At 42.1% G+C, this 72089-nt stretch overlaps 5 protein-coding genes across 14 annotated transcripts; 3 read left to right on the forward strand and 2 right to left on the reverse strand.

The window, feature by feature from the left end:
- Positions 1-445: 445 nt before the first annotated feature.
- Positions 446-36117, reverse strand: LOC123161366 (uncharacterized). The gene is made up of 2 exons (XM_044579208.1): positions 35283-36117; positions 446-701 (listed from the first exon to the last, which is right to left on the reverse strand). The coding sequence occupies exon 1, from the start codon at positions 36115-36117 to the stop codon at positions 35335-35337; it is 783 nt and encodes a 260-aa protein (XP_044435143.1). The 3' UTR covers positions 446-701; positions 35283-35334.
- A 5641-nt stretch (positions 36118-41758) lies between these two features.
- LOC123159264 (uncharacterized) lies at positions 41759-42788 on the reverse strand. Of its 3 annotated transcripts, none has more exons than XM_044577097.1 (2): positions 42483-42788; positions 41759-42389 (listed from the first exon to the last, which is right to left on the reverse strand). In XM_044577097.1, the coding sequence occupies exons 1-2, from the start codon at positions 42534-42536 to the stop codon at positions 42156-42158; spliced, it is 288 nt and encodes a 95-aa protein (XP_044433032.1). In that variant the 5' UTR covers positions 42537-42788; the 3' UTR covers positions 41759-42155. The 3 variants fall into 3 exon arrangements, with proteins under 3 accessions (XP_044433032.1, XP_044433030.1, XP_044433031.1); XM_044577095.1 differs by having other exon boundaries at positions 42500-42785; XM_044577096.1 differs by having other exon boundaries at positions 42477-42785.
- A 5935-nt stretch (positions 42789-48723) lies between these two features.
- LOC123162468 (uncharacterized) lies at positions 48724-53154 on the forward strand. Of its 8 annotated transcripts, XM_044580250.1 has the most exons (8): positions 48724-49601; positions 50088-50198; positions 50413-50495; positions 50766-50881; positions 51554-51718; positions 51789-51950; positions 52334-52603; positions 52761-53037. In XM_044580250.1, the coding sequence occupies exons 3-8, from the start codon at positions 50476-50478 to the stop codon at positions 52931-52933; spliced, it is 906 nt and encodes a 301-aa protein (XP_044436185.1). In that variant the 5' UTR covers positions 48724-49601; positions 50088-50198; positions 50413-50475; the 3' UTR covers positions 52934-53037. The 8 variants fall into 8 exon arrangements, with proteins under 8 accessions (XP_044436185.1, XP_044436186.1, XP_044436183.1 ...); XM_044580251.1 differs by having other exon boundaries at positions 48724-50495; positions 52761-52826; positions 52934-53154; XM_044580248.1 differs by having other exon boundaries at positions 48724-50198.
- LOC123162467 (uncharacterized) lies at positions 53059-56608 on the forward strand. The gene is made up of 5 exons (XM_044580245.1): positions 53059-54055; positions 54125-54196; positions 54401-54472; positions 54557-54813; positions 54911-56608. Exons 1-5 carry the CDS (start codon positions 53059-53061, stop codon positions 55973-55975), a joined length of 2463 nt encoding a protein of 820 aa, XP_044436180.1. The 3' UTR covers positions 55976-56608.
- Positions 55976-58485, forward strand: LOC123162469 (uncharacterized). Its single transcript, XM_044580255.1, has 2 exons — positions 55976-58018; positions 58109-58485. Exon 1 carries the CDS (start codon positions 55982-55984, stop codon positions 57065-57067), a length of 1086 nt encoding a protein of 361 aa, XP_044436190.1. The 5' UTR covers positions 55976-55981; the 3' UTR covers positions 57068-58018; positions 58109-58485.
- The last annotated feature ends 13604 nt before the right edge of the window (positions 58486-72089 follow it).

A 72089-nucleotide genomic window follows, 5' to 3' on the forward strand; every position in this document is an offset into this window, starting at 1 on the left:
ATCTTGTGATTGTTTTGTGTTCAGTTTTTCGCAATTGTATTGCATTTTATCTTTGTACTGCTACTGCTAGCCATGCTAGACTTCGTATTCTCTCTCGCAGTACTTAAGATCATATGCATATGTATGCTCATGTAGTTTGCCTTTATTTCTACCTAGTTATTCTTCCATCGTCTATTCACAAGGTGACCTTTGCCAAACAGACTAAGTTCGTGTGTCACCATAATTCATCTATCATACAAAATAGCAGTATAAAGATCATCAACATGACAAGCAAGAAGTAGGGTGTTACCTCGATCTAAGGGCCTAAACCTGGGTAAATTTTCCTCGTATGCACCATCTGGATCTCTGACGCGTTTGCTATCCTCAGATGGATATTGTCGGTAAATTACCAAGACACACGTTCCATCTCCAATTTCGTGAGTTGGTGAAGGAACAAATTATTTTTGAAACGGAGGCAAAAGATTTGCCTCATCGATTAATTAAGAAGAAGAGAGTTGTCCGGTTAATTAATGGAAAACCGGGCGAAAACCAATACAAACAAATCACATGCGGACTACTCCCAAAGTCTAAACCCCCAAGATCGCACTGTCGACCCTACAGACATTTCCAACAAGCAACAGACCCAAGCCCACACGCATCTACATCGCAAAGGAATCCCCAAAAAGAACACCTCGGATGTAGAGAAATGACCCCCCAAAAACCACGATGATAAGCCAAACCATGAGGACGGCCCATAAGACCAAGGAGCAGCCATTAAGCAGCCATTAAGCAGCCGCATATGTAGTGTAGTTCCTTGCTTGCGAGTACTTTGGATGAGTACTCACGGTTGCTTTCTCCCCCCTTTTTCCCCCTTTCCTTCTTTCTGGTTGTCGCAACCAGATGCTGGAGTCCAGGAGCCAGACGCTACCGTCGACGACGACCCCTACTACACCGGAGGTGCCTACTACTACGTGCTGCCCGCTGACGACGACCAGGAGTAGTTAGGAGGATCCCAGGCAGGAGGCTTGCGCCTCTTTCGATCTGTATCCCAGTTTGTGCTAGCCTTCTTAAGGCAACTTGTTTAACTTATGTCTGTACTCAGATATTGTTGCTTCCGCTAACTCGTCTATGATCGAGCACTTGTATTCGAGCCCTCGAGGCCCCTGGCTTGTATTATGATGCTAGTATGACTTATTTATGTTTTAGAGTTGTGTTGTGATATCTTCCCGTGAGTCCCTGATCTTGATCGTACACGTTTGCGTGCATGATTAGTGTACGATTAAATCGGGGGCGTCACAAGGAGAGAGGCCAAAAGGAAGGAGGCCTGCGCCCCCCCTCTGGTCCGAATTGGACAAGGGGGGCAGCCCCCTTTTTCCTTCTCCCTCTCCTCCTCTTTTCTTCTCCAACAAGGAAAGGAGGAGTCCTACTCCCGGTGGGAGTAGGACTCCCCCCTTGGTGCGCCTCCCCCCTTGCTCCTATATATATGGGGGTGGGGGGGGCACCCCAAAGACACAACAACAATTGATCCTTGAGATCTATTAGCCGTGTGCGGTGCCCCCCTCCACCATAGTCCTCCTCGATAATATTGTAGCGGTGCTTAGGCGAAGCCCTGCGACGGTAGAACATCAAGATCGTCACCACGCCGTCGTGCTGATGGAACTCTCCCTCGACACTCGGCTGGATCAGAGTTCGAGGGACGTCATCGAGCTAAACGTGTGCTAGAACTCGGAGGTGTCGTAGTTTCGGTGCTTCATCGGTTGGGCCGTGAAGACGTACGACTACATCAACCACGTTGTTCTAACGCTTCCGCTTTCGATCTACAAGGGTATGTAGATTACACTCTCCCCTCTCGTTGCTATGCATCACCATGATCTTGCGTGTGCGTAGATTTTTTTTAAAATTACTACGTTCCACAACAGGTGCATAAAAGAAAAATGAAAACTAAATGCAAAAGACGCTCCAAGACTTGCACATAATGCATAAATGAAACGAATACGAAAACATACCGATACTTGTTGAAGAAAGAGGGGATGCCTTTCGGGGCATCCCCAAGCTTAGACGCTTGAGTCTCCTTGAATATTTACTTGGGGTGCCTCGGGCATCCCCAAACTTGAGCTCTTGCCTCTCTTCCTTTTCCTCATATCGAGACCTCCTCGTTTAGACACTTCATCCACACAAAACTTCAACTGAAAACTCGGTAAGATCCGTTAGTATAATAAAGCAAATCACCACTCTAAGTACTGTTGCAAACCAATTCAAATTTTGTTTTTGTATTTTGTCTACTGTAATATAAATTTTCCATGGCTTAATCTACTAATATAAATTGATAGATTCATCAAAACAAGCAAACTATGCATCAAAAACAGAATCTGTCAAAAACAGAATAGTCTGTAGCAATCTGAACATCAACCATACTTCTGGTACCTCAAAAATTCTACCAAAATTAGGAAACATAAAAAAGTTGTACATCAAAACAGTGCAAAAGGAATCAGAACTATTTGATGTTCCAGTTAAAAATGTAAAATCGCACACTACAGCCAAAGTTTCTGTCCCGCACCGTACAATTCAACAAGCATTGTAAACATCCTAAAGGCAAACCTTAGCACATTATTTTTATAATATAATGGAATTATACAAGGGTATAATTATCTTTGATGAAAGTTTCTGTAATTAAGATTCACAAAGTTTCTGTGAGCATGAACAAAGTTCAAGGAGCTCTTCCACTTTAACAATGCTTGTCTTTCTCACTTTCACTTTCCTTTTTGAAAAGTTTTGGGTTCCCCCCTTTATTTTTTTGTTTCTAAACTATATGAAAGCACTCAACAGAAATAAATGACCCTCTAAAACTTCCGGGTTGTCTCCCTGGCAGCGCTTTTTTTAATGCCATTAAGCTAGGCATTTAGTGCTCAAGTAATGAATCCACCCGAATCCCAAGGTATATCAAAGCCAATTTTAATTAACAATGATTTGTAATTTAGAAGTGAGCACAAAGTAACATATATCATGTAACAACAAAGTCTAACTCTCTTCCTATGCATCGGCATGTCATAAGAGAACAATTCATGCACACCAAGTAAAGGCCAATGCATAGTATAAGCAGTTTCTTGCAATTTTATCATATTGGAAACATAGAGAGGTGGAGATATAGTTCCTCTCTCATAATAATTGCAAGTAGGAGCAGAAAGCACATGCATATTATATCTATCGAAATCATCATGTGTAGTAGTAAAAGGCAACCCATCAATATAATCCTTAATGAGCACAAACTTCTCCGATAAAGTGTAGTAGGGAGAATTCGAAAAGATAATAGGACTATCATGCATGGGTGCAATAGCAACAATTTCATGTTTAACATAAGGAACTATAGCAAGTTCATCTCCATAAGCATAATTCATATTGGCATCTTGGCCACAAGCATAGCAAGCATCATCAAAAAGGGATATTTCAAGAGAATCAACGGGATCATAGCAATCATCATAGCAATCATCCTTCGGTAAGCACGAAATGGAATTAAACAATGTATGAGTTGAAGAGTTACTCTCATTAGAAGGTGGGCACGGGTGATCAATCCGCTCTTCCTCCTTTTGTTCTTCGCTTTCCTCATCATCTTTTTCATCTAATGAGCTCATAGTTTCATCAATTTCTTCTTCCATAGCTTCCTGCAAAATATTAGTCTCTTCTTGGACAGCGGAGACTTTCTCCATAAATGCATTAATATAGTAATTGTATTCATAATTTTCATAGAAATATCTAAGTATAGCAAGATTTTCAGGCCTATAAACACCACCATCATCAAAAGCTTCATACTTTTCAAACAAAGATTTAATTTCATAAGCAGCCTTAAAAGCAACAAATTCTTATATTTGTTCAACATCATAGTAATCATATATACCATTAGCATAAGAAGCTAAGGTTTCATTATCATAAAATTTGCATGAAAAGGGAAGGTGTGGAGCCTTCATCCTAGAGCAACAAGTAATATCATATCTCAAGCATAGATCCCGGGCATACCAACGCAACATAATAAATTGATCCCATAATAGTTTCCCTTTTTGTGTCGAGCGATAATCCCTAAAGTATTCACGTTGATCCAATGTGTCTCCCATTATAAAGTTGAATGGGGTTTTCTTAGTATTATCAAAGTAGTACATAATATCTCTCACATAATGAGATTCGAGGGTTTTAGTAGTTACCCCATCTTTATGAGTAGCAAGTACACCTAATTTTTTTGGTATTTCGTGTTCCATATCCATAACTAATGATAAAGAACAACTAAGAACAATAAATAAAATTTACTTAGTGATAAAGCAAACAAGCACACACGAGAATATTCACCCCACGCTATGACTCCCCGGCAACGGCGCCAGAAAAAGGTCTTGATAACCCACAAGTATACAGGATAGTTGTAGCCTCTTTCGATAAGTAAGAGTATCGAACCCAACGAGGAGCTAAAGGTAGAACAAATACTCTCTCAAGTCCTATTGGCCACTGATACGACTCTACGCACGCTTGACGTTCGCTTTACCTAGAACAAGTATGAAACTAGAAGTACTTTGTAAGTGTTGTTGGATAGGTTTGCAAGATAATAAAGAGCACGTAAATAAAAGCTAGGGGCTGTATAGATAAAGAATCAATAAAGTAAATATAGCGAGTGTGGATAAGTGGTGGTAGGAGTTGTGAAATTGTCCCTAAGCAATTGACTACATTAGTAGACCGGTAATCACTATTGCAATTCTATTTGAGGGAGAGGCATAAGCTAACATACTTTCTCTACTTGGATCATATGCACTTATGATTGGAACTCTAGCAAGCATCCGCAAATACTAAAGATTCATTAAGGTAAAACCCAACCATAGCATTAAAGTATTAAGTCCCCTTTATCCCATACGCAAACAACCTACTTACTCGGGTCTGTGCTTCTGTCACTCACGCCACCCACCATAAGCAAATCATAAACATATTGCAAACCCTGCAGCGGGAATCCCTCACGCTTGCGCGACACGGAGAGCACAATAGGACATCACTAATAATAAAACATGCAAATCAAACCAATCATAGCAATTCATCAATCACCGATAGGATAACGAAAAATCTACTCAGACATCATAGCATGGCAACACATCATTGGAAAATAATATGAAGCATAAAGCACCATGTTCAAGTAGAGGGTACAACAGGTTGTGGGAGAGTGGACCGCTGGATATAGATGGGAGAAGGTGATGGAGATGTTGGTGAAGATGGTGGAGGTGTTGGTGAAGACCGCGGTGATGATGATGGCCCCCAGCAGCGTTCGGGCGCCACCGGAAGCAAGGGGGAGAGAGACCGCCTTGTTCTTATTCTTCCTTGACCTCCTCCCTAGATGGGAGAAGGGTTTCCCCTCTGGTCCTTGGCTCCCATGGTGTGGGAGGGGCGAGAGCCCCTCCGAGATTGGATCTATCTCTCTGTTTCTGCATTCTTTGATTCTACCCCTTCACCGTTTCTTTTATATCCGGAGATCCGTAACTCCGATTGGGGTGAATCTTTCGTCCAGATTTTTCTCGTAAAATTATCTTTCTTGCGGCAAAAGAAGAGCGCCAACCGCCTTACAGGTGGCCCACGAGAGTCCAGGGCACGCCCAGGGGGGGAGGGTGCGTCCCCCTGTCTCGTGGCCACCTCGGACACCGTTTCGCGTTGATTCTTCCTCCGGAAAATCCAAAATATTCCAAAATAATTCTTCGTCCATTTTTACCCCATTTGGATTCTGTTTGATATTGGTTTTCTGCAAAACATAAAACATGCAACAAACAGGAACTGGCACTGGGCACTGGATCAATATGTTAGTCCCAAAAATAGTATAAAAAGTTGCCAAGAGTATATGAAAGTTGAAGAATATTGGCATGGAACAATCAAAAATTATAGATATGACGGAGACGTATCACACATATTACCAAGTTTATGATATAGCTACCATGTTTACTCATGATGATAAATCTCGCTACTTTTACATCCTTAAGATATTTCCGTTCTCATTAAAGGGTGATGCTAAGACTTGGTATAATTCTCTTGCTCCTGGTTGTGTGCGTAGTCCCCAAGATATGATTTATTACTTCTCTGCTAAATATTTCCCGCTCATAAGAAACAAGCTTCCTTGCGGGAAATATATAATTTTGTGCAAATCAAAGAAGAGAGTCTCCCACAAGCTTGGGGGAGGCTTCTCCGATTACTAAATGCTTTGCCTGATCATCCTCTTAAGAAAAATGAAATACTTGATATCTTTTATAATGGACTAACCGATGCTTCCAAGGACCACTTGGATAGTTGTGTTGGTTGTGTTTTCAGGGAAAGAACAGTCGATGAAGCTGAATTACTATTGAATAATATGTTGACTAATGAAAATAATTGGACCCTTCCTGAGCCAATTCCTGAGTCAATTCTTGAACCAATTGAGCCAACTCCTGAGCCTATTCCTAAACCCACTCCGAAGAAGAGAGATGTTTTATTTCTCAGTCCTGAAGATATGCAAGAGGCAAAGAAATCAATGAAAAAAAGGTATAAAAACCGAAGATGTTAAGAATTTATCACCTATTGAAGAAATACATGGTCTTAATCTACCGCCTGTTGAAGAACCACATTGTCTTGATAACCCGACACAGGTAGTAAAGGTAAATTCTCTTTATAGATATGATAAGGTTGAAATCCCCTCTACTAAATTTCATAGCCCATGCTTAGATGAATTTGATGACTTTATGGCTAGACAAGAAAGTTTTAATGCTTATGTTGGTAGAGAGTTAAAGAATAATGCTTTCGAGATAGGACGCGTGAGCGATAATATGGCTAGAGTTAAAGGTGAACTTAAACTCATTAGCAAATATGCGTCTATGGTTGCTACTCAAGCTGAGCAAGTACTTAAAGCTCAAAATGATTTGCTTGATGGATTAAATAATAAAAATGACTTCGCTGTTAGAGTGGCTACTAGAACTGGTATAATGACTCAGGAACCTTTGTATCCTGAAGGCCACCCTAAGAGAATCGAGCAAGATTCTCAGAGAAATAATTTAGAAGCACCTAGTTCTTCCAAAAAGAAGAAAAAGAAAAATGATAAGACTTTGCATGCTTCTAGTGAACCTGTTGTAGACACACCTAAGAATCCCAATGATATTTCTATTTCTGATGCTGAAACACAATCAGGTGATGAACATGAACCTAGTGATAATGTTAATGATAATGTTCATGTTGATGCTCAATCTAGCAAAAATAACGAAGTAGAAATTGAACCTGTAGTTGATCTTGATAACCCACAATCAAAGAATCAATGTTATGATAAGAGAGATTTTGTTGCTAGGAAGCACGGTAAAGAAAGAGAACCATGGATTCAAAAACCCATGCCCTATCCTCCTAAACCATCCAAGACAAAGGATGATGAGGATTTTGAGCGCTTTGCTGAAATGATTAGACCTATCTTCTTACGTATGCGCTTAACTGATATGATTAAAGTAAACCCTTATGCTAAATATATGAAGGATATCATTACAAACAAAAGAAAGATAACGGAAGCTAAAATTTCCACCATGCTTGCTAATTACACTTTTAAGGGTGGAATACCAAAGAAACTTGGAGATCCGGGTGTACCAACTATACCATGCTCCATTAAAAGAAACTACGTTAGAACTGCTTTATGTGATCTTGGAGCCGGTGTTAGTGTTATGCCTCTCTCTTTATATCGTAGACTTGAATTGAATAAGTTGACACCTATTGATATATCTTTGCAGATGGCTGATAAATCAACTGCCATACTTGTCGGTATTTGTGAGGATGTGCCTGTTGTAGTTGCAAATGTCACTATCTTAACGGACTTTGTTATTCTTGATATTCCCGAGGACGATAGTATGTCGATTATCCTTGGTAGACCCTTTTTGAATACTGCAGGGGCTGTTATTGATTGCAACAAAGGCAATGTCACTTTTCATGTTAATGGTAATGAGCATATGGTACACTTTCCGAGGAAACAATCTCAAGTTCATAGAATCAATTCTATTGGAAAAGTTCCAACTATCATTATTGGAGGTTTTGAATTTCCTCTCCCTACTGTCAAGAAAATTATGATATTCTTATTGTTGGGGATTTTCATATCCCCATTGAGGTAACTTAGTGTTATTCGAAATTTCTCCGGTTCCGTGTTATTCGGGATGAGTTTGTTAACAAGACTTGATCAACCTTGTTAGTGGATTCATTTTGATGGTCATGAGATGGATGAAACTAGAAGGAACAACCTTCTCTACCCTCTTTTTACTTTCTGTTATTTAGAATAAATAAAGCAAAAATAGTATTATCCGTCTGTTTTTTGAATTATCCGTGCAACAAAATTATCCTGAAAATAAAATTGCTCCAAATGCCCTGCAAATTTAGTATGATTTTTATGGAATATTTGAGGATTTTAGGCACTGAAATCACTGCAGGAGGGGCAAGCACCAGGCCACGAGAGTGGAGGGCGCGCCCACCCCACCTAGGCGTGCCCCCCTATCTCATGGGCCCCTGGTGGGCCCCCTCCACTCATGCCAGCACCCACACACTTCATCTTCTATCCAAAAAAATCCCCATCCAGCTCAAGCACAAGTTCTAACTCATTTTGCTGCGATTTCGATCTCCTTGCTCAAAGCTCCATTCACAAAACTGCTTTGGGAGATTGTTGCTTGGTATGCAACTCCTCCATTGGTCCAAATAGTTTTTGTTCTAGTGCTTTATTCATTGCAATTTTTTGCTGCATAGGTGACCATGTTCTTGAGCTTGCATGTTAAATTTATGAGGTCCCAAGCATTTCTAATGCATGATATAGGCTCTAGGCACTTGTAGGAGTAGTTGCTACCATTCTTCTTAAGTTTTATTCACTTTTATTTCAAAGTTACTAAATTTTCAAAAAAAATTCAAAAAATAATTATGTCTAGGAGAATGTACCAAGGTGGTTCCTCGGTAAAGAAAGGGCCCAGGATTGCTATGCGTGAGCAAGATGTTGAATTACCGAGGGACGCGGATGTACGAGCTTGTGAGTGGCCATCAGATGATTTTATGGTCGAAGCAGGCTTTAAGGAGGAATTTGACGTATGTGTGTAATGCTGAGCTGGAGGACTTCTTACTAGATAAGTGTCCTCAGTACTATCAATTGACTGATTCCTTTGTTCGGAGGTTTAAATATAATTGTACGCGTAATTCTCCTAGTGTCCTATTTGATATTTATGATACATCTTATACCATGGACTTAGAGGATTTTACAACTGCTTGCAAACTTCCGCAGTGGGGTAATATTAATGATCCTCACAAATCTGAATTTAGAGATTTCCTTGCTAGTATTACTGTGGGAGAATCCAGGGACATAACACAAGCTATCATAGGAAGCATTCATTTTCCTGCTATACATTATTTTGGTCTCTTCATTGGTAGATGCATTAACGGTAAAGATGAAGCATATCATATGTGTGTCCATGATCTCTGTGTACTCAAGAGTGCTGCGTTAGGTTATAAAGGTTATAACTTGGGGGCAATAGTTGCACGTAGGTTGCAGAATAATGGTAGAGCTGGAGATTTATTTTGAGGAATTTATACAACCCGTGTGGCTAATTATCTTGGTATAGCTCCACGAGAGGGGGATGTGATGATACGTCCTGCTTATTTAGATTATGATGCTATGGTCAACCATCATTTTCTTAGGAGGAATGAACAATTCCTCCATTATCGAGTAATCTATAACAGACGCAATGTCGTCCATCGTACTCTTCCTGCTCCTCTCCTTTTTGATTATCAGGCAAAAGGAAGATATGTTGTTACCATGGAGGAAGTAGCTGAACACGAGGGGAGAGCGGAGGCAGCTCGCCAACATGCTGCAGCTCAGGAGGCGGTTGCTGCTGCATCTCAGTACGACCCCAGTTACAACTACGGGTATCAACCAGGCTATCCTTGGCATTAGACCAACTTAGGCCAAAAGCCTAAGCTTGGGGGAGTATGTATTTCTCACCGACCTTACATTTATGTTTCACACACTAGTCGTCGGTGCTCATACTCTTTCATTGTATTATCCATGTTAGTTTACATTTCTTTATCTAGTTTTCTTCTTGTGTGTTTGATAAACCTTAAGAAAAACCAAAAAAATAGTTAATTTAACTTCTATGCTTGTAGTAGAATTAAAATGAAAACCCAAAAAGATTTCTTGTTCTTCTTTTTACTTGTTGGAGCTTTCCCGTGTAAATAGTTTTATTTTCTTTTCTTTTCTTTGGGGGTCGAGAGTAGAAGACCATATTGAAAATGTTTAGTGGCTCTCATATGCATGATTCTTTATTTAACTTAGAGCCCATATTACCTTGTCTTCTCTCTTTTGAGTTGAATGCTTGCAGATTCCAGCTTAGTCCAATGCACGTGCACTATTATTATTATACACATCGTTCGGTCGTGCAAGTGAAAGGCAATAATGACGATATATGATGGACTGATTGAGTGAGAAAAGCTGGTATGAACTCGACCTCTCTTGTTTTTGTAAATATGATGAGTTCATCGTTCCTGATTCAGCTTATTATGAAGTAAACATATTTGCAATGAAATTTAGAGATTATAGTTGCTTGTGCCATGCTTGATTAGCTATGATTTATAATGGTTTACCTTGCATGCCAACATGCTATTAGAATGATTATGATATGGTATGATGGGATGGTATCCTCCTTTGAATGAATTGAGTGACTCGACTTGGCACATGTTCACACATGTAGTTGAAACAAATCAACATAGCCTTCATGATATTTATGTTCATGGTAGATTATATCCTACTCATGCTTGTATTCGGTGTGAAGTAATTTTAATGCATGTTTATGACTGTTGTCGTTCTCTCAGTTGGTCGCTTCCCAGTCTTTTGCTAGCCTTGACTTGTACTAAGCGGGAATACTGCTTGTGCATCCAAACTCCTTAAACCCCAAAGTTGTTCCATATGAGTCCACCATACCTTCCTATATGCGGTATCTACCTACCATTCTAAGTAAATTTGTATGTGCCAAACTCCAAACCTTCAAATGAAATTCTGTTTTGTATGCTCTACCAGCTCATGTTTCAACTAGGGTTGCCTATATCTTCCATGCTAGGTGGGTTATTCTCAAGAGGAGTGGACTCTGCTCCTCATTCACGAGAAAGGGCCGGTAACCGGGATGCCCAGTCCCATGATCCAAAAAGATCAAAGCAAATCAAAATAATTAAACAAAACTACCCCAGGGTTGTTGTTAGTTGGAGGCACTCATTGTTTCGAGCAAGCCATGGATTGATGCTTGTTGGTGGTTGGGGGAGTATAAACCTTTACCATTCTGTTTGGGAACTGCCTATAATGCATGTAGTATGGAAGATACAGCCATCTCATAGTTGTTGCGTTGACAGCAAAAGTATGCCGCTCAAAATGTTATTCAATCTCTATTTTAAAATCTAGCTCTGACACCTCTACAAATCCCTGCTTCCCTCTGCGAAGGGCCTATCTATTTACTTTTATGCCGAGTCCTCACCCTTCTTATTAAAAAGCACCCGCTGGAGAGCACACTGTCATTTGCATTCATTACTATTGGTTTATATTGGGTATGACTTGACTGGATCTCTTTTACCATGAATTACAATGTTTAGTCAGTCCTTGATCTTTAAAGTGCTCTGCATTTATGTTTGCGGTCTCAGGAAGGGCTAGCGAGATACCATTTTGTTATATCATACTATGATTGTTTTGAGAAAGTGTTGACATCCGAGTTTTATTATTATGGCTTGCTAGCGGATTATGCCATTGATATGAGTAATTGTGAGACCGAGGTGTTATTGTGAGTATGGTTAGTTCATAATATTTGCTGAAACCTGAATGCTGGCTTTGCATGTTTACAACAACAAGAGCAAACAGAGTTTGTAAAAGTTTTTCTTTATCACTTTCAGTTTATCAGCTGAATAGCTTGAGGACAAGCAAAAGGTTTAAGCTTGGGGGAGTTGATACGTCTCCAATGTATCTACTTTTCCAAACACTTTTGCCCTTGTTTTGGACTCTAACTTGCATGATTTGAATGAAACTAACCCGGACTGACGCTGTTTTCAGCAGAACTGCTATGATGTTGTTTCATGTGTAGAAGACAAAAGTTCTCGAAATGTCCTGAAAATCCTCGAAGGCACTTTTTGGAAAATATAAAAAATACTGAAGAAAGAATCAAGACTAGGGGGCCCACACCCTGTCCACGAGGGTGGGGGCGCGCCCTCCCCCTGGGCGTGCCCCCTTGTCTCGTGGGCCCCCTGAGGCTCCGCCGACCTCAACTCCAACTCTATTTATTCCGTCTCGCGGAGAAAAAAATCGGAGAGAAAGTTTCATCATGTTTTACGATACGGAGCCGCCGCCAAGCCCTAATCTCTCTCGGGAGGGCTGATCTGGAGTCCGTTCGGGCTACGGAGAGGGGGATTCGTCGTCGTCATCACCAACCATCCTCCATCACCAATTTCATGATGCTCACCGACGTGCGTGAGTAATTCCATCGTAGGCTTGCTGGACGGTGATGGGTTGGATGAGATTTACCATGTAATCAAGTTAGTTTTGTTAGGGTTTGATCCCTAGTATCCACTATATTCTGAGATTGACGTTGCTATGACTTTGCTATGCTTAATGCTTGTCACTAGGGCCCGAGTGCCATGATTTCAGATCTGAACCTATTATGTTTTCATGAATATATGTGTGTTCTTGATCCTATCTTGCAAGTCTATAGTCACATATTATGTGTTATGATCCGATAACCCCGAAGTGACAATAATCGATACTTCTCGGTGATGACCTTAGTTTGAGGAGTTCATGTATTCACTATGTGTTAATGCTTTGGTCCGGTTTTCTATTAAAAGGAGGCCTTAATATCCCTTAGTTTCCGCTAGGACCCCGCTGCCACGGGAGGGTAGGACAAAAGATGTCATGCAAGTTCTTTTCCATAAGCACGTATGACTATTTACGGAATACATGCCTACATTACATTGATGAATTGGAGCTAGTTCTGTGTCACCCTATGTTATAGCTATTACATGAGGAATCGCATCCGACATAATTATCCATCATTGATCCAATGCCTACGAGCTTTTCATATCTTGTGCTTCGCTTATTTACTTTTCTGTTGCTATTGTTACAATCACTACAAAACCCAAAAACATTACTTTTGCTGCCGTTACCTTTATTATCATATTACTTTGCTACTAAATACTTTGCTGCAGATACTAAGTTATCCAGGTGTGGTTGAATTGACAACTCAACTGCTAATACTCAAGAATATTCTTTGGCTCCCCTTGTGTCGAATCAATAAATTTGGGTTGAATACTTTACCCTCGAAAGTTGTTGCGACCCCTACACTTGTGGGTTATCATGACTGCATATACTATATTGATGCTACAGTATCATATGTTCGCGCTTTTTTTACGGGGGTGAGTGGGTGGGCGGGATTGATGTGTTTTTATAGGCTGGTTTGTTGCCGATTGATTTCAAAATTTGTTGACGTAGTCAAAATGTGAATGAAGTCCAAAATTATATACCTTAATTGAATGGGAGGGATTCAAAATTAGGAAGCATAGTGAATTAAAAGAATGACATAGCTCCTTGACAAATTTTGTTGAGCCGATCAAAACCGGGTGACCAAATTTTAAATTGAAGACCTTAGTTAGTTGTGAGGCCTTAAAATTTTGGGAGCATGGTGTAACTAATAGACTACTCCCTTTTCCATCTATATAGGGCCTAATGTGTTTTTCTAGACTAACTTTGACCACATGTTAGATCAATAATATATGAAATGCAAGTTGCACAGATCATACCATCAAATTTGTACGTGAGAGGAGCTTCCAATGATATATTTTTCACATTATGCATCTTATATACTATTACTTTTGTCATTAGTCAAATGCGATCTCGTAAAATACATTAGGCCCTATATATACAGAAGGAGGGAGTAGAAGGGTTGGGAGCGCTTTGCTGCATCATTGGTGTTGCTGGGTTTCTTTAAAAATAATTACTCACTCTATCTTAAAATATAAGGTGTGTTACTTTTTGGAAAATACAAACCTTTAAAGTTTGATCAAATTTGTAAAGAAATATATAAAAATCCATAATATCAAATTGTTATGATTACATTCATCATGAAATGAATTTCCATAGTTTTCTTAATGTTGTGGATGTTGCTATTTTTTGCTCTGAATTTGGTCAAAGTTAAAGAAATTTGACTTTTTAAAAACTAACACTACTTATATTTTGGAACTGATGGAATATTTAGTTTGGCGGGTGGAGGAGATGATGGAGTGTGTTTTATTTATATTTTGTAGCGCAGTGATTTGATGGGCCTTTTGTTGGGTAACGTAGTAATTTCAAAAAAAATCCTACGCACACGCAAAATCATGGTGATGCATAACAACGAGAGGGGAGAGTGTTGTCCACGTACCATCATAGACCGAAAGCGGAAGTGTTAGAACAACGCGGTTGATGTAGTCGTACGTCTTCACGGCCCGATCGATCAAGCACCGAAACTATGGCACCTCCGAGTTCTAGCACACGTTCAGCTCGATGACGTCCCTCGAACTCCGATCCAGCCGAGTGTCGAGGGAGAGTTCTGTCAGCATGACAGCGTGGTGACGATCTTGATGTTCTACCGTCGCAGGGCTTTGCCTAAGCACCGCTACAATATTATCAGGGAGGACTATGGTGGAGGGGGGCACCGCACATGGCTAAGAGATCAAGAGATCAATTGTTGTGTCTCCAAGGGGTGCCCCCCTCCCTGTATATAAAGGAGTGGAGGAGGGGGAGGGCCGACCCTCTCTATGGTGCACCCTTAGGAGGAGTCCTACTCCCACCGGGAGTAGGATTCCCCCCCCCCCCTTCCAAGTAGTAGGAGTAGGAGTCAAGGAAAGGGGAGGGAGAAGAGAAGGAAGGAGGGGGCGCAGCCCCTCCCCCTAGTCCAATTCGGACTAGGCCTTGGGGGGGGCGTCCAACCTCTCCTCTCTCTTTCCCCTAAAGCTCAATAAGGCCCATATACTCCTCGGCGAATTCCCATAACTCTCCGGTACTCCGAAAAATACCCGAATCACTCGGAACCTTTCCAAAGTCCGAATATAGTTGTCCAATATATCGATCTTTATGTCTCGACCATTTTGAGACTCCTCGTCATGTCCCTGATCTCATCTGGGACTCCGAACTCCTTCGGTACAACGAAACCTTAAGCGTGCGGACCCTACGGGTTCGAGAATTATGTAGACATGACCGAGAAACGTTTCCGGTCAATAACCAATAGCGGAACCTGGATGCTCATATTGGCTCCTACATATTCTACGAAGATCTTTATCGGTCAAACCGCAAACAACATACGTTGTTCCCTTTGTCATCGGTATGTTACTTGCCCGAGATTCGGTCGTCGGTATCTCAATACCTAGTTCAATCTCGTTACCGGCAAGTCTCTTTACTCATTACATAATGCATCATTCCGTAACTAACTCATTAGCTACATTGCTTGCAAGGCTTATAGTGATGTGCATTACCGAGAGGGCCCAGAGATACCTTTCCGACAATCGGAGTGACAAATCCTAATCTCGAAATACGCCAACCCAACATGTACCTTCGGAGACACCTGTAGAGCTCCTTTATAATCACCCAGTTACGTTGTGACGTTTGGTAGCACACGAAGTGATCCTCCGGTAAACGGGAGTTACATAATCTCATAGTTATAGGAACATGTATAAGTCATGAAGAAAGCAATAGCAACATACTAAATGATCAAGTGTTAAGCTAACGGAATGGGTCAAATCAATCACATTATTCTCCTAATGATGTGATCCCGTTAATCAAATGACAACTCATGTCTATGATTAGGAAACTTAACCATCTTTGATTAACGAGCTAGTCAAGTAGAGGCATACTAGTGACACTATGTTTGTCTATGTATTCACACATGTATTATGTTTCCGGTAATACAATTCTAGCATGAATAATAAACATTTATCATGAAATAAGGAAATAAATAATAACTTTATTATTGCCTCTAGGGCATATTTCCTTCACCTTTTGTGTTGTGGTTCTGTGTTATTCACTAACCAACATATATTTATGGGTGGGGGAATTTTTGGGTCGGTGGATGCATGTACTATATTGGTGCTACAGTGTCACATGGTGGCGCTTCTTTTTCTAGGTGGTGGGAGGGTGCACGGGATTGATGTATTTTTAGGGGCAGCTTGTGATTGATTGATTTGAAAAATTGTCGGCCCGGTCAAAATCGTAAACCAAATCCAAAATTGAATACCTAAATCAATTGAATGAAAGAGCTTCAAAATTAGAGTATATAGGGAATTAAAAGAATTGAATGGAAGATTTCCTTGAGAAAATGTTGATCGGTCAAAATCGGGTGACTCAATTCTAAATTGAAGGCATCAGTTAATTGTAAGGCCTTAAAAATTAGGAAGCATAGCTTATAGTATAAAATAATTAAATTCGTGTGCTTTGAGAAATTGTTGACCCTATCAAAATTAGGTGACCCAATTCCAATTGAACCTTAATTGAATGTGAGCTCTTTAAAACTAGGGATCATAGTGCTATATATATTTATAATTTTGTTTGATCAACAAAATAGTCATACACCATCGTGGTTCAGGGGTCTTCCACCTGCAAATTGTCTCTTACACTTCGTTATCTGATTTTTATCTACATGGCTCATAGTTAATGAAGAAGATGTTGCAATTGCCTCTTCGCTTAGATAGTCTTTCCACACAATCTAATATAAAAATCATTAAATCTTGTACTCATACTTTAGTTTAGACTCGGGTATTCTTTTACATTTAAATAGCTAGCCACCACTCACTAGACCGACGAGGTCGACCAAGGGACTTCTCCCGATCTGGATCTCGCACCACCAGACTCCACCGGCAGCAGATCCGGCGACTTGGAGTTCCCGGCTGTTGGATCCACCAGGGAAGCGGGTTGTAGGGGAAGGAAGGACCATGACTTCAGATCTGGTACAAGGGACACACCAGGGGGCCTCAGGCAGAGCTCCTCCACTGTCGTCGCCTCGTCACCCTAGCTACCGAGGACACTAGCTAACATCCGTGGTTGCTGCCCCTGGCCAAAATGGCCAAGCCGCCGCACCACCCGAGGCCGCCGCCCCGGCGCACCAGAAGTCCTCCGACCCACCGAGCAAAGCAGCCAACGCTTCGCCACCACCGTCATCGATAGCCGTCCCTACAACTGTCTCTAGTGATGGCGAGAGAAGAGAGGGAAGGTGGGTGGTTGCGCGGCGGAAACCCTAGTCGCCCGCGGGGGGGGGGGGGGGGCGACACAAATGACGATGTGATAATGAGAAATGAGAGTGGATAACCATGGTAGGCATTGAACGACAATGACTTTAATCATGGCTTGTGTGCTTGATCGGAAGACTTGTCTTGAATATATGCATATACAACCTTATTTTATCCGAATTTCGCTCTTTAGTGTTTTAATTTTGCTCTTTTCTTTGCGTGCTCTACCGGCAAGTTGACCCTTGGTAATGTTGCTGAGGGCAGCTGCTCGAATGATGCAGGAGAAGGCAATGCCTCTAAGAAGCAAAAGGGGAGGCCGCGAAGGTTGACCACTTGTACGAGGAAGTTTTCTAACCCACTTCCATGGATTTGTTTCTCATCCTTGATACCTTCCATCCTTAATTACATGAACACTATTCCAAGGGGTCATTGTTTCGAAGATGAACGTCGGATGGCTCAAGGATGTCAATGAAAGGGTTGTCATGGATCAAGTGTGGCTAGGCTTTGCCATTGCTCACTCGCTGTTGATCGGCTACTTCTTAACCTTTAAAGTCCCGAACCAGGATGTTTACATGGTCATCGTCTTCAACCGCTACTGCGTAGAGATGGTCATCAAGTGCGGCGAGCAGGAGCACGAGCCAAACCTTGCCATGATCGTTGCGCGAGGGTTTATTAATCTCCATTTGTTAGTACTCCATCTGTTCCTAAATATTTGTCTTTTTTAGAGATTTTAAATAGACTATCATATATGGATGTATATAGACATGTTTTAGAGTGTAGATTCACTCATTTTGCTCCGTATATAGTCACTTGTTGAGATCTTTAGAAAGACAAATACTTTCTCCCAAGCCCATATGTGGGCAGGTGCAACCGGAGCAGCTGCATAGGGCGCCCCTAATTTTTTAAATACAGTACATGATTATTAATACTAAGTTAATCTGGTATTACTAGAGATTAAACTGTTAAGAAATAAAATATGTAATCAATTGTATGGAAGGGATGCCTTCCAGGAGGTGTCTGTTGGGAAAGAGGTGTCTCCCCAACACACCCCTTCAGGCTGTATATAAGTGGGTCTCCTACATTGCAATGGAAAGAGAGGATCATTTGTGTCTCTTTTTTGTCTCCTTTACTTTGATACTTCAACACCTTATCAGCACTTCGCTCTCCGTTGAGACCAAAAGGCCATCAGAGACGGACGAACTTGCATCGGCGACGATGGCTCGACATGGCTGCTTGGTGCAGCCCGCTACCGGCGTGAAGGGGCGCCAAGCCTGTGCGGCGGATCTCGACCTCAGCGCTGCTCCTTCCGGTGTGATCGCGTGAACCTTCGAAATCGATCGCTGATGCACTCCATTAGGACGTCCACGGCAAAGACGTCCATGTATCGGCATGCATACATGCATCGCTACAGGGAAATCGATCAGGGAGACGTTAATTTATTTGTCTTCTTGTGATTAAGATCAGCAATCTAACGAATTGTGTTCTCACTACGTGAATCTCTTCACTGAATCGGCAGACACGGGAAGGAGGATCAACCTCCAGTGCATGGCGCGGTGATGCCCCCGGCAGCGGCGCTCCGCCCAGGCCGGCATCCACCCAAGAAACCGATTTAGGAGAAAGCTAACTGCTTTTCTATTTCTGATTAGCATGATCCTATGAATAATTGTGTTTCCTTCAATCAGGGATCATGTATCTAGAAACTGATCGGTCTTGATGGCGGTTTCCCCACGGGCGTTCACGGAGGCAGCGTGACGCCTGAGGCCCGGCGTTGATGTCCCTGGTGAGCGCGGCCATCGGATTCGGCGAGTTGCTTGACAAGGAGCACGGAGCACGAAGTGAGCGGGGCTTCGTCCATGCACAGGCCCTTTGCGGCCAGCGGCGGTTACAAATGGCTAACACTCATGCACGCACGGGATTAGGAATTGCACATTCTCTCCATGGCCATCATGGCAAGCGCCAAAAGAATTGATCTAATTGCTACAGGATAAGGCCCTTCCTAGGATCGATCTCTGGCGTGGTGGCATTCGGCCACGGCTACTTGCGGAACGGCGGCGGCACACCGCGGAGGCGCAAGGCGAGACGACGGCTCCCCATTGACCAGGCGAATCTTGACGCACACTTTCGCGTGAGACGAAGCAGCGGCCTAGCGCGACTCTCCATGTGGCATCGGCGATGACAGGCCGGTGCGAGGCGAGGCTAAACAGCAACCACGCTATCCAGGAGCGATTGGCTGCATGGACGCCAAACTTCTCTCTAAGAAAGATCTGGGGAATCGATCCTGATGGATGAATACATATCTCGTTCATTTGTTCTCATTTTGATTAAACAAATACACTAATCAATTCTGTTTGAGAACAAAAAATCAACAGACGGACCGAAGCCAACAACCAAGGTCAGCATGGCGCTCCGGCGCTCGGCAACATCAAACTAGCGATAGCCTCGTCGAGGACGCTATGAACAGCCGTGGCATAGTTCTTCCTCAGCGGCGATTGATGCCGACCACAGTGGTACCGTGCCTTCAGAGCAAATATACACGGTATAGACTTGCTGGATTGCATAATAACTGATTATGCATCATTTTACATCATGTAAAATGACCATGGAGGCCCTAAGTCCTCATATGTGTTGCACAAGTATGTTTATACTTCTGCATTTATTTGTATTACATGAGTAATACTGTTGCAAAGCTATATGTTGATTCCATTATTCACATGGAATATGGAATTTGCTTGCAAGTTTGGAAACATGAGGTAGTGAAGTGTATGACACTGCTTGACTCTGTCAAATTTACATTTGTCAAAAGGAATCGACAAATGGCACCTATGGCTTAATTGCAGATTATCCAATATTATTGTGAGGTCTATATTATGTCATTCTGACATAATGACTACCTTCAATTTTGCACACAACTTATAGATTGCATTATTGGCAACGAATTAATTTCGTTCACAACTGAGAGGTCTAAACCACACCATGTGGCGATTACCTTCAATGTGTTTTTAATTAACATAAGGTTGTGGGATGCTCCATAAGAGTGAGGTCTACACTACTTAGTAGTGATTATCTCCATATATTCAATGCAAAATGAAGGCACAAATCTTATGACATAGTCATTATGAGACCTACACCGTGGTGACTACCTTCATGATATTTGTTTTCCAAATAATTGGAAATTTCATAGCATTTGTCATTGGTTGTGGACTATAGTGTTAAATACTCCATCAGGAGATGAATCCAAGGCAGTGGTGACTATGCTGCATATTATGCTATGAAGAGAATTATGCAAAACACTTGCATATTTTGATGATTACCTTCCATGCATACACAACTTATGAGACGACGTCATAGCTATGAATTAAGTTTCATGCACAGCTGAGAGGTTCACGTCATTTATTGTGATTACCTTCATGTGTTATAAATAACATAAGGTTGTGGAGGCTATGATCAATGGGAATTGTCCATAAGAGTGAGGCACCACTAGGTGGTCGACTACCTCTATGTATTTTAAGGAAATTAAAGGTTTGTCCCTTTTGAGGTGACTACCTTTACTTGGAAGATCTACACCACAATGTGATGTTCTTCTGGAAGGCTTGCCCTATGGGTCACTAAGAATCACCATCACCCATGATTATGCTTAGCCGTAGCATTTTCACCCTATACTTAATTTACTGAAGGTAATTAATGCATGCGAATTTCATGCAACATATTGGTTGACCTTTTGGAAAGGAAATGTGATGAGATGACATTTGGTGGGAGCAACTATTTAAGATGGGTCATGGACATTAGATTTTGTTGACCTAGAGCATTGTTGCCACAGAAACTCCACCTGCAGGAAATGTCATGGCTATTTATAAATAGCTAAGAATATGGCATATTTGCATTTACATGCCATCACAGTGGCTCGGTTCTCAAACTGAGTATGTAATGGATGATGAATATTCATTTTCCCTTCGAGCCTTCATTGAGTCAAGATATATTGTTATAAGCATCACATGAATGATTATTCATTCGTTGTTAGGACTTCGAGTCCATTGAGCCTTATAATTCTGTTGTCTATAAATCAACACTATGTTGAGATTATGTGATAAGGCGACTTCAGATACATATCTGACTATAAGTCCTTACTGCACCTTACGTTCTCCTAGGATGGTAAACAGAAATATCATCTTTGTTTCAGGTTGCAATGCATGAAATTCATGCTAGTACTCTTAGTACTACGCAATAGTGGTTAGAGAACCACGAGGAGTTGAATGTAAAGTGAAGAAAAAAAAGACAAGCAAAAATTGAGTGTGTATCTCAAAGGGAATGGATCATTTAATTTAAATGATCATAATGACAACTTTCAAGTTTGTCAAAATGGTGGTTTACGGAAAATCGTACTAATGATTACCAATTAGTCAAGTATTGTGTTGAATCATACCACCGTCTCACTCGAGGCAAATGTTTTTAATGGGATAAGTTTGAAGTTCTACTTAAAAAAGAAAACAACCAGAAAATATCCTGGCATGGTAAAGGAGAATGGACTCCTCTACATTAATGATATGCTTGTGGAATGATATTCCCAAGATATTTTGGAGATCTCGTGTAGTCTCCTAGTTATCCCTAAATATCATTAGCCTATAATTGTACTACTACATATAGTATAAATTGCAACATCTTGTTCCTCAGACATGATAGTTGAGATAATTGAGTATATGAGTCAGTTCATACTCAATCTTGTTGCATACATAATAATTTTTCCTCCTTTATCATCATGGTATTGGACGATTAGAGAAATTATTGACAATTTCTGTTGGCCACAACTTGACAAGTTGCAATATTCCCAACAATCATCAGATTGTTTTATGCACTACATGTGACATTGAGGATTTAATTTTAAGGCACTCTCACCTTAAAATTTGAAATGAGCCAGCCAATATTCTTGATTGAATGCAAGAATATGTTTGGATTATTCAACCATTATTTGGGTTATCTTGGTACTTCATGGTGTTCATAGACGCATCTAGAAGATGGTTTTAGGTGTGTATATCCCCACATAACCATGTATTTACTGAATTAAGTGCTCAAATTGACGAATTAGAGAAAATTATCCTAACATGGGATAATTCCACCGGAATGGAAATGTCGTTGAATTTGATTCACGGATATTCAATGGTTATATTCAGTATATGGTACATAACCAGAATGGTTTGGTTTGATCTCTTATGAAAGAGATACAATATTGCATAGCCAATGTTGCAGAATTGTGATTTACCAACATTTTGTTGATGGTAAAATGCGGTCTCACACTCCGCATATTTGATCTAAATGAGATCAATGATACTGCACCCCTTGCAATTTGTACGTGGAAATAAGTGAAGTATTTCCCATCTGCGGTAATTCGGTTGTATATCGATATCACCACTCCAGCGTACATCATGGGCCTTCACATATGGTTGGGATCTATGTGAGGAATAACTGTGGTATGTTCGTTAATCCGCCGAATGCCTTAACCCTTACAAGGGAGTTATTTGCAGCCCATACGTTGATTGCTTTTGCAATAAGAACATTTTCTGGCATTACGGGGAGATGAGTACCACAAAGAATGCCAGGAAATGGATAAGAAATGTCATAGACATTTTGTCCACGTACTTAAGAATCTGAAATGCAGGTTCAAGTTATGAAAAAATTTGCAGCATATTGCAAATAATCTGCCAAGTATATTTACTGATGACAAATGTGTCACTATGGTCAAGTACCAGAACGAGTGGAGGTACCAGAATAAACCACTCGTCTCCCTAGATGAGAGCAAGAGGGGGTGAATTCTGGTCGCATGAGATTAAGTTCTCATATGTTCAGCAAAAACAGAGGAGATTGACCCCTCGATCAGTAAATATGATTCAACCTCGGATTGAATGACACCTAAGGGATGCGCGGCATCCAAAGTCCAACACATACCATGCACACATTTTTATGTGTTGGGACATCGAAACACCTTGACTCCGTTGTTGTGGGAAATCACGAGGAGTTTAAGAGGTGTAATAAGAATTCCACGATGATATTGATTCATGAGAATCATATATGAGAAAGTCTACCATATGTCAACATAAAATTCTTCTCGAGAATTGCTAGAATCCTTTGGGCCCTGAACCAAATCCATGGACAGTGTTGTTGCACTTATACTGGTTCAAATGAAAGGAAGCAAATCAAAGAGAGGTATTTTTACCATGTAAAACCTGCTCCTAATAAGTATCTTCCAGAGGGAAGAGAAGTAAATTTTCGTATGGAAACGAAAATAAATGAGATGGTGATAAAGTGAGGCTTGTAGCACAAGGGTTTTTCGCAGAGACCCGACATCGGTTATGATGTAGCATACCTTCTTGGTATAAGTGGAATTATGTTTTGATACTGAATGTTAATGGCAGTACAGATCCATATGATTGATGTATGTAATGTCTACATATTCCCATGGGTCAATTAGTTTGGATGTATATATTGAAGTCATCGAATGACTTAATATTCTGAATCCAAAGGTAAATCGCAACATGCATGTGTGGAACTTCTGAAGTCATTCTATGACTTGAAGTAGTCGAAGAATTGTGTGGTGCAACCGACTAAGCGAGTTATTCCTTGACAAGGATTACTCTCATACTAATGATTGTTGTTGTATATTCATGAAGAAATCCTGGATTGGATTTTACATCACCTTATTTTTGTGGTGTCAATGATTTTATCATCAAAGTCCATATAAGACATGAAATACACACAATCATGTTAAGACAGATATTTGGGTTAAACCCAAATTATGCTAAGTTTATGACTTGAGCATATTCTCCTAAGATATCAGTCTTCATATATCTGGAAGTATTGGAGAAGTTCAATATGGATATATTATATCAAATACACATATGGTCATATTATACCTAATATGGGATACAAATCCTTGAGACATAGGGGAGATGGTGAAGTGATAGTGGACATGAAGTGTCATATCTAAATACCATCAAAGCACCCATATATCCTGCAAAATATGTCAGACCTGACACTATAGTTTTTGGCAATTTATTGATAGTGCAATTCCCTCAAAGGTATAAGGTTTGTGCAAGAAATATCCTCGGCTATATCCAGGGCACAAAGGATCTTGATCAATTCCATCCGAAAATCAAGATGGGACCATGGTTTGATATATTGATAGTGGCTAATTATTTGATCCCACAATGCCATATCAAAGACTGAGTTTGCTGGAAGCGTATTTTGAGGGAAGTCTTCAGAATAGACTCTAAACGAGTCCTTCCAGTGATCATTCTATTTTATTTGAAGCATCACAAAATGTAGATGACTTCATAGAATGATTGGCCACATGTGAAGTCATGTGGAGATTATCATTATCTACCAAGATAATGTCACTTGTATTGCTTACGGGTTATATTTATCCTCATGAGTTACAGAAATGTAAGAGGGTAATTTGCAAACAAATTATTGTGATATTCACTATACCTCTACCAATGTTATATTCCAGAATTAGGTTCGTGGATTGGGTATGAGATAACTTTGAGGTTTGCAAAGTTCAGGGGAGTAAATCCCAAATTATAACCCATTGGTGATCTTCTGATCACTCATATTGTACTCTTTTCCCTTTATGAGTTTTTCCTTGACGGTTTCTCATATAATGTTTTTAACGAGACAATATAAATACAAGTGCGGACGTATGTCATATGGTTTCTCCTTATATTTTTCCCATTGGGTTTTTAAAGGAGTTTTCGGTGGCATATCATTATAATGTTTCTCCTTAAATTTTTCCCACAGGGTTTTTAAGAGGAGTTTTTGGATTGCAATATACAGATGACATTGATCAAGGGGGAGTGTTAAGAAATAAAATATGTAATCAATTGTATGGGAGGGATGCCTCTCAGGAGGTGTCTGTTGGGGAAGAGGTGTCTCCCAAACACACCCCTTCAGGCTGTATATAAGTGGGTCTCCCACATTGCAATGAAAAGAGAGGATCATTTGTGTCTCTTCTTTGTCTCCTTTACTTTGATACTTCAACATAAACAAGGCACCCACGGCCCAGTCATGTCCCGGTCTCATCTTCACGGGAGTCGAAGCAGTGGCGTATGCAAACACATCAAATTCTACTCAGCGTCAGCCACAAATCAAATCGCTGCAACTTAATACTTCGTCTCCTCTTTTTGACTTTTCTCCAATGGTTAATGAAAACTATTTCAACTAATTTCCTGTATATGGGGCCTAAATTCTCATATCACACCGGGGCCAAATTTTTTGAGGTACGGCCCTGCTCTCTCCGTTCCAAAATATAAGTTTTTTAGATATTTCAAATGGACTACAACATACGGATGTACGTAGGCATGTTTGAGAGTGTAGATTCACTTATTTTGCTTCGTATGTAGTCACTTGTTGAAATCTTTAGAAAGACGTATATTTGGGAATGGAGAAAGTATTAGATACTCCCTCCGTAAACTAATATAAAAGCGTTTAGAATACTAAAGTACTGATCTAAACACTCTTATATTAGTTTACAGAGGGAGTATTTAGGAACGGAGGGAGTACTGTATAATCGCAACCAAACACGCCATTACGATTCTTCACAGAAGCCCCACCAGCTTTGGTTGGGACGAAGCCATGCGACGACGATGTGTCCATTTCGTAACTCGTGCTAAAGAGTAAAGAAACATGGTAGTAGGTGACAGCTGGCACGCACCTCGCCACACATGCTTGGCAGGTTCAGATTGCCACAAACCCTAAGCCTCACGTTTCCGTTTGTTCGTCGAGCCGTAAGCTCAGTCCATATTGCTTTTTCTCCCATGCAGAAAGAGTTATGGACTCGTGGATGCAAGGAAAGAAGTTGCGAAAACGACCGGTGTCATCATGTCTCTTGATGAGGGTTGCTCTTCAAGTATTCCAACGTGCTTCGAATCCATGCTATTCCAACGCAGGAGGGCCTCGATTTCTTCGTTATCAGGGCCTCCTCGTCCTTTTGCGCACACGCAAAGCGTACTCCTGCTGAGGGTTTGTTTGGTTCCAATAAATCACCTGACTTATAAGTCAGATGATTTAAAACCAGTGACTTATAAGTCACTTGACATACCTTCCCACATCAATTCATATCATGCATACGATGGGACACACGCAAAAGGGAATGATTTATAAATTTTAAGTTGGGGTGAAGCAACTTATGACTTATAAGTTGGGATGACCTATAAGTCGAGTCTATTTGACAAAATAAGTTATTTTTTTTATTTTTCAATTTATAAGTTGGTGACTTATTTGAAACCAAACAGACCCTGAGAGAGGCCATGGCGGTTCTCGGCGGTGACGACAGCGCCAGTTTATTCTTCGGCGCCGACAACTGGATTGCATGCCTTCCAACACGAATGGCCTATTTGTGCTGATTCTTCGGTGTACTGCTGGTCCGTCGCTTTCGCTCACACGTAATTAAGTAAGTAAGTAATAAACTTAAAACTTATCATATCGTAACAGCTTCGTCGTCTCTGCTTGCCTTGACGTAGAAGACCACAAGTTAACTATACTATATAGATCTCCTGCAGAAAGATTTTTTTTACTAGACTAGATCTCTCTGTGCCGTACTGACAGTGGTGTCAAGGAATTTAGTAAGCGCCGGTACTACAGCGAGCACGTACGACTGCACGTGCATGCCAATCCATGGAAGCGGAGGCCACGCTCGAGAGACATCCGACGGCAAAAGTACAGCGACTCACCGTGCACCCACGCCGTCTTCTCAGCAACGGTTCCCGTCCTCCCAGCAAAACCCGAGCGCCGCCGTGCGGGCACCCGTGATCTCATCGATATCTCGTACGGCGCGCACCGCACCGCACGCGGTCCCTGTGCACGTTGCTTCGTGCCCACTAGGCCACCACGAAACACGGCAACGGGACGAAGCGGCGTGGAGAACCGGAAACTGAAAGAGAAAGGCTGCAGCCGCGCGCGCCGCGCCGGTGACGGTGCTGGCGTGCTGCTGGTTCTGGTTGTGCTTTCGAAGGGGCGCATGTGCCGCCGCGTGCGCTCGTGGCAGGGCTGTGGGGTGCGTGGCAGCAGTGCTGTGGTGCAGGTGCGCGCTCGTGCTGGTGTGCAGAGCATCGTGATCGAATCGATCAGCTAGCTTGCGGTCCGCCGTGATTTATCCCCTTCGTGTATCGCGCCGTTGTTGCACGCAGCTGCAGCGACGCACTATGCTAATCGGCATGCGCTCTTTTTTTTTCAATTAAGAAATAAAATAAAGTTAGAGCATCTACCGCCCGATTCGGTGAATTCGGCCCCTATATGTTCGCGCGGACACGTCGAACACGCCCTCGGATCATACTTCGCTTCCGGCCTCTATATGTACCTCAAATCAGGACTCTCAAATCCATGCACGTCAATCACACTACAAGCCAATGTCGCACGTGAATAACAAATGTTGGTACCGAACGTAAATAGTGCTAATATAAAATTTATTTTAAGTGCACAACTCAAACATTAGTTTTTTAGTTTTTATTGTGGGTCCACATATGCTCCATGCTCAATAAGATCATTGAGTACATGCACGGGACGATCTCGAAGATTTCGGTGCATCTACAGAAAGTTCATAAGATAAATTGCATCTTGATTTTCCGAGGTTTCAACTTGTTCTCCTGGTGCTTCAAAATCATTAGTTTAGGCTACACCATTACTCTCAACAGAGCCGGGCTGGCCAAATCCTGTTCCAAAATCTAAAATGGGGCCTATCTTCCAATGGCAGAGCTACAAAGAAAAATTGAGCGGAATAACCTATAGGAGAGCACAAAAATGTTTAAATTCCAAACCATAAGTAGTAGTGTTTCAGTAGAGATAATAAATACTCGATACCTTTTGTTCCCACTGATTATCATATTGGCAGATTCATCCTTGAAGCAGCGAGGCCAGCTCATACTTGCCCAGGAAAACAGAAGAGAACATAGGGTCAAAGCCAACTCTGGTAAACTTGATAAAAGGCAGCAAACCACTTGATAAATGATAGTAAAATAGCAGGGCGAGTACACTGAAATTTTCACAACATATAACTGAAACATAGGCAGCCTATGCACTGAAAATTGGACAACATCAACGGTGAATTATTGTACAACGAAAAACTGAAATTGGGACAGGTCATATTGACATACATTGAAATTTGCATAGAAAGAAAAATGAACTTCCGATAAAAAATACAATGAATTATGGACATCAACAAGACTTAATCAATGGCACTTGTACGCCCTCAACGAGGCCGAATCAGTGTCAAGGATGAGCTTACCGGGAGGAGGGGATTCATCATTCAAGTGGCCTTCGCTTCCAGTGGCGGGGCCGGGGGGAGACGAGCAGCCAACGATCGAGCGAACTTCGAACAGATATATGTTGCTCATACTTGGCCAGATTGTCAATTTAGAGGGTGCTTGGGTACGTTTTAGTTCCATGATTAAAAGTAGTGGGACTAAAACTTGCTAGCCTCACCCCATGCTTGGATACAAATACTAAATAGACTAAAATGAGTTAATGAGCATTTATTATCCTTCAAACCCTTCAATCCCGAACTCGCATGTGTTAAAGGAGAGGAGTTAAATGAGGAGAGAGAGGATTAATCCACATTTTAGTAGGGTTCCCCTGACTAAATTTTTTTAGTCCTAGCTTCTCTATAGTCAGGGGTGATTGGAACTTTAGCTTCTAAAAGAGACTAGTTTTAATCAGACTAAAAATAGTCCCTTGGATCGCCTTAGCCTCCGCCCTAGTCTAATGGTAGTTGTGTTCTCCCGTGATTAGTGTGTACGTACGTGTGATTAGGCGCCGCAGCCGCCGTCGCATGCCATGCCGCACGCCAGCCCGTGATTGCTCTGCCGCTCACCATCTGGTTCATACGGTGGGTCGGCAACGCAGCATAATTCGTTACTCTAGCCAATGAACTAGTCTAGGTTAGCACATCACACTCTTCTAATCTCTCTCAATTATCTTGGTGTTGAAATTATACAACAGATTTTACTTGTTTTGTTGTGTGATATGAGGTGCTACGAAGAGCTCATATCTTTTACGTTTTCTATAAATTATTGTGATGCAGAAATTATGTTAAACGATTTCCTATCTATTCCCTCCGTTCCTAAATATTTGTCTTTTTAGAGATTTCAAATGGGCTATCACATACGGATGTATATAGATATAAAAACTCATGGGACCGGACCTGACCCTCAACCTTAACAATCATATTGTATAAAATTACACAACATGTCATGAGTTTCAGAAAGTTTTTGATTCCCACATCATTGCAGATCCACGAACAATTCCCCAACGAGTTTGAAACGCTCCAAATGCCCTCTTCGCATCCTTCTTAGCCGCTTCCTGCATTGTTGCAAAGTGACTGTTTCTTGCCACGCGGTTCGTATATGGTCTTCACAAACGCCGCCCACTGAGGATAGATATCACCGCAAGATAATATCCCATGTTGTAGGCACAGTCGTCACGCCGTTGATGGTGTAGTTGCACGGCGATGATTCTCCATTACAAAGTCTCCTGAACACCGGAGATCGTTGAAGCACGTTGATATCCTTGTCCGAACCCGGCATTCCGAAGAAAGCATAGGTATGATGTGGCAGACGTGCCTGGGCGTCCCCATTTCCGCCCCATATTTGGGCTAGATATGAGGGGTGCCGACAGCCACGGCGTCTAAGGCCCGTTTGAGGCGCCAGTCTAGGTTAAAATTTCATGACCGGGAGATCAGCCTGGTCGTTTAAGGTCGATTTGGGACACCCGGCTGTAGATGCTCTTACACTAAAGCAGCCTCAATTTCTTTTACGAAATCAAGCAGCCCCAATTAATATGGATTGAAAGTAGCATTAGTTTTTATTTAGCACAAAATAATAGCAGTACAACAACGTGTTGTTCGAACTTTGGCCGACTCCGCGTCTTCAACCGGATTTCAAGCACCGGAATTGAGGGAGAGATAAACGGGGAATCCTAATTGGCGCATAGGTCGCTAGTTAGTGACCGAGCGTACCCCCCCCCCCCCCCGGCCCACACAGACACTCACAAATTCTGGGTTTGTTCTAGAATTCTTAATATATATTTTTGAGTTCGTTTTTACTTTTATTTTCGTTTCATTTCATTAATTTTTTGTTTTTATTTCTTTTTTCTTTTGAATTTCTGAACTTTTTTTTCTGAAATCTTGAGCATTTTTTGAATTTGCCAAAAATTCCATGAACTTGTGAACATGTATACATTTTGCAAACATTTTTGGCAAATTCGTGAAAGAATTAAATGCATGAACATTTTTCAATTCATTTTTTTTTGAATCGCTGAAAGTTTTTTTAATCGACAAATTATTGTTGAAATTGGGGGTTTTACATTCACGGTTTTTTTATTTTTGATGAACAATTTTTAAATGCATGAACATTTTTAAAATTCATGAAAAGTTTTGGAATCAATGATTTTGTAATTCACGGATATTTATTCAAGATTACAAACCTTTTTTGAATACACAACACATTTTCAAATCATAAACATTTTTTGATTTCCTGAATATAGTTTTTTCAAAATCATAACTATTTTCTAAAATATGTGAAAAATTTCTCAAAACTAAGAACATTTTTAAATCCTGAAACCTTTTATGATTTCATGAATAAATAAAATCATATTTTGGTTAGTTTGGGACATCCTAAATTTGGTACTTTTTTGCGAAAAATGCCAAATTATTTAAAGATGGAAAACAAATGCCTGTCTGGCCCTCAACCTTTCGCTTATCTCGCTAAAGGCCCAATCTCAACTTAGGCTCTAGCCTGGCCTTCTATATTCCCCCGAAATCTCATTGCAAAGGTCACTCCCACCTCTTCAGGTTGCGATAAGTGGCGTACTGCATGTGTACCACTTGTCACAACGTAAAAGTTTTCCCTTTTTCATAGATTCATTTATTTAAAATATTTTTTATCTTAAATCATGCGTCCAAAATCTCGAACAGTTTTCACCATTGAATTCCTCTCGTCGAGTTCTCCCAAACTAGATTTCATATTGATAAGTTTTGATAAATTTTTCTTTTCACAAAAAAAACAAACTGGGAGCATGTTTTCCCCCTTTCCGAACAAAGGCATGACCGTGTCTCTGGCAAAAGCAAAATTGTGCTTCTACGAGAAACAAATCCGTGCCTCTGGCAGAAGAAAAAAAACCACATTCTTTTCGTTTCCTAGAGGCATGCTCATGCCTCTCACGGAAGCAAAAAAATGAGTTTTTGGCGCAAAAAAATGAATTTTTTTGGTTTTGGGTCCAGAAGTCATGAAAGACTAGTGGAAAATCGAATAGTAAAAAAGACCATCTAAAAAAATCAAAAACGCGTGCGAAAAAAAAATCGAAGCGAGCGCCCAGAGCGTGCCAAGTGGCGTCCTTTCAGCCAACCCCAGGTAACCCTTGCGGGGCTACCGAATGAGCACTCGTTAGTTAGTTGCTCTTATATTTTCAATTGTGTATGCTGTGAGAGCGACTATATCTCGCTTGATGCTAGGTAGCAGTGCACTGCCGAGAAACCACACGCGAGCTCCCTCATGCGCTGGATGTCGTATAAGCCGACCGATTTACTTTTTTCCTTTCACTTTTTCCTTCTTTTCTTTTATCTTTCATTATTATTATTATTATTATTATTATTATTATTATTATTATTACTATTATTTATTATTATTGTTCTTTTTTTGTTCTCCTTTTTCTAGTTTTCCTTCTTTATTTTTTTCATTTTTTTGTGAATTATCTTTTCAAATTCATGAACATTGTTTTGTTCATCGAATTCAATTTTTTTCATCGGGATCTAGAAAATGTTTGTAAAATTCTAAGTTTGTTCATAAATTTGAAAACACGTCCATCAAATGCGAAATTTGTTCAGTGTCTTCAAAAAATGGTTGTCAAATTCCAAAATTTCCCATTGATTTCTATTTTTTTCATCAAATTAAAAATCTATTCAACCATTTTTTTAAAAAGAATGTTTATCAAATTCAAAAAATGTTCATTGTATCCAAAATTTGTTCACCCAAATTTTTAAAACGTTCATAAATTTCAAATACATTTCTTTCATTTTTAAAAAATTGGTCAATTTTTCCCAAAATGTTCTTGATTGAGAATTTGTTCATCAAGTTCAAAAAACTTTGTCTAATTCAAAATTTTGTTCATATGATAAGAAGTATTCATCAATATCCAAATTCATGAACGTTTTTGGAAATCACGATCATTTTTTGAATCATGCATACTTTTTGAAAAATCACGAACTTTTTTTAAATTCATGAACATTATTCGAATTCAGTGACATTTTTTGGCTCAAGGAACTGTTTGGTGATTCACATTTTTCTGAATTTGGTAACTATTTCGATGTCCCCAGTTACTTGAATAATAAAAAACAAAAACGAAAGAGAATAAACAGAAGAAACGATAGAAGAAAATAGGGGGCACCCGGCCGCCACTCATGGGCCGAGCCAAGTGGGGGGAGCGAGCTGGGCTGATCCACGAGCGCGGGAGGTCACAGCCTCATTTTCCTGTTTTTTCTCGTTTTATATTTTCTTTTACTTTTATTTTTGTACTTTTATTTATAATTTAAAATAACTAAATATATATTAAAAAATTATTTACTTAAATGTTGAACACATATTTTTAAAAAATTGAACAAGTGTTTGAAAAATGTTGCACAATTATTTGAAAAAAATTGTTGAATAAGTATTTGAAAAAAATTGTTGAACAAGTATTTGAAAAATGTTGATCATGTATATAAAAATAACAAAAAAGTATTTTAAAAATGTTGAAAAATTATTTAAAAAATGTTGAACAGGTATTTGAGAAAATGTTGATCATGTATATAAAATTGTTGAACAAGTATTTGAAAAATGTTGTACAAGGATTTTGAAAAATGCCGAACAAGTATTTGAGAAATGCTAATCAAGTATTTGAAAAAAAAATCTTGACCATGTATTTAAAAAGTTGAACAAGCATTTGGATTTTTTTAAACAATTATTGAAAACATGTTGATCATGTATATTAGGATGTAGAATGAAAAACAAAAAGAAAGAAAGAAAAACAAAAAATGAAAACTTAAAAATTAAAAACAAAAGAAAGAAAAAATGAAGAAAGAAAAGCAACAAGAATGAAAAATGGAGAAGAAAAAAGAAAACTGGGGAAAGCCGGCTCACTCACTTCAGTAGATCGCGTCCTTATACATATCACGAATAGTATGCTGGCATGTTGGCTAGTAGTGTTTGTTATGTTCGCGGCATGTTGGGATCGATCCCTCTGTGTGCGAAAATGGGTCGGCCCGTAACGACCACGACCAGCAAAAACTCGGTGCGAGAATTTCCTCTCGACCCGTTTAAGGCGAGAAATAGTCGCCGCGGCTTGGTCTCCCCCCAGCGCGCCGCGCGCTGTATAGGAGGTCCCAAATAGTAGTACGTCTCGCCTCAAGCATGGATCACAACCTTCAGTGCACTTTTTTATCCTTTTTGTATTTACATTTTTACTTTATTTTTTATTTCTTTTGCTTATATTCCAAATATATCTATATAAAAATCACTTTACATACAAAATTTCAAAATATTAACATGCATTTGAAAAATGTTAAACATGTATACAAAAATGTTTCTACTATAGTATATGAAAATTGTACTATCTGTATTTACAAAAGTAGACACCAAAAATATGTGTTTAACAAGTGTTAATAATGTATTTAAAAAATGTTTAACATGTATATAAAAAAGGTTCCTGATGAATAAAAAAATATACAATGTGTATGGAAAAAATATACATTAAAAATATATGTTTAAAGGAATATTAATCATGTATTTGAAAAATGTTAAATGTGTATATAAAAAATGTTGCTGCTGAATAAAAAAGTGTAATGTGTATGGAAAAAATAGACATAAAAATATAAATTTAGATAAATTTTAATCATGTATTTTAAAAATATATAACATGTATAAAAAATAGTCCTGGTGCATAAAAAAAGTATGATGTGTATGGAAAAATGTAGACATAAAAAATATATGTTGTCAAAACTGCTAATCATGTATTTTAAAAATGATGAAAGTGTGGAGGTTGTCTTGAAGAATCCACTGGGAGTAAATTGAGTGGAGTTCAAGGAACTTCACATCGAGGAGAATAGGATGAAGAGATATTTGCTCTTGTGTCCCTCCAACTAGATGTGATATTTGCTCTTGTGTCCCTCCAACCAGATGTGATATTTACTCTTGTGTCCCTCCAACTAGACGTGTAACTTTGGCGGAAGTGTGAAATGGCCGAACAAGTTACTCGTCACCATCAAGCACCACTATTTTCATCTCAACTTGCAATACTTTCAGTATTTGTCTATATTCGAGTTGTTCCCCTATCTTGTGATTGTTTTGTGTTCAGTTTTTCGCAATTGTATTGCATTTTATCTTTGTACTGCTACTGCTAGCCATGCTAGACTTCGTATTCTCTCTCGCAGTACTTAAGATCATATGCATATGTATGCTCATGTAGTTTGCCTTTATTTCTACCTAGTTATTCTTCCATCGTCTATTCACAAGGTGACCTTTGCCAAACAGACTAAGTTCGTGTGTCACCATAATTCATCTATCATACAAAATAGCAGTATAAAGATCATCAACATGACAAGCAAGAAGTAGGGTGTTACCTCGATCTAAGGGCCTAAACCTGGGTAAATTTTCCTCGTATGCACCATCTGGATCTCTGACGCGTTTGCTATCCTCAGATGGATATTGTCGGTAAATTACCAAGACACACGTTCCATCTCCAATTTCGTGAGTTGGTGAAGGAACAAATTATTTTTGAAACGGAGGCAAAAGATTTGCCTCATCGATTAATTAAGAAGAAGAGAGTTGTCCGGTTAATTAATGGAAAACCGGGCGAAAACCAATACAAACAAATCACATGCGGACTACTCCCAAAGTCTAAACCCCCAAGATCGCACTGTCGACCCTACAGACATTTCCAACAAGCAACAGACCCAAGCCCACACGCATCTACATCGCAAAGGAATCCCCAAAAAGAACACCTCGGATGTAGAGAAATGACCCCCCAAAAACCACGATGATAAGCTAAACCATGAGGACGGCCCATAAGACCAAGGAGCAGCCATTAAGCAGCCGCAGACGCCTTCCCTAAGGCATCACTCTTCTTGTTTTTGCTTTTGAGAGACTTCTCCACCTTTTTGATCTTGTCTTTGTTAAACTTTTCGGTCAGGATGCATGCAACCACTTTACCAGACCCAGGGCTAGCCGCCTCCAAGCTAGAGAGCAAGCTGCAAAGCTCTTTTGCAAAGAGAGCATCGGAACAAGGTGCCAACGTATTTGTCCCAACAACATCTCCACCTGGGGGCACCACGTGCCCAACGGTCACAGGCAAGCGCGTGACCGAGGCATCCAAACCTGCACACACCATAAAGTCTATCTGGCTAGACTCCAAGGGCGGTGGTGAGGGTGTCATGGGCACCGCCAACGCCCCTAGCAAGCCCATCTCCTTCGGAATCGCCACCGAAAGAGGTGGAGTGGACTCCTCACATAGCACTGTCAACTCAGGCATAATCTGTAGAATTGGAGCCACATCCTCAACAATCACTTCACCCCCAACGTCAGTCGACACCATAGAGCAGGGTCTAGCACGAGGAGAGAACCCTCCATAGAGGTCGACTTCCTCTCCATCTGCAGAGCCAACCTGAAGCTCGGGAAGTAGAGACCCAATCGACACAACCTGAAGTTTACCAAGAGCAACCTCCGCCCTTGCCAAGACACTCTCAACACGCACAAGGCATTCGCGAAGCTCAACGCAAAGTAGCTCAGCCTGCTGCTCAAGGACAGGTTGTAATGGCACATCAGCTTGGATGACGGATGCAGGCGGTGGAGCAACACATGGTTGCGGCATAGCCTCGTCGACGAGTTGCTTCGCACGACAAAAGCGAGCAATGTGGCCGAAACGGAGGCAATTCCTGCAACGGATTGGATCCCTGCAAGAGTGTGCTCGATGACCCCGACACAAACACCGGAAACATCTATCTCTCAGCCATGTCGGAGGAGGCAGCCGTGCATTGAAGGTAGGGCGATGAAAAGCCGGAGGAGACGCCGAACGACGCCCCTTCGAGACGAGCTGCCAGCCCCCCAGCTCATCCCCGGCGGAGCGGCCGCACAACACTCAACGGTAGGTGCGTCATCCCGACGAAAGCATCCACGCCAATCCCCCCAACCAGGGCGCACAGGCGGGACGAATCGGTCGCCTCCAGCAATGATCTGCGACGCAAGAGCAGTGGGCGCAACGTCCGAGGATGTTGTTGCCTTCCGCCCCCCAATGGTCGGGTCTGACCTGCGGGAAGCAAGGGCAGTCGCAGCCAGCGCAGCAGCGGTGGGTGGCGATGCCGAAGAATCTGCAGTCGCAAGCTCGGGGGAGAGCGAGTGTGGCGGCGACGGACGCGGGATTTGTGGCGCAGATTGTTGGAGCAGGGCCGGTGCCGTCGCCGGGACGACGTTGCCAACGGCAATCGCGTGGACGCACGGAAGAGACTGTGGCGTGGACTCCAGTTCCAGAATGGATGCTTCACTTGATGGAATGCTGCTGGAGAAGCCGAATGGGGTCGAACCACCGGGGACGACGGCGGGCGGCGGCCGCAGCTTCACCACGAGCTTGGAGGTGGCTGGAGGGGCGGCGTCCGACGGGGCCGCAGGGGCCGTTGCCGGCGCGGGGGAGCCGCCTGGTCGCGGGCATCGGCTTGGCCAAGGAAGCATCCTCTGCCCATTGGTATCCGCGCCCAGCGCGGCCGGAGCAGCAGCCGGCGCCGATGACGACGGGGGTGCCGAGCATGGTGGAGCGCAGGAGGCCGAGAGGGAGGCGGACGGGGCTGGGGAGGCTTATAGCATCAAAGATGGTAGGAGGTATGGGTGTGAGTGGACACGGCATCGTGGATGGCAATGGTAATGGAGGTCAGGATTGATGATCTTAGGTGAATCATATGTTGCATGTTTGATTTTCGTGTTTGGACCATTTGTTATGTCTACTTTGAATCATTTATCAGAAATTTTAGTTTTCAATTTCAATTTGAATTTTGAATCTAATTTCATAAACCATGGTTTTGAAATTATGTTCAAATATGTTTGTCGAAATAGCGTTATTTAAATTATTATGTTGCTAGAATAGACATGCACATGTCATTGTATGTTAGTTTAAAGAGGAAATGAAAAGGGCATATTATTAAGGAAGATGTATAAGGGACTGCTAAAGCACCTCGCTTGCAAACCTCCCCTAAATTGACACCCTATATAACCATTTATAGGGGGAGTTTGTATGGGGATTTGTTGGAGATGCTCTACCATCATGTGTAGGCATTTATTTAAGTTGTTTTTGATATATAATTTTTTTGGTTTTGTGAGCGAAAATAAACTAGGCACAAAAAACTGGGCTTAGTGGGATTGGGGCATTTTTCCTCGAGACATCAGAAGCATATGGGCTAGGCCTGCTAACCTAGCTCACTAAGAAGTAGAAAATATTTTTCTACATAAAACCTGAAGGACCCCTGCTCTAGCCACTCAAAAGGAAACCACGCAAGGATGGTGCACACCAGGGTACGCTAGCCACTCAAAAGGAAACCACGGATTTCACTTTTTTTTATACCAAGGAAACCACGGATTCTTATGACTGATGTGTACTTTTGCAAAACCTGCTGCAGCCGCTCACCGCTGATGAGACGAAAGATGCTGCGAGTCTCGTGGCGAAAATCAAAACAAGGAAAGAGGAGCTGTATGATCTGATCGCTCACTGTGAACGTAATTATGTTGTTGGTGGGCCGACAGGCTTAGAAAACGGTCAGCTGCTTGAGTATCTTTCTCACCAAGTCAAGCCTAGACCAAATGATCCTCACTGGTAAATTCGCACACCTCTCTCTCACTCCCTCTCCTTCTCCAGTTATACATCCTCTCCTCTTAGTTTTCGTTTCTAATTTTTACTCTCTCTCTCTCTCATATGCAGGCGATCATGTCATCGAGCAACAACCTTCAGTAATTACGTGCGTACGGCGGGGACATGGTGTCTTGGTTATATGATTATGAGTAGTTTGGTTCACTTGGGCAAACAAGTATACCCACAAGGAGAACAATCCCCACGGAGCCAGCAGGAGCAATAGCGTCAACATCTTTTTATCATAGAGAAACGAAGTTTGATATCGATTAGCTTCACAGCATGAGTACTCCCTCCGTCCGAAAATACTTGTCACCAAAATGGACAAAAAGGGATGTATGTAGAACTAAAATACATTTAGATACATCCCCTTTTATTCATTTTGATGACAAGTGTTTCCGGACGGAGGGAGTACCAAGTTACTAGTATTTGATCTAACTGGACGATCTTTGATCGCTATATCACCAAAACATTTGTGATCTTGATGGAGTGGGCAAGCTTTCTTTCTGGTATCTGTATGCTTTTAAGATTCGTCTACGTGTCAGGCTGCTTATGTGTTACATGTTGTTTGAATTGGGCATTTTCTTGGGACAAGTAAACAGTTAACTCACCATAGTATCTACTACCTTGGTCCTGGTTTACTAGTTCCACTCGTAGTTTGGGTCAAAGTTTGACCATTTATTTCAGTAGAAAAATGTTAATACATGTCACCAAAACAAAATTTGTTGGATTCATATTTGAATGTACTAGTTTTCAGTGATATCAGTTTTGTTTTATATAACATATATTTTACTAGTTAAAATTATGATCAAAATATGACCCAAAATACAAGGGTACTAATAAATCAGGACGAAGGTAGTAGTACTTAGATCACTTTACAGAGAGAGTACAAGTTTTGGGTGATGAACAAAGTAACTAACTGTTAATTCATCAGCCAGCAAGCAGATATATCTGTTAATAGTAGTACGTTGTTGCTTTCTCAGCTCTCCATGCTTGCTTGTTTGATTGCTCTGCCTACAACAGGGGCTTTATTACTTCTACACATGAAAAGTACGACAACCATCCTCTGATGAAGGGTGGAATTTTTTGACTCATACAAAATAAAACGTCAAATACAAACACAATGAAAACACACCTGGCACGCAGTCAACACCTGCACACATAAAAAAAATTACATCAATAAAGAGCAAAGCCATATAAGACCAAAACTAGACCTAACCAATCCCTTATTAACTCTAGCCGATCTCTTTAAACCGGTTATCTCCTTAAAAAATTCGCTTTGAGGAGTTAAACTACACCTAGCCAATCCCTTATTAAGTCCTCAAAAAAATCATCGCGTCGTCCGCCACTTACATTTACTCAGTCGTGACCACTTCTCGAAATAATTTCGGTCCTCCCCGTGACAGCATTCTCCCCCGTTCCCCCGTAGACACCACCCCCACAGCATTCCTTGCCTCCCGCGACTACCCCGCATGCTGACCGACACCCTACAGCCCCGCTAAATTCTGATGAGAATTCGACAATCTTTTTTCATTAATTTTCTTCTTTTCCGCCGTGTCTGCCACGACGGCGCTCCCCCACGTAATCCCTAGCCAGGCGACACTCCTGCCATCGTCCCAGCCACGAGCAAAGCTACAACACGTGCAGAGGACACCTACATAGAGGAAAAGTTCAATGTATAGGAAGAATCGTACAGAAAGAGTGGTCATCAGTCGCCATCGCAGGTTCCGATGAATCCTTGCGTTCCGGACGATGCCATGGAGCCACTAGGAGAAGGATGAGGGGAAGACTCATTGAGACAAGGAAGCGCCCAAGCCATGGCCTGTGGAGGATGACTTTAACCTACTTTGACGATTACTTTGTCGCACGCTTACATCGCGCATGATGAGACTCTATCAAATTACTTTTGTAGAGCATCTATGCTAGGTACAAGGTAGCTCATGTAAATCATCTAATGCCGAAAAGCGGTAGTTGGCCACGTGAAAGAAAGAAGAAAGAAGAATAAAGAAGGAAGAAGATGAGGGAGAGAGGCTTTCATGTGGGCCCTAGTTTGTTTGAGCATCTAAGTTTGAGAGTTTGGTCAGGTTTGTGGTTTTTAACTCCTTAAACTTAAGGAGATATAATTTGAGGAGGTGTTTAAATAACACTTTAACGAGCACTTAGAGTGCCAAATGGAGTAACTCGCTTCGCCCTAGTGGGCTTGGCCCGATCAACGTGGAAGCCTATGCGTCAGGCTCCTATATGCGGCATACGGTCCCTGGCATTATACAACGCCATCCATCCAACTGGCGTGACTCCTCAATACTCCATATCTAAATCTATACCTTGTCTATCTATATATATACTAGCAAATATGCCCGTGCGTTGCAACGGAAGACAAAAAATTATGGCTAACCAAATAAGTATAACTCAATATCCTGATATATGAGCGTACTCTATTTTAACATAGTGGCTCATCATGTTGCCATTTTTTTACCCTAGCCGATGATGGCCGCGATGTCCACGTGATCACAATGCATTCGACGCGGTAAATCACAAGGCTATGAGTTCGCCGGTATATGCCACACGTGTCATTTTGTTGCGCAAGGGAACGTTTAAAACTTTAAAAACAAATCTCATTGACCACGAAATACTCCCAACGCCAAGACATATAAAGACTTTCGAAAAACTAATCAAATCCTAGACATAAAATACTTTTGAATCAGTGAACAATTTTTCGAATAGACAAACAATTTTTTTTTTGAAATTTTTGATTTTCTCAAAAAATGATAAAGATTAGTTTTCTTTACAAAAGAATTTAAATGTATGAACCGGTTTCGAATTCATTAACAATTTTTGACCCAACAAACATTTTTAGAACCGATGATTTTTTTAAAAATTATGGAACAAATATTTATTTTTATTTTTGTGAACATTTTCTAAAATGTCATGAACATTTTTTTCAGATTCCCGAATATGTTTTGAATACACGGTCATTTTTTTAAAATCATGAACATGATTTTATTTGCCGACCATTTTTTCTAAATCATGATTTATTTATAATTTTGCGAACAGTTTTGCAAAACCACCAACATTTTTTTAATCTGCAAAATTTTTATGATTTTCTAAATATTTTTGAATTCACATATATTTTATGATTTCTCAAAGATTTTTTTTTGAAAAAGCGCAACTTTTAAAATATTCAAATCCCAAATTAATTTAAAGAGAAAAGAAGAAAGAAAACAGAATGAGAAAAAAAAGTAAAATGAATAAAAAACAGGGAAGTGAAGTCCCACACATGCGTGAGAAAAGAAAGATAAAAATTGCAAAACGGGGGATCGAACCCTGGTCTGGTCGATAGAGGAGCGATCGGCCAACCACCCTGGTGCGCCTCATCCTGTTACATGTACTGGTCGCACCTCTATAAAACAATGAACGGGGCGGTCCGGATATTTGAATCGTTTTTTCACTTATGGGTGGCATTGGTGAGTAATTTTTACTAACTTGGAGGGTAATTTTAATGACGGACGACCAGAAGCAATAGCCGCTTTATTAGTATATATATATATATATATATATATATATATCTTTACCTTTTTTTTACTAATAAAGCGGCGATCGCTTCTGGTCGTCCGTCGTCGCGTCAATTTTGCATAAAACCCCCTATAGTTTTAGATAATCCAACCCGCAATCCCTATGTAAGTGCATCTGGTAAAATGATTCGTTTTTGCAAATTAATCCCTGTCTTTTGTAACAACTCCACCCGCGCTCCTTATCCAAAGGTAGAGAAGGTGGAAGGGGGGACAGCTTCGGCTGCGCTCGTCGGCGCGGAAGGTGCCCGCCCCTCTCCTCCGCCTCCGGCATCGCACCGCCCCCCCCCCTGCGTATGTTGTCTCCATTCCCAAGCACCCGAGCTCTCTTGTGCTCGTCGGCCAGCAGCAGGTCGGCGCCCATAACCTCCAACATGGCCCCGTCGACGCGTGCCTGCTCGCCGGCGCCGGCCTCCGCATGTCCCCGCACATGAACGTCACGAATCACTGCTAGGCCTTGCAGCCCTTGCGCACGCGTACAGACGTGGTCGAGGTAGGGGACTGAACAGGCAGCGGACAGAGGCGGCTCCAGCAGACGGACTTGGCGGGGCGGCGGAGGCGCAGGGAGGCCCCGCGGCACCGGATCCGACGAGGATGGACGTCGGCGACGTGGGCGAGGAGGAGGTGGGCTCCGGTGTCGGAGAACCTCCAGGCGGCGGCTGCTTGCAGTTTGGCATCGGCCTCCTGTAGGCAACAAAGAAAGAGGAACTCGGTGTGAGAGAAAGAATAAGGACGAGGGGAGGAAGGAGGAAGGGAGAAGGAAGGAAGAACCGCAGCCTTGCAACATCCTGCACCGCACTGCCTTGCGGCGCCGTCGCTGGAAGGTGCCATCGCCCCACAGCCATAATAGTCGTCGCCTCACATGTCGAGCTCCGGCGGCAAGAAAGGGCAAGGAGAGAGGGGAGCCTATTAGGCGCGGTGCTGTGAAGGAGGGAGCGAAGCGGCGATGAGAGATAAATTGCGGCGGACAACGCAAGCGAAGAACGACGGGAAGGGGATCGGGGAAGACGACTGGGGGAGAAGATAAGGTCATGTGGGGAGACAGCGGTGCGTCGGGCCGCTGGACACGCGTAATCTGGAGGAGGGCGGCTGATGCGTTCGTTTTCTATTTCTTTTTTTGACATCACGGCTGATGCGTTAGTTTTTCTTTTCTGAGGCCGATGCGTTCGTTTTATTTTTTGTGTGGAGCTGATCCGTTGGTTGACTATAGTCGGCTGAATCAAGTCGTTTGGGGAGTCCATATGACTCGTGGAGCACCAGCGAGGATATAACGTGTCAGCTTACACACATGTCCACTGTTCGGAAAAACTTTCAATCTATTCATCTGCAATCATGTCAGTACAACGAATACCAGAAGTAAAAATTACATCCAAATTCGTAGACCGACGACTACAAGCACCGAAGCGAGCCGAAGGCGCGCCGCCGTCATCGCCCCTCCATCGCCGGAGCGGGCACAACTTGTTGTAGTAGACAGTCGGAAAGTCGTCGTGCTAAGGCCCCAAAGAACCAGAGCTGCTACACATGATAATTACTGGACGATTTACGCATGACGTGGCATATCAAGCCATCCATGCATAAAGGAAACTAAGTAGCACCGTTAAATTCTCCATCATCCAAAGTTCGGCCAGAATCTGTTATCCGCAAAGTAGTCTTGACGGGTAAAGCCATCCATGCATAAAGGAAAACTAGGTAGCGCCGTTAAATTCTTCATTGTCGAAAGTTCGGCTAGAATCTGTCGTCCGTAAAGTAGTCTTAATGGGTAAATGTCTTTCTGTTTTTTTACTTGCAGTTAATTGGGTTTGGACCATTCACTGACAGGTAAATATTTCCGAGTCCATCACTCGAACATGTTAACGCGCACACATGTGTTTGTTCTTCGAACCTATATGCACATGTAGCTGGGTTTGTTACTAGATATTTTTGTTACAAAATTGGATTTAGTTCTGTTTGTGTCCCACGGACTCATATTGACTGCTATCAGGACGTGAAAATTGGAAGACTAATACATATACATAGGTTAGGACATACACGTAGAAAAAATCATCATTGTCCCAAAGGATTCACCCCAAAGAATTCATTGCTAACTGATCCATCATTGTTGTCACCATCAAACTTATCCTCTATTTGGCCAACCTAATTGGGACAATTGGTATTTGCTTCGCAGTGAAGCATGTTAATTTATTTTCTCCCGTTGCAACGCACGGGCATGTTTATTAGGAATAATAAAGCACGGATCGACTTTGTCAGGTTCACCGTCACAATACGCTTTCTTCTCATGTTATAGTACGCTTTTACAATTTGTATGGACAAAATCGTAATAAAAACGATATAAACGAGGTGGTACTAATTTGGGGTACGCACTAAAGATTTAATTCTTTCGCTCACGGGCACGCTTGGGCCGTTACTTTCTATTGGGCCTGGGTTGGCGAGATAAGGAGGTTTGCGCTCTGCGCGGCAGAGTCGCTCCCGTGTCGTGAGGGGGGCGCCGGCAGGAGGCCCCACGGCGGCGGTGAGCCGCGGAGGAGAAGAAGGAGCGCGAGGGAGGGGTACTCTCCCGTGCTCCCATTCTCCCCCCCGTCTCGCTCTGCCAAGTAAGGAAGGGCATGTCCCTGCGAGCGGCCGCGACGAGGCTCGCGCCCTCCAGCCTCCGCCGCCGCCACGGCCACCTCCTGCCGGCAGCCGCCACCATCTTCAGTACACCCCCCCTTCCTCGCCGTCCCCTCTCTCGTGGCCTGCTTGGATGGACAATAGGAGGCCGTGTCCTTCTCCAACACCAAGCAATGGAGTGCCCGACCCGGATTTGATTTGCCTGGCATAAGAAGGAAGTGTCCTCGGCTGGAATCTCCATCAGGTTGCGTCCTTGGACCAGGAGCTCCATCAAATCCCGTCGAAATTGCAAGTTTCGTCGAAACGTCCAATGTCGCCGCCGAGTTCGCCGGAGGAAGAAACGCCGAGTTCGCCGAAGGAACAAGAACGTCCGTCCAACCGTCCAATGTCGTTTTCGGCGGCTACACCAGAGGTATATATCCCCTTGATATTCATTGTATGCAATTCCCTGTTTTAGATGTTGTTTCTGTCCCCTGCCTCTGACTATGCTAGCAGCTTATTTTTTCTTCTTTTTATTAGATATTCAGTTATATGGGCAAGGCATCTGAATGAACCAATTCGTGTTGAGCGGGATTATAGTTTAGTTAGAAATCTGAGATTATTTTCCTCCGAAAATGAGCATTAGCCCTCAGAAAAGAAACGAACCGCACAACTATCCTCCTACTTAATTATTAATCTGTATGTTCATTATTACAGTAAGTTCAGAAACTGCATTTGTGTATTTGTCCCAAGCTTTCTTGCTCATCTCATTCTGTACGTACCATGTTGTATGTCAGAAAGCAATGGTTTCTATATAGAGCTATAGTTCATCTATATGTTTCTGCTATATATTATTGATGTGTTTCCCCCACCTGCTATTTGAATGACATAATCCTTGAGATCTTTCCCAAGTTTGGTGTTGAAGCTAACAAGACTCCTCCTTCCTGTAAATACAACTTTGAATGAAGGAAAGCAAGAAAGGGCCGCCTTTATATCTTGGATCACTCCATAGCAGAGAGCAAGAGTGGGCACATCCGAGTTTAGATATTCAGTCACCGTTTTGCAATCCATCTCAAGCTCCGCGGGTCCTCTGAAAACTTTTGCCAGAGCATGCAGCCGAACCAGGGTTGCCCGGGCTTCAGCTTCCTCCACACTATCGGAAACTGGTAACTGATAGTATGTCGACAGATACACTTAGCCTCTATAATCCCTGGCTACAGCCCCGCCCATCCCAGCCATTGATCTGCTAAAAACTTGCGTCAGTGTTCAACTACGCCGAGCCCTGTTCGGGCGGAGTCCACTGTATGGGTGGCAGTGAAAGAGGTATGTATGTGGTAAAGGACGGGGTCAGTTGTTCCTTTCCCTTCTCTGAACTAATCTTTTCCATCGCATCGCCCATCTCTTCCTCGTACTTCTCCAGGAAGCTGACAGAGTGCAGAACATATTCCTTTCCTTCATGGACTACTACAACGCACAGGCATTTTCACAAAGAGAACATAGGGATTTTAAGTTTTGTATAGCCTGCACTGGAGGCTGTAGAGTTAAGTTTTTGTACATTTTGCGAATCATTTTCTTCCAGATTCTCTTAGTGTATATAGTCTAACTATAGAAGGTTATTTACTATCTGCAAATTTGCTTTTTCCATTGCTGATCATGTCCTCTCTGTGCACTTACATCCTTCTGTTAACAGTTTAGTGATCTAATGATTATTCAGAAGGGACGTTGCATGTTCCTAGATGCATAGCTTTTCTTATATAGATTTTCATTACACTTTTTTTTGGATAACAATGGTATTTAAGATAGTTTTTTTTGTAGAATTCTCACACTGAAATCCGAACAAACCATACCTTCAAAAGGCCAGCATAATAGCACTTAAAATAAATGCTAATCTACACTCACGCTGCAATCTGGTGCCCATTCTTCTGGTGATTTGGTCAAAGCTACAACCAAGCAAAGATATTTTACATGCTATAAGAACTAAGTTATGGACCTTGTGTTCCCAGGTGTATAATATGCGTGCTCTGCCGGTTCCCCGCAAGCGCTTTCGGCCATGACCTCAAGTTCTGCAGCTAGGCCGTGAATGTGTTGGTCCTTCTCACCGTCCACCGATGATGGTGCCCAAGATAAGTGACGGAAGGAGAAAAGGATGTTGCAGTTGCGTGGTCGTCGGAACGACTTGCCGTGGACGTGGCCATGCACTGGATGCCATCGACGAATAGCCTCCGCAAAATATGGATGCACGGGATTCTGCTACAAACATTGGGGAGTGTGTACTGTTGCGGTGCTGTGACATATACACTGTGGAAGAAACCCCTGTTTGATTTACAGGTGATGTTGATTCGTCTGGAATCTACTTTTGACAGATCAATCTGGTTTGTTGCCTGCTGGGTGGCTTCATGCGACGCCGCAGTGCACTAGGGAGAGGTACAGGTCCACAAAACTACATGTATCTACCGTAATGTTTCATCTGTCGATTTTGACGTTCAATATCGACTCCTTGATCCCGTTTCTTAGGGTTCATGATTGGCAATTGGTCGTGGGCAATGAAACTAAAATGTCTACTAAATGTTCATGGATATCTTAGGAGAACAATTCAGACTTTAGATGTACACTATATTTGATGCATCAGTCTAATCTGTACTTCAAATTACAGTGTATGATTTGTTTGGACACTACATATATATTTGATGGAGCCGTCTAAGTTGGACTGTTGGACATGAAATTACAGTGTACAATTTCCATCCAACTTGCTAATTCAATTTTACTTATTTTATAAACTCTTTAATAATAATTCTAAACAGTATAATAATTTAGAAAATATTTTCCAAAGGATGTTTTTTATATCTTCCTATATCATTTTGATGTGGGATGGGTTGTAAATACAGGTCTATAAATAATTTTACAATAGTTGTTACTTAACATCCTTAAGCCATCGTTTGGGGATAAGAGGCATGTTGAAATTGAGTGGAGAGGGTCCTTGAGCCATGCTTAAAAGATACCAGTGATGTCTGCTTATGTGATGATTATGTCATGGATGATATACCCATGTCTATGCCGTCTTCAATATGCCCGTCATGTCATAGTGTTCCATTTTTTTTCCCGTTGCAACGCACGGGCATTTGTACTAGTCTTTCCCTACTAATAAAGCAATTAGTGCTTCTGGTCGTCCGTCAAAAAAAATACCCTTAAAGTTGCTATAAATTACCCGCTGTGCCACTCATAAGTCAAGAAAACGATTCGATTTTTTCAAAGTCATCGTCGCGCACAGGAGTTTATAAAATAAATACCCCGCGCATGTCACAGACGCTCTACCAGCTCAGTGGTTGAAGCATATCTTCTCCACCGCGCAGACCCGGGTTCGATCCCCAGGGTCGTCCTATTTCCTCTACCTTTTTGTCAAGCACCTCCTCCCTCCCACATACGCGTTCATGGGCCGGCCCGTGGGGCGTGACGCCCCTATTCTGTTTTCATTTCGTTTTTTCTTTTCTCATTTCTGTTTTTGTTTTTCCTTCTTTAAATTAATTCGAGATTTTCAAATTACAAAAGGTTGCAAGCTTTGAGAAAAATATTTGAGAAATCATAGAATGTTTATGAATTCAAAAAATGTGTGAGAACTCATAAATTTTCCGCAGTTTTCATTTTTTTGGTGATTCACAAAACTGTTCGCAAATTATAAAAAAATCACAATTTTTCAAAATTTGTTCCCCAATTATAGAAAAAGTTTATCGATACAAAAAAGGTTTGCTAACTCAAAAAATGTTCATCAATTCAAAAAATATGCATGCATTTCAAAAAATGTTCGTCTGAACAAAACAAATGTTCATGAATTCGAAAACAATTCATGCATTTCAAAAAATGTTCGTCTGAACAAAACAAATGTTCATGCATTTAAAAAATGCCCAAAATTTTAAAACAAATGTTTCTCGATTAGAAAAAATGTTCGTCGATTCAAAAGTCTTTCATGTCTAGGATTTGGGTAGTTTTTGAAAAGTCTTTTTATGTCTAGGCGCTAGGAGTAGTTTGTGGTCCATGAAATTTGTTTTTAAAGTTTTAAACAATCTCTAGCGTGCGTGCCATGCAGTGGCAAGCTCATTGCCTTGGGATTTACCACGTCAAATGCATTGCGATCACATGCATATCGTGTACATCATCAACGAGGGTGTGGGAAGAAAGATAAGTGGAAACATGGTGAGCCACCATGTGAAAATAAAGAACACTCATAATTTGGGGTATTGAGTCATACTTATTTGGCTGGCGTGTAACTTTTTTGTCTCCCGTTGCAACGCACGGTCGTCCGTCGTGGTTGTTTTACATAAAAGCCCCTTGATTTACAGGAAATCAACCCGCGGTCCCTGTTTTAGTGGCACCCAGAGGAAACGTTTCACTTTTACAAAAAGAACCCTATAAAAATTTCAATTCTGTCCGTAATCCTTCCCTTCCTCTTATCCACTCTGCGCCAGCGGCTACGCCCATTCCGTCGTGTGCCGGCGGCTGCCGTGCCTCGCGCCGGAGGATGGAGTGCGCTCGCCGGGAGTATGGAAGGCGCGGAGAGGTGCGCTCGCGCCCGATCTCCTGTGCCCGCGCCTCGCGCCTCCTTGCACCGCTCCGGCGGCCACTCGCCACCCGCCGTCGCCCGCGACCACCAGCAGCAACCGTCGCACCTCTCCGCGCGCCACCCCGAGGCCCCAGCCATGCCGCGCCGCCGTCCTCCGCAACCCCGGCCTCCTCCTCAACCTCACCTCTCTGTGCGAAAACCGGCGTCGCCGCCGGCGGCCACGGTTCCAGCGCCGCCTTCGTCCTCCGCCTCCTCCTAAAGTGCGCGTTCGCCCCGGCGGTCCTCGCCCTCGAGCTCACCGAGGACGTCCTTGCGGACGGCCTCCTCCACCCCAGGCGGCCCTCTCCGGCGAGGTGAGCACAGGAAGGGACGAAGAAGGCGGCCGGGCCGCCGTTCTCGCGCGCTAGAAGGGCGCCGGGCCTCGTGGGTGTTGTGAAGGGGGGAGGGGGTGGCAGCTGAGGGCGTGTTCACCGTTGGCTAGCGCCGGCCGCGAGCGCGCGCCGGTGTTGTGACCTGTCCGCCGCCGCCAGTCCTCTCTGCCCTTCTCCACCCCAGGCAACCCTCTCCGGCGAGGCGAGCTGAGGAATTTGGCGAAGAAGGCGGCTGCCGTGCTTTCGCGCGAGAAGGGCGCCGGACCTCGTCGGCGTTGCGAAGGGGCATAGCTGAGGGTGGGTACGCCGCCGGCCAGCGCCGGCGGCGAGCACGCTCCGCTGTGACCTGTCCGCCGCAGCCAGTCCTCTCCCGCCTCCCTTGATGTAACCTTCTCAACCTCTGCATCTGCTCCCGTGTTGCCTCGTTGTCTTTTGGTACATGCGCATCCAACCAGTGTAGGAATCAATCAAGCTATACAGGCATGTGTTCTTCAGGAAAACTAAGACCAGATTTTAGGTTATAACGACTTTGTTCTCTAGCAGGATCAAAGTCTGACATGTTTATACAGGTGAGATTGCAGCGAATTTGATGTGCAGATACAGTTGCTAATGTCCAGATTTCAGAGGCATTGATAGGTTCAGGTCGACAAGCATAACAAAGGAACAGAGGAGTTTAAGTCAGTAATTTTTCCTCTTCGAGAGATTTGGTGGCCCTTCTTGCTATGTACAATGGTGCCTCATAGTCAAATTGCACTTTAAACTAATAACTTTGTGGCGTATGGGAGATTTTCATGACACAATTGGAGTTACTAATAATTTCACTAAGCAAACTGAAGTTTTGTTTCACCTACTGTCATGTTGGTCTTGCAGATGAGCTCCAAACATGGCCAATCCTCTCAAAGATTCAATGGAGTCTGATGATGTTGATCACTCTTCTTCATTAATGCCTGCAGGCTGCAGTTGTTGATCAGTCACAAAGAGGTATCCACATTTGTCAACGGTATAATGTTCCTTTGCTCTGTACTTTGAACATAATGCCTCCATCCAAAATTGCAAGGGGCACAAGAATTTACTCAACAGAATGTTCATTGCACAGTTGATGCCAATTGATCCGTATTGGAAAACACCTTTTCTTTTCTCATCGATTTGAACCACATAGTACACACATTTCTGCAGTTGCCTCTCTGTCTTTCAGGGTATTGGTGCCAACGCTCCGTTTGGAGTTGGAGAGGCCCAGACCACCTGCTGCAAGAGGCAAATGGTGACTTCCAGCCACAGGTTAATCTCTGTGTACTTACTGCCTTTGAGTTCGGCACCCCGCTTACTGTACACAGAAGAAAACACATTAATTGGAGGGTCAAGATAAGCCTACTCAATGGGATCTAACCGTCAATACAGAAAAGTACCCCTGACTGGTACGCTAAGCAATTTAGGTGGGCGGACGAAACTCTGCCATCCTTGAGCCAACGCCAACAAAAAGAAAAGAAAAGAAAAACACCGAAACAGCCACATCCGCTTCAAAATTAACGGCGACCAATCCTCCTGTAGCTCTTCAGAGTTGCCCTCCACCGAAACGCCCGCGCCGAGGACGCCCGCACCGACGCCGACAGAAGACGCCGACGACGCCCGCGACATCCACGACGACGGCCTCCTCGCCAACACAGGTGCATGCTTTCTCTTCAATCTTTCAGACGCCGTCGCCCACACTGACACGACTGTCTCCGGACTACGCATCGGCGGCGGCAAACTCCTTGGCATGCACCTTTGCACGCATGTGAAGATGTTAACAATGACATCCTTTCATTGCTCATGTTTCTGTTCTGCATAGTTCTACATAAATAGTGAAACCATGGTTAATCCACATACTAGGATCTATGATTGTCCATGTAATCGATGCAAGAGATGAACCATATGCCGTGAGCATATGTTATGAAAACCAATCATAAAGTGCATGAGCAAGTGAAATCATACCACGGATCCTCAGCAGATCCCCATGGTACTGAAAATTTGATACCACTGACCTAACCTATGACTGAAACAAATCTTTGTAGTTTGCCGCAATGTTCTGTAAAAATCATATGACCATAAGAAAATACACCCTATGCATGAGGCCTCTTGATCGAAAGCGACAACCGCGATTGAATCTATTACAAAGATGTCCCCTCAAAATCATATGACCATAAGAAAATACACCCTATGCATGAGGCCTCTTGACAACGACAATTGCGATTGAATCTATTATAAAGTACAGTATTACATTTCGAGGTTGTTGGTTCCATATTCTAAATGATGGTCTTGCGCTCCATTAAATATAATGATCTCACATGTTTTTACAGGAGTTCGTATTCGTATGGGCCCTACCACTCCCAACAGGACCCCCACTCCCAGCAGGACGCGCACCCCCTTCCAGGATATAAGCAACAACCAAACATCAGGTATTGATCATAACCCAGTCAGGACGCGCCCCCCCTTCCAGGATATAAGCAACAACCAAACATCAGGTATTGATCATAACCCAGTCACTCAAGTTCGATACAGTATTACAACTGTGAACTGTGTCATGATTTGCAGACCCAAAGGAACTAAAAAGGCAGAGGGATAGAGAGCGGTATGCAAAAAATAAAGATGAGATTAATAAGAGAAGGCGTGAAGCCTACAAAAGAAAAAAAAATACCAGTGAGGAAATAGATGGCCTACATAACGGAACACCGGCACAGCTAGCTGTATCACAAGGTAATGATGATCAAATTTCATTATCTATGCCCCAATTGAATTGGCATGTAATTATTTTTTCTTCATCTGTTCAAACACTAACGAGACTAAGAATCGGAGGCAAAGGGAGCGTTATGCACAGAATAGAGAGGAAATCTTAAAGAGACAACACCAAACCCGTGAGCAAAATAGAAATATTACTGCTGCTTTCGATGGCAGTATCCTTGTGTCGCATATGCCAACTACTGGACAAGAGGCGGTCACCCAACTGCAGAACATTGCTGCTGCTTTCAATTCCAATAACCTTGTGTCGCATATGCCACCTACTGGACAAGAGGCGGTCACCCAACTGCAGAACATTACTGCTGCTTTCAATGCCACTAACATATGCTCACGTGTGCCAGCTACTGGACAAGAGGCGGTCACCCAGCTACAGAACATCACAGGCCCAGATGGTGCATTACCAACTTTAGGACCATACAATGGATTCATACAAACAGACAAGGAGAATATTTCTGACAATGATGAATCCGATTGGCTGCACAGAAATGATGCGTACCAGATGCAACGAAGTTCAAGAAGAATGACACTCACACAACTGGCAGGGGTTGACAACCCCCAACTCAATACAGTCGTCAATCTACGTACCCCAGGGGTAACTTTTCATGATCAGGGTTAGTTCATCGATTTAATTAAGTTGCTAAATTATCAATAGTGTTTGTTTCTCCTTTAATTGAGCACTTTGTTCGTCATTCGATTGAGACTAGCATTTGGTTCCTATCTTCGGTTCATCCCTGCTACTTACTCACTGGGGTCAACCAATGTTATCAGGCAACGACCACGGCGAATATGCGTATGGAATACTGGAGCCCGATGTCCAGACTGTAATACTTGATGGTATGCAAAATGGCAGTTTAAGATTCCTCTACCCCGATAATATGTGTCATAAGCGTAATTTACGTGACCTTGTGCATCATAACTCTGTCCTATTCATGATTTACTAGACTGCTTGGGAGACCGGAACCTTGGAGAAACTGGTGATGTTGACCCTGATGAAGAAGCTAGGATGTTTGCTAGACCAGGTAGATTATTGCTATCATGAGTTATGAATACGACATAAGATAGTTATATGGTTTGTGCACAAACTTTAAATAATGCAATTGTCCATTCTTTTCCAAATGTTGATTTTGAATCCTGCCGAGTGGCACGGCATCATGGTGATGGAACTATCACTAATGAGCATCATGACAGAGTTTACATGAACCTGCCCAAAAATCACCATGTACTTAGAAAAGTTAGCGACTGCTGCCACTGTGGAGCTTTGCGGTTCCAATACGAGGGGCCTGCATTTTGTTGCAGGAAGGGAAAAGTTGGTGTATTTACTCCAGAGGTTGATGAAGAGTTGAAACGATTGTTCACAAGTCAGGATGATGAGGATGCAAAATATTTCAGAGAGAATATACGGTATTTCAACTCCCACTTCTCATTCACCAGTCTTGGAGTCACCCTTGATCGTCGAGTCAGCACTGCGGCAGGAACAGGTGTATATACATTTCGTGCCTGTGGGGGATTGTACCACGCTCTTGATGATCTGTCGTTTGGTGATAATGGCCCTCGGCATTTGCAGCTATATATTTATGATACGGATGAAAACTTGCTTCACAGAGTTAAGAGGTCTCCGAATCTTAGGCTGGATCTCATACGGAAGATTCTAACAATACTAGAACATAACCCTTATGCTCAGGTTTTGAAGAGCCTTGGTGTTGTTCCGAATCTGGATGAATATAGGATCTCACTAAACACAGGTATCAACCTCGATCAACGAAGGTACAATGCGCCAACTACTTCTCAGGTTGCAGCAATATGGGTTGAAGGAAGCGACCCACATAAAACCTTTGATAGGAGTGTTGTCGTATATGGTAAAGGAGACGCTGGTAAAGGAGACCGTCCCCTGTATATTAGAGCATACCATGGGTGCTACGACCCTTTGTCATATCCACTGTTCTTCCCACGTGGGGAGATCAGTTGGAATCGTTGGATGCCATATATTGAGTTAGTCGATGACACAAACCAAGTTTCAGTGGATGAATTTGCACAACAGAACCCAGCCTATGGTTTTCCTTCAGGTATGATGTTCAAAATTGGTATATATCATATTATTTAAATTAAAACTTATGCAGTCATCCATCTTTCAGATGATAACGTGATTAGAGAACAAGTTGGTCATAAAGCACAGCATGAAGAGCAACCCACTGATTTACCTGAAGGTATAGGTCGACATTACTACTTCTATTATTCTCTAAATTAAAACTTATGCAGTGATCCATCTTTCAGATGATAACATGCTTAGAGAACAAGTGGGTCATAACACACAGCATGAAGACCAACCCACTGATTTACCCAAAGATATAGGTCGTCATTACTACTTTTATTGTTCTTTAAATTAAAACTTATAGTCATCCATCTTTCAGATGATAACATGATTAGAGAACAAGTTGGTCATAACGCACAGCATGAAGACCCACCCACTGATTTACTTGATGGTATAGTCGCCATTACTACTTTTATTATTCTTACTTATGGTTGTACCTACCATAACAATTTTTATGTTGTTAACCAATTATTAGGTGACGACGATGATAACCCGGATGAGGATTTTGGTGATGATGAGATGAATCCAACAAAATCAAGGAAATTTGTTAGCGCGAGAGAGTACTATTGCTTCAAGCTGTGTGTCCGGAAGAAGCTTTTTAACATCATCTTGTTCGGGGGGCGCCTTTTCCAACAGTGGGCTGTTGACATGTACATCAAGATTGAGACAATGAGGCTTGACTGGTATTCAAAGCCAGCAAATCAAAAGGTTATACGCGCTGACCTGTATCAGGTAACTGCTTCTATTTATCACAAAATTTACATTATAGATGCCTCACTCTTTGCTTGAACCTTTATACTAATTGGAGTGAAATATTGTTTTATTATAGGGTCTTGTTGACACCATCGTTGCTGGCGAGTCACGCGGTGATCAGATTGGCAAGAGAATCGTGCTTCCACGTACATTTCCTGGTGGTGACAGTGACATGCAGCGCAGGTTTCTGGATGCGATGGCAATAGTTCAACATTGGGGTAAACCGGATTATTTTGTCACGATGACATGCAATCCCTACTGGGAGGAGATAATGCAGGAATTGTTGCCTGGACAGCTGCCACAAGACCGCCCAGACCTTGTGGCAAGAGTATACAGAGCTAAGCAACGAAATATGATGGACTTACTAACTAAGGGTAAGCATTTCGGAGAAGTCGCAGCTTATGTACATGTCACAGAGTTTCAGAAGCGAGGTCTCCCGCATGAGCATATACTTCTAATCATGGAAGCAAAAAGCAAGTTAAGGACCTCAGATGACTATGATCGGGTGATATCTGCAGAGATACCCGACAAAAAGAAATATCCTGTCCTCCATGATCTGGTAGTCAAACACATGTTGCACGGCCCATGTGGTGCACTCCAGAAAAGTTGCCCTTGCATGATAGATGGACAATGTCGATTTCATTACCCGCGAGATTTCTGTGATGCTACATTACAAGGGAAAGACTCATATCCCATCTATAGAAGGAGGGACGACGGGGTTCGAGTAAGGATCAGAGGAGCAGATTTGGACAATAGATGGGTGGTCCCTTACAACCCCTTTCTGCTTATGAAATACAACTGTCACATAAATGTCAAAGCATGCTCGAGCATCAAGGCAGTCAAGTACTTATTCAAGTACATCTACAAAGGGCATGATAAGGCATCATTTGCATTCGAGCAGGATATTATCAATGATGGGGGAATCATTAATGAAATTCGTCAATACAGGGATGCATGCTATATATCTCCTCTAGAAGCTATTTACAAGATTTTTGGGTTTAAAACGTTTGGTGTTAGTCCATCTGTGTTACAGCTGCAACTTCATTTGCCAAACATGCACATAGTCGCATTTAAGGGTTATGAAAATCTGGAAGATGTTGTCGCTCACCCAACTTCTTCCAAATCCATGCTTACCGAGTAATTTGAGATGAACAAGAAGTATCCAGCGGCACAAAAATGGCTGTACAGAGAGTTCCCAGAACATTATAGGTGGACTGCCGCTAATAAAAAATCGCAAACGAGAAGAAGTAAGAGATCACAGATTGGAAGACTGGTGTATGCACACCCTGCTGAAGGAGAGAGGTACTACTTGCGGGTGCTCCTAAGTCATGTCCGAGGTGCCACTTCATTTGATGATTTAAAACCAGTAAATGGCAAGCCATGCACTTCCTTCAGAGAGGCATGTGAGCACTTAGGCCTCATTGAGCATGACAGGACACTGGATGATTGCATGACGGAGGCAGCAACATTTCAAATGCCTTCTGCTCTTAGACGGTTGTTTGCGACTATACTGGTATTCTGTGAGGCAACACAAATCCGTCAATTGTGGAACAAACATCTACCATCGATGGCTGAAGATTACCGTCGCACTGAGTCGAACGAGGCAACACTTGAGCAGATGGTCCTTAGAGATGTCAGGGATCTGGTGCAATCCATGGGTAAGGATATTAAAATGTATGGACTTCCAGATCTGGTTGACACAGATGGTTCTTCTGACGCCGAGTATAGAGAGGTAACAGAGGAGAGACAAGTTAGAGTTGACCAAGAGCATCTAGATCTATTTAGCTGTTTGAACATTGAACAACTGGATGGTTTCAACGACATAATGGATCATGTGACGAACCAAAAAAGCCAGATATTTTTTGTTGATGGTCCAGGAGGCACTAGGAAGACGTACCTGTACAAGGCATTGCTTGCGAAGGTCCGTTCGATGGGCCTAATAGCGATCGCAACTGCTACATCAGGTATAGCGGCGTCAATAATGGCTGGAGGCCGGACTGCCCACTCCAGGTTCAAAATTCCAATCAAGCTCACTGACAACAACATGTGTGGTTTCACAAAGCAGAGTGGTACGACAGAGTTGCTTAAACAGGCGTCCTTGATAATTTGGGATGAAGTTGCTATGACAAAGCATCAAGCAGTTGAGACGCTTGACAGATCGCTACAAGATATAATGGAATGTCCTCTGCCATTTGGTGGAAAGGTTGTTGTCTTTGGTGGGGATTTCAGGTAGGTCCTCCCCGTTGTTACACGAGGGACAAGAGCACAGATCACGGATGCTACACTGTTGAGATCCTATCTGTGGGATAAGATCCGCAAGATACGCCTAACGCGCAATATGCGGGCACAGGCGGACCCTTGGTTCTCCGAATACCTCCTAAGGATTGGCAATGGAACGGAAGAAACTATTGGTGACGACTATGTGCATCTCCCTGAAGACATTGTGATTGGTTATACTGAGGACGAAGAACCTATTAACAAGCTCATCGAAGATGTCTTCCCATCCCTACACACCAATGCTAGGTCAAGGGAGTACATGAGCAAACGTGCAATTCTCTCGACCAAAAACGAGCATGTGGATGACCTGAATGACAAGATGATCTCTAGGTTTCTGGGAGAAGAAAAGGTATACCATAGCTTTGACTCTATCGAGGATGACTTCCAGAATAATTACACGATTGATTTCCTGAACTCCATCACACCAAATGGCTTGCCCCCCATGTCTTGAGAGTAAAAATCAACTGCCCAGTCATTTTGCTACGGAACCTCGACCTCATAATGGCTTGTGTAATGGAACACGGCTTATGATCAGAGCCTTCCAGGATAATGCAATTGATGCGGAGATTGTTGGTGGCCAGCATGCTGGAAAGAGGGTGTTCATACCTAGGATCCCTATGTCGCCATCGGAGGACACCTCACTTCCCTTCAAGCTTAAGAGAAAACAATTCCCCATCTGCCTGAGTTTTGCGATGACCATTAACAAGGCACAGGGTCAAACCATCCCAAATGTCAGTATTTACCTTCCCGAACCTGTTTTCTCACATGGCCAGCTATATGTTGCATTGTCAAGGGGTGTGTCAAGAAAGACGACACGAATTTTAGCCAAGCCTAACAAGGAGGTTGATAAATCTGGGAAGAGCACCAAAAACATTGTCTACAGAGATGTTTTAGAGGGGTGAGGCAGGTACGATCTTTCGTGTATTCTTTGCACCTTTGCTTTTGTATCTATATAACTAATTCTCGACCTAACACTTTTCTTTCCTTTTATTTTCAGGTCTTTTTAGGGACAGAGTGTGAAGCTTCCTTTACTTTGCGGTGGAGATGAATGATACAATAAACCAGGCGCCAGATTAGCCATATTAGGGAACAGTCTATGTTGTATTCTGTGCTATCTAAATATACTGTAGCGTTCTGTTCTGTTGAAGATGTTCTCGAATGCCAAAGTGTCCTGCAGTCTTTGAACCCCTTTCATTTTCTTTCATGTAAAGTTTTTTTGAAGATGTCTCCGGCTGTTGAGTAACTTAACTTATGTTAGCTATGTCATATATTTGTGATGAAAACTGCAAGAGTCTATGAGATTTGCAGAATGTAGTGAAGTTGAGAGGCATTATTACTACTGTATGAACATGGCTCGTTCCCGAATCTGTGGTACATGAGCTAACATGCTTTCTTTTTTCAGAAAGACAATAGAATATTAGATGGCTTTAGGTTTGCTTCAGTGTTTACCTGGAAACTGGGGACAGCAACAGGCGCGGAATCGATTATGGAACCCTTAATCTCCTGCACCGCTGAAGGATCTTGCCGCTGCAAATTGACATCAGGATAACCACACATTACTAAACACCAAGTCGAAAAAACAGACAATAGAATAGGTACAAGATCGTTCCAAGCAAAGCAATCTTTACCCACAGGATCCCCTTGACTTGCCTTACAGACTTGACATTGTCTCACATTCTTGGAATGACTTAAAGCACTTCCCTGGCCCCTCCTATCAAGCACGGCCGCTGAGGGTACATTAACTAGCTGGCAAGACAAATGATACAAGAATTATATTTCTATACAGAGAGGTAAACTCTATGTATATAAAAAAGGTAAGAGAAAGCACACAAAAGTATCGATGAAACGTTCCGATGAGCTGAACCCAATAATTCTGTATAAAAATGTATTACGAAAATAACTCCTTTAATTCTGTATGTGTGGGGTATAAAAAAAATAGGGCCTGAGATAAACGAGGAAAGAGTGGGGCCTGAGATACTCTTTCTCCTCAATGAGTACTCATGCAGGTCAGCCCCTGCAAATACCACCAAGGTAGTTCAGTTAACCCAGGTGTGGTATATGGATGATGGTTTCTTTCATATAAGAAATTATGTACGAAAAATGATTACATTAATTCTGTATATGCGTCGGGTATAAAAAAGCAAAAAAAATGGGCCTGAGATAAATCAAAGGAAAGGTGTCGGCCCTGAGATAACGACCACGATTCCTTTCCTGCACATGCTATGGAAATCCTTCCCGTGATTTCCGCCTTACATATTGCCTACAACTAACGATCTCTCGATCAGGAGCACAAAGAACCAACAGGTTTTGCACCGTAGGGTTTTGTTCCACCTCTCCATCCTCTCTCCCAAGCCGCATCCTCACACCCCTCCACCACACCGGCCTCCTCCACCGCATGTCTCTCCAGCCTGCCGTACACATCTCTCCATGGTGAACTACCATCTTCCTCCATGTCTGTGTCGCAATCCCTGGTTAGCTCTGCGGATCAATCTGCCATCATCGTGGTAATGATATCTCTCTATGATTACACAATATTCACGATTTCACATCTAGAAGGCAATATGGTCACTAGAGGGGATCCAACAAAGTGAATCAACATGCTTTGTTTGCCCCCGCAAAATTATTAAGATGCTCTGTGTGCCTAAGGAAATTCTTATTACTGCATCCACCTGATTACTTGAGAGAATAGTCACCCAAGTGACTCTCAAAAAGTTGACTGGATAATAAAACAAACAAATACATATTGAAATTTAATTGGAAAGAATGTCCTCATACCACTATGTTAAGAACATATGCAGATATGTGCATCTAGGTGTGATGTAGAAATAAGAATGAGACTAATGTTAACTGCGTGCTAATAATAAATGGTTGGGATTTTAGGAAAACACCAACAAGGGAGCCAAGGACGAGGATATGAACCACGAGTCAACAAAGGCATCACAAGATCAAGAAATCATGGATGATACGAAAAATATGCAGATTGATCAGGTGCTACCCTAAGACAAGCATACAAACCACGATGCAACAAAGGCGCTTTTTATTTTCACATGTGATTATTATTCTTATTCTGGCAGGACGAAATAATATGTATTTTGTACTAGATTGTCATACATACAATTCTTTACTCACATGAATGATATCTTCTCTTTTGTAAGTACTGGATAATATTGTATTATTGTGTGTTCCAGTTACTAAGTGAGGGAGAATCAAATGGAATAGCCAACAAAGATGAATATCTTCTCTTTTATAAATACTGGATAATATTGTATTATTGTGTGTTCGAGTTACTAAGTGAGGGAGAATCAAATGGAATAGTCAACAAAGATGAAGTGGAGAAAAATAAGAGCACACAATCCACTGATTCCGAGGTGACAAAGACATCTATTCCTTTCCAACTCTATGTCCCAAATAGTTCTAACTATAATTATATAAATTCCTGCATACGTATTATTCTTTGTCACCTCGCTCTCAGAAATTAACCTTCAACAAAACAAGTGAAGAAATGCAGCCAGATCAGGACGAGCAATTAGCACAAACATTTGGCACCAAGGGACAGAAACTATAGGGGACAAGCTAGCAGATTCAACTGGAATAGCCGACAAAGATGGAGTGGAGAAAAATGAAAGCACACAGTCCACTAATTCCGAGGTGACAGAGGCGTCTTTTATTTTCCAACTATGTCCCAAATAGTTATAATTCTAATTATATCCTGCATACGGATTATTTTTTGTAATGTTGCTCTCAGGAATTAACCTTAAACGAAACAAGTAAACAAATGCAGCCAGCTCATGAAGACAAATTAGCACAAACATTCGGCACCGAAGGGGCAGAAACTATAGGGGGCAAGCTGGTAGAATCAAATGGAATAGCCAACAAAGATGAAGTGGAGAAAGAGAAGAGCACGCAAGACACTGATTCCGAAGTCTCCGAATTGACACAAGCATCTTCTCCCAATATGTCCCAGATAGTTCTAATTCTTAATTATATTATTAATCCTTTATTAATCCTGCATACAGATCATTCTTTGTAATGTTGCTCCCAGGAATTAACCGACAACGAAACAAGTGAACAAATGGATGCCCCTAAGGACGAAGAATTAGAACAAACGTCCGGCAGGGAAGGGGCAGAAATTATAGTACACAAGCTGGCAATGCCTGTGCAGACAGGGAAGCCTGTCCGACTGCATAACAAACCTAAGAAGGCACAAGACTACGTGGTCGCTCCAGAAGGCACTGACAAATCCTTCTATGCCCTGCTTTTGCTAAATTTATTTTTGTGGTCATCATTAATAAATTTTGTTACTTACATCATGATATATTATGCCTGTTTTTGCTACATTTAATTTCTATGCCCTTCTTTTGCTACATTTATTTTCTTTGTTATTACTAAATGTTGTTACTTACATCATGATAGATTACATCTGCACCGGCGATGATTGGTCCGTGATTGAAAATATCATGTCTGAACCAAACGATAAAAGAAATTTAGTGAGTATCGACGACTCACATCTCAAAAGACGACACTTAGAACGTCTATTACTCCCCGAAGAATTTCTTGGCGACGAAGCAAGTATATGTAGCTTTCAGACAAGACTATGCTATTTTAACATGAGTTTCTATTCTCTCCTCTCACTAAGGTGTGAACTTCATATTGCAGATCATAGACGCATACATACATTGCTTAAGTGCTAAAGAGCATCTACAGATGAGGTCAGGTGGAAGTGTGTTCTTAGAGAGTGCATGCATCTCTAAGATGATAAAGGAATTTAGCTCTATACGGGATGACGCACCAAGATGGGTATTAAACAGAGCTATAACTTATTTGGAACATGATATGGTGAGTCTCAGTTCCATATAAATGTTTGTATAGATGGGACCTAAACTAACAAAAACCCTATTTTCATATATACATTCCAGTTAACATTGAACACTTCCATTGGTACCTAGCAGCTATAAATGCTGGGCAGCAATGCATCTAGTTGCTCGACTCGCTAGGCCCAGGAATGAGCCGCAAAGACCTCACCGCTATGGTTAGTCATTAGTCCCACTACACCATCTTTTGATAACACGATTTCTGTTATTGTTCGGTTGTGATGCTAATACTTTTTCATTTATTCATTCAACAGCTCAAAGGACTAGAAAATGTATTCGAATATGCATCGCTTCAAGTGGAACTAAAAACTGATAAGTGGAAAGACTTAAACATCTCATCATGGCCAAGGGAAGAGTGTATTAAGAGCAAACTACAAAGAGACTGGTATACCTCCTAACTCAAAGGCTCAAAGTAATTGACTTCCGAAGACTCTGAATTTAGGCTTATTTTGACAGCAATCTGTAGAAGGAATTAGTTTAAATAAACATGGAGTAGTTTAACATTCTTGAAAGCAAGCTGCGCACACATCTTACTGAATTTAGGCTCATCTTGAAAGCAAAGTTTTGATAGTTTTTTAGCTTTGACATACAATTTTGACAGTTTGGGGACAGATTTAGTCACTGAACCAATTATGACCAGCACATCATTAAACTTTAGTCTCAATATCTGAATTTCTATCTCTGGACCATGTGGCGGCAAGCAAGCAAATTAAATTGGTAAACAGTACAGTGTACAACTGATTCAGCACTAGAGGCCGACAGTGATAGCACCAAGCGAAATTCAGTAATTATGACCAGCAAATCATTAAACTTAGTCTGAATATCTCAATTCTATCTCTGGACCATGAGCAAATTAAATTAGTAAACAGTGCAATGCCTATCTCATTGAACACTAGGGCCTGAGAGCAACTAGATTCAGTCAAGCATGCAAGTGAATCTAGAGCAGCGGAAAAATCAGGGAACCAGACCTATGAAATCAAAACGAGAGAGAGGTAGAGGGAGGCTTGACCTTGGATTGCTGCTGCCCCATGGCTGGGCGTCATCCCGTGAGAGAAGCCTCACTCCTCCTCTCCCTACATCAAGTTGGTGCAGGTGCGTGGTGAGTTGGAGGCTAGCTGCATCCATTGGCGTGTTGAGGTCTCCTGCAGCCCAGCACGAACACCAACAGAGCAACAAGGTGTGAGGAACCCGCATACACAGCTGTAGAATTGAATCAAATAGAGAGGGGAGGTGGGAGGTGGCGCACTTTTTCCTTGAGTGAGTGCTACTAAAAATCCATGGCTGGGTGTCTTCATCCTCCTCTCTGTTCATAGAGTCCAGTTGCTGCGTGCGTGAGGCAGGAACGTACATCTCATCTCAGGGAAGGGAAGAAGAAGAAATCCAAGAGGAGAGGAGAAGGGGGCGGACCTGTATGTCGTCGGGGTAGCCTTCCTGTCCCGGAGCCACGGGGTAAGGTCGTTGGAGCTAGATGGAGCAGATCCAGCGCCGGCGCACGCGGATCCAGTGCCGGCGCACGCGCATCCAGCGCCTCCTCGCCCAGCAGCACCATCAGCGGTGGATAAAATTCAACCTTTGACCTATGGGGTGTGAGAGAGCGGCCACGCTGGTGACGAAGGGGAGGGCAGCCTGACCAGGGAGCGCCGGCAGTGGTGACGAAGGGGAGGGGGCGGCCTGACCAGGGAGCGCTGGCTATGGTGGAGAGAATGGGGAACGGAGGAGATTGTGAGGGAGTGGTGGGGAACTATCCAGAGAAGAATCTGAGGCGGCAGTGGAGATGATGACTGACGTTTTTTTTAGAAATCTGACTTTTTTTCTTAATACTACTATGTAGAGTACTGTACTAGGAGTGACGGGAGAGATTGTGATTGATCACGGCCTTGTCCGAACAAAAAAAGAAGTTGTCTTATTTTTATCGGTCGTGTCCGATTCACCTCACATTATAATGATAAAAATCCATTATTTTTATAGTCATAATCATTTGATGTTTTAATAGGTTTCCTATATAAATAATATCTAAAAAAGTTGAAAAAAATACTGGTAAAAAACACATTCGATATATCTGAATTTTAGTTGAGGAAATGAGTATGAGTAAATAAATTCAAACACGAAGCAAAAGCTTTGATGTTTTCTTGTTTATTAAGAAGATTGTCTGGTTAATAATGGAAAACCACACAAACACACACTAGGTTGGGGGCTGTCAGAGTGGGCATAGGTGATGGGGAGCAAGGCGGCCATGGGGAGGAAGAGGGCGGTGACGACGGAGTGACACGACGGCGACGGAGACAGGCCGGTGACGACGGAGCGACACAGCGGCGACAGGGAGAGGGCGGTGGGTAGTGGAGCGGTGGGGAACAAGAGCGAGTGGGGACTGGGGAATGACTAGTCTGCGTGAGCGCGGGGGCAATTTCGGAACGCTGGTAAAATGCGTAACGTGACGAAATGTGTATTAGGAATCGTCCAGCGACCTATATTTTGGAACAGAGAGAGTACTACTAATATATAAGCCAGTGATCCATTGTAAGTGAGTGTGGCATTTTTTCCAAACAAAATAAAAATATCTTTAAATTTCAAAGGGCATGTCCGGTTCACATGCTGCATGGGTGAGATTTTTGTTTTCATCGCTGCTTGTTACGGTCATGATCATTGGATGATTTCAAAAAATAATATGAATCCCTATAAAAATGATAACAATTTATTGAGTATATTTAAGTTTTGTAATCATGCAGGTCATCTTGTGGTCTGTGGATGATAAATTTTATGGAGTACTTCACACGAGTAATTTTGTCTGATATTCCTACACAGGTACATTTCACTGTGTATCATTATATTTATTCTATGTTATATCACTATTTAACTCTTATTACTACTTTAATAGAAACATATGACAGATTTTAGAACAAAACTAGTTGACATTTTAGTGGACTCGGAATTGAAGGATGATAATATAAGAAATCGAGACATTGAAGATGACGAAAACAACATAGATCCCACGGAATGTATGATTCTGGATAGACCTCCTGAGAATTTCAAAACATCAAATACATCAGGAGAAGTCAAGCTCATCTCGCGGTCATTTATCCTTTCACCGTCTGTCAATCCAACAAATGGTGATTTAATAGATGAACTTTGCTTGTTCATCGGTATGGTTGATGATGTCGCTCTACTAGAGTAAGCCATATTTTTTAGTTCATTTTGTATTCCAATAAATTACTTTGATGTCAATATAATGACAGAATTTCAATTTTACAGGAGCGAATGGGTGAAAAGCTCTGATCCGTATCCTATTAGCTTAAATTTGAGACAAATAAAAAACATATTGAACAATGATGAATACATGGATATCCATTGCTTTAATATGGTTGTGCGGATATTAGCGCGCCACGAAGTCCAGCTTCTCAGAGACATTCCATCTCACTATATGGATCTGAACTTTTGTGTAAGTTACTATAATCATGTATTACATTTTTTTTCTCATTGCACTAATATTTTCTCATTCTTATTTTAGTCGATGTTCCACTATGCACGAAGTCATTGTGAAAAATATGGAAATTGCTACATTGAGACGGTTGTTTTATAGCTGGCCTAACAGTAATGATTACCATATCTCACAATGTGATGAGGTAAGATTTAAATTTTTCATCTTTAACAGTGCTTTATTTGGTCTTAATTAATATCACATGTATTTCTAAACTATTTCATCATTGCAGATTTTATTGCCTTGGTGTATGTTTGGGCTATTTCTATTGTTTGTGTTGGATCAAAATAAAAAGGTTGTCTCAATTTTTGATCCGTTACCAATACCTACTTTGGGGAATAACGTACTTAAAATTGTGGCCGACAACCTAAACCTTGCGCTTGGAGTTGCAAACCCTGCATTCAAGGATGATATCTCTAAATGGGAATCCTTAGTTCCTGTTGCTCCAACAAACTCACACTGGTATGAATCTTTTAAACGCATTACAATATTAATTGATTCATTCAACACACATTATGTGTTTATTTCATACATGCAGTGCCCTGTCCGGTTATTTGGTTTTTAATTACATGCACTCATTGTGCGATGGAAAACTATATTTTCCCATACCCAAGGTGAGTGTTTACACCATGCTTATTTCTATACACATCGTGCATGCAACTTGTTATAACAATGTTGTATAATGCATATGTAGGATGGGTTTCAGCCGAGGAAGCAATTTTTGGTGCATATTTTAAAGTAGGAAGAGAATGAAGCTCAAAACAACATCCCATACATTGAACGAAGCATCATTGATCGCATCCATAGATGGACCTTCATTGCTTCAAAAGATGTACCTTTAAGACATGCTTAGTTGCGGGTTTTAAAATATATTTTTTGTAACAATTATAATACATTTATTATGTGATATTGAATTTTAGGCGGAGACATGTTTCCGGATCGTGTGTTACACACGCGCTCATATGGTTGTGCATAAGACACACTTAAATGGCTCGGTAAAAGAACTCACTAAATAAAATTAGATCCAGAATAGATGTTTTTACTATAGACTATGATACATGTGTTGGATCAGAAATATGTCACACTTTTTGAAAATACAATTTGAGTGACATGATAACATTTTGTAGCGATCTGATACCATGTTAACTTGTTTTGTTTGAGACGTGCGTTGCACGTGCATGCTTACTAGTATGCATAAATCGTGCCATTCGACAAAACAACTGTTGGTTTACGGGATGGAGGCGATTTCCAATATGGTCGCTCCGGCCGCCCGCGCCTTCCTTGGTCGTTCATGCCGGCGCCTCCCCAACACCTTTCCTGCCGCCATGAAGAGGAAGCGGCAGGGGAACCACATCGTCCAAGGGGGCGCAGCCGGTGCGGCACCACCCTCTTCCGCCCCCCTTCCGGTTCCTCCCGTCAAGGCCGTCGGCTGGATGAAGAAGACCACCTCAACCGGCCCGGCCGGCCACGGCCTCCCCATTCATGACGACTCCACCGGTCACGCCTACCACATGTTCGATGAAATGTTTGGGAAGTATATTTTTTTCCTTTTTTCTTGATTTTCTCCGGTGATCTTTGTTCACCCATTTGGAACACTTGTTTGAGCTTTGCCCGTTAAATTTTGTAGACAAAGTATGTTCCCCTAATATACAGAAATGATGGCCGGGAGTGAGGTGGATTTGAGTGCCCCCTTAACGATTTTGATGCACCTCACGTGGAGGTCAAGGCAGAGGTGGATCAAGCGAATGACGGTGGAGATGAAGTGCAAGTGATCGAGGAGGCTGACTACAATGCTAGAGTGGGGAGGACCGACAACTACATGGATACGGAGGTTATGTGCTTGATTCAAGCATGGGAGAATGCCTCACTTGGTGTCATGGTCAGCAAGGATCAAAGCTATGGAAATTATTGGCAAAGGATCGAGGACAAATACCACCAAATCATGTTGTGTTGTCTCCCCAGCAAGACTTTCATGGCGTGTTGCTCTTGTTGGAACCTTGTGTGTGTGTGTGTGTGTGTGTGTGTGTGTGTGTGTGTGTGTGTGTGTGTGTGCACGCGTGTTGGGCAACGTTACATGGAAAACAAAAAAAATCCTACGCACATGCAAGATCTATCCATGGAGATGCATAGCTACAAGAGGCGGACAATATCTACAAACCCTTGTAGATCGCTAAGCAGGAGCATTTATCAACGCGGTTGATGTAGTCGTACACCTTCACGATCCGTTCCGATCAAGCACCGAACGCACGACACCTCCGCATTTAGCACACGTTCAGCTCGATGACGTCCTCACCTTCTCGATCTAGCAAGAGAGGCGAAGTAGTAGATGAGTTACGGCAGCACGACGGTGTGATGACGGTGGTGGTGAAACTATTCCGCAGGGCTTCGCCAAGCACAATGGTTTTTGGACGGAAGAAGAAATAGAGGAAGAGGGGGAGCCGCACATGGCTTAGAGATTCATGGTGTATGGCGTTCCCTCCCCTTCTCTCATATATATAGGGGGAGGGGGAGGGAGGCAGCCCTAGGCGCACCCCAAGGGGGCCGGCGGCCGCCCTACGCGCCCCCCTTTCCCTTTTGGTGCGTGGGGAGAAGGCAGGAGCAGAGGCGCCCCCTTTCTTCTTTCTCATGTGGAAGAGAAGGGAAGAGGGGGCCGGCCCTCTTCCTTTCCTTCCCTAGGCTGCGCGCCAGCCCCCTGTGGGCTGGTGTGCTCTCTTCTCCTTGGCCCTTAAGCCCAATAACTCCTCCTGGCCTCCCGGAACCCCTTCCGGCACTCCGATGGTAATCATGTGCATTCTGTAACCTTTACGAAACCCGAATACCTTCATCCTACATATCAATCTTTACCTCTGGACCATTCCGGAGTTCCTCGTCATGTCCGTGATCTCATCCAGGACTCCGAACAACATTTGGTCACCAACTCACATGACTCATATAGTACTATATCATCAAGGAACGTTAAGCATGCGGGCCCTACAGGTTCGAGAATGATGTAGACATGACCGAGACGCTTCTCCAAACAATAACCAATAGCGGGACCTGGATGCCCATAGTGGTACATATTCTACGAAGATCTTTATCGGTCGAACCTTTATGACAACATACGTAGTTCCCATTGTTCGTCGGTATGTTACTCGCCCGAGATTCGATCGTCGGTATCTCCATACCTAGTTCAATCTCGTTACTGGCAAGTCTCTTTACTCGTTCTGTAATACATCATCTTGTAACTAACTCCTTAGTCACTTTTCTTGCAAGCTTCTTGTAGTGTTGTATTACCGAGAGGACCCAGAGATACCTCTCCGTCATACGGAGTGACAAATCCCAGTCTCGATTCACGCCAACTCAACAGACACCTTTGGAGATATCTGTAGAGCACCTTTATGATAACCCATATACGAAGTGACGTTTGATAGCATGCAAGGCATTCCTTCGGCATTCGGGATTTGCATGATCTCATGCTCGAGTGAATATGTATTTGACATTAAGAAAGCAATAGCAAAAACTGAACGGTCATATGCTATGCTAACAGATGGGTCTTGTCCATCACATCATTCTACCAATGATGTGATCCCGTTATCAAATGGCAACTCATGTCTATGGTTAGGAAACCTTAACCATCTTCTGATCAACGAGCTAGTCTAGTAGAGGCTTACTAGGGACACGACATTTGTTTATGTATCCACGCATGCATTTAAGTTTCCGGCCAATACAATTCTAGCATGAATAATAAACTTTTATCATGATTAAGGAAATGTAATAATAACCACTTTATTATTGCCTCTAGGGCATATTTCCAACAGTCCCACACTTGCACTAGAGTCAATAATCTGGATTACATAGTAATGAATCTAACACCCATGGAGTCTTGGTGTTGATCATGTTTTGCCCGCAAAAGAGGTTTAGTCAATGGGTCTGCCACATTTAGATCCGTATGTACTTTGCAAATTTCTATGTCTCCATCCTTGACCTTTTCATGAATGGAGTTAAAGCATAGCTTGATGTGTTTGGTTCTCTTGTGAAACCTGGATTTCTTGGCTAAGGCAATAGCTCCAGTGTTGTCACAAAAGATTGGATATGAACTCCTTCATCCAGACTCCTTCATGCGCTGCTTCTGAAGCAGTTATGTACTCCGCTTCAGATGTAGATCCCGCCATGGCACTCTGCTTAGAAATGCACCAACTGAAAGCTCCACCATTCAATATAAATACATATCCAGTTTGCGACTTAGAGTCATCCGGATCTGTGTCGAAGCTAGCATTGATGTAACCCTTTATGACGAGCTCTTTGTCACCTCCATAAATGAGAAAAATATCCTTGGTCTTTTTTAGGTACTTCAAGATATTCTTGACCGCTGTCTAGTGATCCACTCCTGGATTAATATGGTACCTCCCTGCCAAACTTATGGCAAGGCACACAACAGGTCTGGTACATATCATGGCATACATAATAGAACATATGGCTGAGGCATAGGGAATGACTTTTATTCTTTCTCTATCTTCTGCAGTGATCAGACTTTGAGTATTACTCAATTTCACACCTTGCAACACATGCAAGAACCCTTTCTTTGACTGGTCCATTTTGAACTTCTTCTAAACTTTGTCAAGGTATGTGCTTTGTGAAAGTCCTATTAAGCGTCTCGAACTATCCTTATAGATCTTGCTGCCCAATATGTAAGCAGCTTCACCGAGGTCTTTCATTGAAAAATTCTTATTAAAATATCCTTTTATGCTTTCAAGAAATTCTATATCATTTCCAATCAGCAATATGTCATCCACATATAATATTAGAAATCCTACAGAGCTCCCACTCACTTTCTTGTAAATACAGGCTTCGCTGTAAGTCTGTATAAAGCCAAATGCTTTGATTACCTCATCAAAGTGTATATTCCAACTCTGAGATGCTTGCACCAGTCCATAGATGGATCGCTGGAGCTTGCACACTTTGTTAGCATCCTTAGGATCGACAAAACCTTCTGGTTGCATCATATACAACTCTTCTTTAAGAAATATGTTAAGAAATGTAGTTTTGACGTCCATTTGCCAGATTTCATAATCATAAAATGCATTAATTGCTAACATGATTCGGATAGATTTAAGCATCACTACGGTGAGAAAGTCTCATCGTAATCAACTCCTTGAACTTGTCGAAAACCTTTTGCGACAAGTCAAGCTTTGTAGATAGTGATATTACCATCAGCGTATGTCTTCCTCTTGAAGATCCATTTATTCTCAATGGCTTGCCGATTATCGGGCAAGTCCACCAAAGTCCACACTTTGTTCTCATACACGGATCCTATCTCAGATTTCACGGCCTCAAGCCATTTGTCGGAATCTGGACTCATCATAGCTTCTTCATAGTTCGTAGGTTCACTGTTGTCTAACAACATGACTTCCAAGACATGATTACCATACCACTCTAGTGCGGAACGTGTTCTGGTCGACCTGCAAGGTTTAGTAGTAACTTGATCTGAAGTTTCATGATCATTATCATTTGCTTCCTCTCTGCTTGGTGTAGACATCATGGGAACGGTTTTCTCTGATGTGCTACTTTCCAATTTGAGAGAAGGTACAAAACTACCTCATCAAGTTCTACTTTCCTCCCACTCACTTCTTTCAAGAGTAACTCCTTCTCTAGAAATGACCCATTCTTAGCAACAAAGATCTTGCCTTCCGATCTGTGGTAGAAGGTATACCCAATAGTTTCTTTAGGGTATCCTATAAAGACGCACTTCTCCGCTTAGGGTTCGAGCTTATCAGGCTGAACCCTTTTGACATAAGCGTCGCATCCCCAAACTTTAAGAAACGACAGCTTAGGTTTCTTGCCAAACCATAGTTCATACGGTGTCGTATCAACGGATTTAGACGGTGCCCTATTTAACGTGAATGCAGTTTTCTCTAATGCATAACCCCAAAATGATAAAGGAAAATCGGTAAGAGACATCATAGAATGCACCATATATCTAATAAAGTACGGTTATGATGTTCAGACACACCATTACGCTGTGGTGTTCCAGGTGGCGTGAGTTCTGAAACAATTCCACATTGTTTTAAATGAGGGCCAAACTCGTAACTCAAATATTCACCTCAGTGATTGGATCGTAGAAAGTTTATTTTCTTATTACAATGATTCTCCACTTCATTCTGAAATTCTTTGAACTTTTCAAATGTTTCAGACTTGTGTTTCATTAAGTAGATATATCCATACCTACTCAAATCATGTGTGAAGGTCAGAAAATAACGATGCCCGCCGCGTGCTTCAACACTCATCGTATTACATACATCAGAATGACTTATTTCCAATAAGTCATTAGCTCGCTCCATTGTCACGGAGAATGGAGCTTTAGTCATCTTACCCATGAGGCATGGTTTGCAAGTATCAAATGATTCATAATCAAGTGATTCCAAAAATCCATCTGTATAGAGTTTCTTCATGCGTTTTACACCAATATGACCTAAACGGCAGTGCCACAAGTATGTTGCACTATTATTATCAACTTTGCATCTTTTGGCATCAATATTATGAATATGTGTATCACTACACGATCGAGATTCAGCAAGAATAGACCATTCACTAAGGGTGCATGACCATAAAATATGTTACTCATATAAATAGAACAACCAATATTCTCTAACTTA

Source organism: Triticum aestivum, chromosome 7B (assembly GCF_018294505.1).
Source record: "Triticum aestivum cultivar Chinese Spring chromosome 7B, IWGSC CS RefSeq v2.1, whole genome shotgun sequence".
NCBI lineage: Eukaryota > Viridiplantae > Streptophyta > Magnoliopsida > Poales > Poaceae > Triticum > Triticum aestivum.

Coding starts and splice junctions, on each gene's coding strand:
- LOC123159264 (XM_044577096.1), bottom strand. CDS start 42,536: ATGGCACCTTCCAGCGACGGCGCCGCAAGGCAGTGCGGTGCAGGATGT. Junction 42,390..42,476: donor CAGGATGTTGCAAGGCTGCG/GTTCTTCCTTCC, acceptor TGTTGCCTACAG/GAGGCCGATGCCAAACTGCA.
- LOC123161366 (XM_044579208.1), bottom strand. CDS start 36,117: ATGCCGCAACCATGTGTTGCTCCACCGCCTGCATCCGTCATCCAAGCT.
- LOC123162469 (XM_044580255.1), top strand. CDS start 55,982: ATGAACAAGAAGTATCCAGCGGCACAAAAATGGCTGTACAGAGAGTTC.
- LOC123162468 (XM_044580248.1), top strand. CDS start 50,476: ATGGTGACTTCCAGCCACAG. Junction 51,719..51,788: donor AAGCAACAACCAAACATCAG/GTATTGATCATA, acceptor CATGATTTGCAG/ACCCAAAGGAACTAAAAAGG. Junction 52,604..52,760: donor GGTAACTTTTCATGATCAGG/GTTAGTTCATCG, acceptor CAATGTTATCAG/GCAACGACCACGGCGAATAT.
- LOC123162467 (XM_044580245.1), top strand. CDS start 53,059: ATGGTTTGTGCACAAACTTTAAATAATGCAATTGTCCATTCTTTTCCA. Junction 54,473..54,556: donor ACCCACTGATTTACTTGATG/GTATAGTCGCCA, acceptor ACCAATTATTAG/GTGACGACGATGATAACCCG. Junction 54,814..54,910: donor TACGCGCTGACCTGTATCAG/GTAACTGCTTCT, acceptor GTTTTATTATAG/GGTCTTGTTGACACCATCGT.